The sequence below is a fragment of the Silene latifolia genome, chromosome 10, assembly GCF_048544455.1.
Source record: "Silene latifolia isolate original U9 population chromosome 10, ASM4854445v1, whole genome shotgun sequence".
NCBI classification, from domain to species: domain Eukaryota; kingdom Viridiplantae; phylum Streptophyta; class Magnoliopsida; order Caryophyllales; family Caryophyllaceae; genus Silene; species Silene latifolia.
In genome coordinates this window covers 122,215,748-122,287,836 of record NC_133535.1, presented here as the reverse complement: position 1 = coordinate 122,287,836, position 72,089 = coordinate 122,215,748, and the positions used below count along the sequence as shown (strand labels likewise).

General features: G+C 39.5%; 1 protein-coding gene, 2 long non-coding RNA genes and 1 other non-coding gene across 4 annotated transcripts; 1 reads left to right on the top strand and 3 right to left on the bottom strand.

Moving 5' to 3' along the window:
- Positions 1 to 25,273: 25,273 nt before the first annotated feature.
- Positions 25,274 to 27,303, bottom strand: LOC141609154 (uncharacterized). The gene is made up of 3 exons (XR_012527253.1): positions 27,165 to 27,303; positions 26,958 to 27,067; positions 25,274 to 25,456 (listed from the first exon to the last, which is right to left on the bottom strand). It is a non-coding gene; the product is annotated as an uncharacterized LOC141609154 (long non-coding RNA).
- Positions 27,304 to 38,839: 11,536 nt separating this feature from the next.
- LOC141609846 (small nucleolar RNA R71) lies at positions 38,840 to 38,946 on the bottom strand. Its single transcript, XR_012527752.1, has one exon. It is a non-coding gene; the product is annotated as a small nucleolar RNA R71 (small nucleolar RNA).
- Positions 38,947 to 53,850: 14,904 nt separating this feature from the next.
- LOC141605872 (putative clathrin assembly protein At5g57200) lies at positions 53,851 to 60,022 on the top strand. The gene is made up of 15 exons (XM_074424790.1): positions 53,851 to 54,203; positions 54,325 to 54,394; positions 54,649 to 54,746; positions 55,164 to 55,302; positions 55,397 to 55,524; positions 55,630 to 55,722; positions 55,822 to 55,872; positions 56,499 to 56,564; positions 56,682 to 56,747; positions 56,834 to 56,914; positions 57,365 to 57,442; positions 57,934 to 58,116; positions 58,527 to 58,602; positions 58,715 to 58,836; positions 59,356 to 60,022. Exons 1-15 carry the CDS (start codon positions 54,114 to 54,116, stop codon positions 59,764 to 59,766), a joined length of 1,752 nt encoding a protein of 583 aa, XP_074280891.1. The 5' UTR covers positions 53,851 to 54,113; the 3' UTR covers positions 59,767 to 60,022.
- A 493-nt stretch (positions 60,023 to 60,515) lies between these two features.
- On the bottom strand, positions 60,516 to 64,907 carry LOC141605873 (uncharacterized). The gene is made up of 3 exons (XR_012526516.1): positions 64,427 to 64,907; positions 61,418 to 61,530; positions 60,516 to 60,807 (listed from the first exon to the last, which is right to left on the bottom strand). It is a non-coding gene; the product is annotated as an uncharacterized LOC141605873 (long non-coding RNA).
- Between the last annotated feature and the right edge of the window lie 7,182 nt (positions 64,908 to 72,089).

Sequence of the window (72,089 nt, the reverse complement as noted above, 5' to 3'; positions counted from 1 at the left end):
ATTTAATCATTTTGTATGTTATTTTTATTCAATGTACCCACATGCATACATGTTATACAAGTAATGTTAAAGAAGGTTGGATCGTAATTTTTCGTTCCTCATGTTTTGGTTCATCTCGTAATGTCAAGGTTGGATGATGGTTTTCATTTCTTGTAATTTTTCTAACTCGTCTCGAAGGTGAACTTTGGGGATGAAGTTCCTTTTAAGAGGGGAAGAGTAATGTCGCGAGTAAAAAAAATGCCTAAAATATTGTCTTTTAAGTACTTCAATGGTAATTTAATTGTTGTTCAAGTAATTTAAATATTTATTAAAGTAAGATAATTGTTGTGTGGTGATTTACTTGGACATTGAGTAATGTAGTTGGTAATTTATGCATTGGATGTTAAATGAGTTAATTGTTGTAAATAGTAAGTCGATTGGGATAAATTTGTATGACGTTGTATGGTGTTAGATTCGTCTGGTAAATGGAAGCGATAGTTTTTGTTTATGTACCTTTTAACTGCTAGCATGCAGGTGAGGACTCAGAAGGAAGTTGTGTTTGATGGTGAAGGTAGGTGATGATGATTAGTCGGCATGGGAAGTTGGGTAGTATGTTGGGCATGACTATAGCAGTTCTCGTCAGGCGAAGTTATGTTAGTTGTCTTAGCTAAGCATACACCTTTAGGTGGGGGAGATGATGAGTTGAACTTCGGGGACAAAGTTCTTTTTAAGCGGGAAAGAGTGTAATACCTGCCCCATTAGGGACCCGTTGACTAGTAGTTGATTGACCTTAGACATATGGTAGACCCTTGAGAACCTTCATACATACGGACTTAGCACTTGGTGACTTTTAGATGTGGAGAACTTTATTTAGCGTAGGACACTCGATCGAGTAATCTAAATACTCGATCGAGTAGAGGCCATTCGATCGAGTAAGTCACATACTCGATCGAGTATGGCGGTTTCAGCAATTAATTATATATCGTGAAGTCATAAACTCCAAATCCATTTTTTATTTCTTTTCCTTCTAAACCTAATCGACGACACTTCTCTCCTTCACCCACCTTTAACCTTGAGATTTCCTTTTCACTTGGAGACACCATGGGGATGGATAATTGAGTCGGGTAGCGATCTTGTCGCTGGAATGCCAAGTATAGGTAAGTCATCATCATCATACCTAGATTTGTTTATGGTTAGGGTTGTTAGTAATAGGGTTTTCCCTACTGTTTTGATAGATGTCTATGGTGGTTGCTTGTCTTTGTATGGTTGTATGCTGATGAGACGGTTTTAGTATGTATTAAGAGGGTCGAATGAGTGAAGTTCAAGGGACAAAAGCGGTACTTAATGAATTATAATGGTACAATGCTTTAAGTTGTAACGTTGCCGAAACTTGGATCCAAATATTGAGAATTAAGCTTGGAAACGATGAAGAAGATCTTGTGGGTCGGTTTTGTATGTCAAAAAAGGAGTCTAAGTCCGAGGAAAGATGGGCCTGGATACCTATGAAGATACCTTAGACGTGTGCGCTTAAGGTGCACTAATCGTGCGCGCATAGGAAAAAGAATGAGATGCGGCAGTAGCTATTTCGCGACCTGCATTCAACCGAGGCGCGACCGAAGCGCGACCTACATTTGACACTTGTTTGTGCTTTGATCGCGTAATTAAGCATCGTTAGACTCGTGTTTGTTTATCTATTTTACTCGGTTTGTTCCGATTATTATTATTATTATTATTAGTACTTTATTTCCTAATCTAGTTATTTTACCTTATTACTATATAACTTAGTATTTTCATTTTTAGAAAGGACTTACACTACTTTGAGAGAGAAAAACCCTATTGTTATATTCATCAAGACTATGTATAACTAATCTTTCATCTTGGATTCAAGCGATTGAAGCACTCTAAATCCGATTGTGAGTTTGAATATTTTAATTTCTCTTCTTGATTATTGTGAATTGTTTAGCTCTTAATTATATGAATGTTGATTGACAATTGCTAGGTGCGCAACTAGTAATCGATTTCTTCATATTATTGTTAGTATTTTTAATTGAATAGGATTTATTGATTAACTTTACACTAGTAACATCTATGAATTACTATTGAACGGGATACGTTGATATTAGTACTTAGTAGCGATTCACATAAATATCTAAAGTGCAACTGGATGGTATGCGCTATTTATTCTTTATCGAATTCTCTAAATTATATTGCTGCTGTTGAATTAAACCTTGAACTGGATTGTTAGGGTTATTTAACAGTTAGGGTTGATTAAGAACGGTATTCGTTTTAATTGACAATTCGTAAGGAGAATTGGAATTTTACATTCACGATAGAGTAATCAAGATTAGTAATTGAAACCGTCTTACAATGATCAATTGTTATTGAGTGTGGATATATCCTTGGATCTGAGACCTTTTAAATCATCTGAATTCGTCTATTTTATTATTTGCTTAGTCTTAGTTCTTTACATTAATCAAACCAAATCAAATCCCCCCTCAACTGGTTACTTTACTTTCTACTCTTAGACACATTAATTAATTTAGTCCTTCCTTGTGGGTTCGACCCTTACTTTCGCTATATTACTGTTTTAGTAGTTTAGTAAGTAAATGATTATAAATTTACATTTGGCGCCGTTGTCGGGGAAGGCAATAGTTAATTTTTGTGTATTATTGTAGAGAGTTTTAGTTAGTTAGTTTCGTATTAGTTTCCTTCCTTGTGTATTATTGTAGTTAATTTTTGGCTACTAAATATTTCCCCCAATATGGGCATGAACTGTTTTACAAATATTTCAATAGGCTGCATGAATATGTTATAAGATGTCGCCATACTTATCAAATATGGGAGCTTTGTCACGTAATTTATAATGGTTTGAATAAGGAGACGCTTGGTCATGTGAATTCTTTGAGTGGGGATGCTTTAAATATTTGGATGCTTTGTCACGTAAATATTTCCCCCAACTCCTTTATTTGGATTCTTTAAATTGTCATGATAGCTCACATATGTACTGAAGATATGATTCGTGCTCTTACGACCGATAAAGTTATCATGAAAAATATGTTGTCCCCCTTCAATGTAATCCATCTAAATCTACCGAGGATATGATTCGTGCTTTTATGTCTGATGTGGATTTTTCTAATGCTAATGATGATTTGAATTGTCATGAAAACTCACCTATGTCTACCGAAAACATGATACGTGGTTTTATGGCTAATGTGAATTCTTCTTGTGTTAATGTTACTCCCTCTACGTATGTGACTAACCTAGTTAGTCAAGATTTAGAGGACCAAGTTGAACAAGTGACTGATGATTTTGATAAGCGTGTGACACAAGAAGAACTTGATTCTTATTATATTAAGTGGCAAGCTGAGAATGGTTATAAGTTTCATGACCCTCTTCCCCTTAAACCTAAAATGAATCACTCTTATAAAGAGTGTGTTGTTGAAGATGATGACGATGATGATGGTTTTTGGGATGATGAGGAGGATGATTATGGTGTGATACATTCTTCACCCCTTTCCTCTGTTTCTATGCTTGTTGACTCATCTTGTACTAATATTGAGGTGACACATGATGATAATTCATTGTTGCATACTGATTTGAGTGATGTTTTTATCTTTGATGAGTCTTTAAATGTGATTGCTTAGTCATACGTGCAATTTATATAGACCATTTAGCCTTTTATTGCACGTATTTCTATGCCTTTTTGTACCGTTATATATTGCAAAATGCCCCCGAATTGGCTACTTTGGTTTGTTTTGTCTAATTTTCAGAAATGAACCTGAAAGTGGTGAAACCACGCCTTATTCGTCCTGTTCAGCATGCATTATAAGGAGACGTGAATATTGGAGCGAGAGTCATACCTTGGAGTGCGTGAAGGAAGTTCAGGAAAGCTGCCAAAGACGAGTTAGAGGCTGATGCAATGGAAAAGCACTCGATCAAGAAGCATTGAGGGTCGATCGAGTGGTTTGGCTGACATGAGTGGTCGATCGAGTGATCCCAAGAGCTCGATAGATATGTGCCTTATTGGAGTTCCTCGAGCGAGAGCTTTAATTGATCGATCGAGAGGAATTGCTGGAGAAGACCTCGATCGAGTGGTCTGAATCCACTCGATCGAGAGGTTTGCTATCTTATGTGGGCTTTAGTAACACGTATTGGTTTAATTTGTTAAGTATTTTCGCTCCCCTATATAAGGGAGTCGAGATTAGGTTAATAAACATCCTCTTTACACTTAACACTTCTCTTAATTACTTTTGGCTGCTTAATCTCTCAAACCTTTTGCTTTGCTTTTCGGAATGTTCTTTATGCCGGAATCTTAAGATTGTAATCATTCTTCTACTTTTAATATTAATACTTTGTTTGCATTAATCTTTCGTTCTTTCATTATTACTCTTATCGTAGTCTTGTTTATGCTTAATTGTTATCGTTTCATTATGCCTTTAATTAACATGCTTGTTGTTATTATTGTTGACACCATTAACAATATGAGTAGCTAATTCTCTTTATGTTAGGATTAGGGAATCCATGGTAGGATTGTGACGATGTAGCGAATAGGCTAGATAATTTACATGTGAGAATCTGTCCCCATAGCAATATAACTATAACACCAATTTAGTTGAGTGCACGCTTCTAAATTACCTTAATCTGGTTAACTTTACTCCTGGATCGGAAGATTGGAATAAATAGACCTGCTATGAACAGTAGACTACCCTAATGAGGGCGGAAGTTAAGTTAGTGGAAATCTAGGATAGAAAGTGGACCGGAAGGACCTTTCCCTTATCCATCTCACAATAGATTGTCTAGGCTATTTGCAACTGAGTCAATTGACTACCATGATGAACCGAAATTCTGGCATACTTCCTCTTATTTGATCACTCTTATCGTATTTTCTCACTTTTATTGATCTTACTTTATTTCTCTTTCCTTAAATTCTTCTGTAGTTTAGAAATCAAATTAAAACCCCCCATATAGTGACTTAAATAGACGGACCTTTAGACAGATATCTTGCCTCCCTGTGGAGAATCGACCCTACTTATCGCTAGCTTTCGTTAGTATATTTAGGTTTATTTTTGGTACACAAACGATAGTATCAAATTTTGGCGCCGTTGCTGGGGAGGCAATAGCCCTATCTACCTTTTGTTTCGTTTATTTTTATCCGTCTCAGGGAATTTTCATTCCTTGAGATAGTTCTCACTTATTTCTTTCAGTGTTGTGTATGCTCAGGTCAAACAGGTCGGAATTAGTTCCTGTTGATCCTGAACCGGAGAGATCATTTCGGCATAGACTCCATCTGGAAAGAAATATTCGAAAGGAAGACATGAGTACTTTCGAACCCGAGTTACAACACTTCCTTTTTGCAGAAGATCCGTCTTGTGAAGAAGACAATTCTATTTCTGCTATCAAGCCAGTAAAGATGCCTAATATAGCAAGTCACTCAGAGCCCACATCTGCCTCGATTCCTAAGGGTTTCAAGCTCTCAACTAAGGATGGTAACACTTTCGATATCCGTTCGTCTTATATAAATTTGGTAGAAAGGAACTTGTATTGAGGTGTGGCGGGTGAAGATCCGCGAAAACATATGGAGGTCTTTACTGACTATTGCTCTACCATTCCCGCCACTAAGAGAGTGACCCAAATACAAGATAAAGGAAGTCTTGTTTCCTTTTTCATTGATTGACGGAGCCAGGGGCTGCTCACTCATCTTGATCGCACTGCAGCCGGTGTTACCAACTGGGAAACTCTTGCTCTTGCCTTTTATAAAAGGTACTTTCCTTCACAACGTACTAATTAGCTGAGAGGAAAGATTACGAGTTTCAAACAGGCACCTGATGAGAATTTTTATGAGGCTTGGTGTCGATTCAAGAAGCTAGTGAGGTCTCTTCCTCACCATGGATTTGATTAGTGGTTTTTGGGCAACCAATTCTATAATGGGTTGTATGATGACCACCGTGCTATACTCGATGCCTCATCTAATGGGAGATTCCAAAAGAATATTGATGATGATAAGGGATGGGGCATTATTGAGGAGATGGCGACCCATTGTGCTGAGTATGGGAACTCGAGGGACGGTATTCGGACGGTGCAGTCGGTCGACAATGTTGTTGTGGCTCAACTGGAAGCCAAGAATGCTCATTTTAATAGATTAGAGTTGCAAGCTACTGGTGATCAATAGACGGTTCATCTGTTGACTAGACAGGAAACTGTCACTTGTGAGAGATGTGGGAGCAATGACGGTCACACTGTTGTTGACTGTCTGACAGAAAAGGAACAAGTCCTTGCCTTTCAACAATATAGGCAAGGAGGAGGTTCTTATAACAATAAACAAGGGGCAGTCCATCCTAATTTGAGGTGGACCAGTCAGAATGTTCTCAATCCTACTCCTCCACCGCAGCAGCAACAACCCTATGTCCCTCCTCATAAAGCTCAACAAGGCTTTCAAAAGCCTCGTTCTTTCCCTCCACCACATCAATGAGCTTCATCTTCTAGTGGGGTAAGTGAGTTAACTGAGTTGAAGTCGATGATTCAATCATTAACTAAGCACATGCAAATGAGTGGCCAACAAAAAGAAGCATCCATTAAGTCACTTGAAACTTAAGTTGCTCAGTTGGCCGCGAGCCAATCCACAAGGAAACCGGGTCATTTACCGTCTCAGTCCGAGAAGAATCCACATGAGATGACAAACTTAATTAACTTGTGAAGTGGTCGTTCTTATGAAGGACCAAAACTGTCAGCTGTTGAGGATATATCAGACCCGAGGAGCATTATTATTGATGGTAAATAGTCGTCTAATGCTGAAAACATGCCTAGCACGAAGAAAATACTCGATCGACTGATTTTTGGTGGTCGATCGAGTAGAAATGCTGCTGATATTACTCGATTGAGAAGTTCTGAGGGTCGATCGAGTAAAGTGGATAGTCAAGGAATCCATCGAGAGGTTGAAACCACTCGATCGAGTGGAAATTCTGAAGAAATTGTTTGATCGAGTGGAATTATGCCTCGATCAAACACTGTTGATATTGAGGGACTCCATCGAGAAGCTGATACTCGATCGAGTGAAAAGTCTCCTGAAAGGCCTCGATCGAGAGGTAAAAAGGCTCGATCGAGCAAGGATGAGTTTGAACCCACTGAGACATTTGAAGAAAGAAATAAAGGGCTTGAAATTCCTATCACTGTGCCCTTTCCAAGGCGATTGCAGAACAACAAGGCTAATCAACAATTCGGGAAATTTGCCGAGCTCTTGAAAAGCCTACAAGTTAATGTTCCGTTCCCCGAGTTGCTTACCCAGGTACCCTCTTATATGAAATTCATGAAAGAAATTTTAACACGTAAGAGGCATATACATGATCATGAGACGGTAGCTTTAACTGAATTAGGTACTGCCTTAGTTCAGAATAAGTTACCACCCAAAAAAACTAACACGGGTAGCTTCTCAATTCCGTGTCATATAGGTACCCATTTGATTGATAACGCACTATGCGATCTAGGTGCTAGCGTGAGCGTCTTACCTTTATCTCTTGCTAGGAGGCTTGGTTAGACCAAATTTAATTGCACTAATATGACCGTTCAGATGGCCGACCGTAGTATATCACGACCATTAGGAGTTATAGAGGACATACCTGTCAAGATCGGGAGATTCATATTCCCGTAGACTTTGTAGTGCTTGACATCCCCGAGGACACTCACACCCCTATCATTTTAGGGAGACCATTTTTATTCACTGCTCATGCAGTGATCGACGTCGGGGGAAAGACACTCACATTTCAGGTAGAAGATGAAGAATTGAATTTTCATCAGTCTAAATCTCGTAGGGCTCCCATGCAAGTTCAACCTTGCAATGCCCTATCATCTATTGACTCAGATAAAGAGACTCCAGCTGAGAATGTTGAATTTTGTGCTGCTATTATAACACCCCCGCCTCAGACTGAGAGCAAAAAGGAGGAACATTTTTCTGTTTTCCTTGCTGCAGGTACAGATAAAGTGGATGCTGGAGTCGATGACGGTCAAAGTACAGTTAACGTTAATCAAAGTGCTGGGAAAGAAGTCAATGTCAATGGGAATATGAAGAAGAAGAAGAAAGTTCATGCATACGTGGACATCAACTACTCTCCTTCCACTGGTTCAAATTCAAACTCATGGCGATCGAAGAGGATGGTCCGAGATGCTGAAGGGACCTCCTCCAGTCAGAAGCTCTCTTGTGGGCTGTTGAAGTGTTTTGGGCAGGAAGCTGGGAATGCCCCGTGTAACAACTTGTAAAATTTGAATTTCCGTTGGATTTCTTTACTGCGGTTTTAGAATTGTTAGACATTAGTTTAATTAGCTTAGCGAATATCGACTATAGACTGCTTATTTTGTGATTTGGTATTGTCGGGATATGTTTTTACGTGTTTTTATGCAGGTTTGGGGAAATTATGTCGCATTGGGATGAGTTACACGAGAAAACAACTCGATCGTGTACTTTTTGTACTCGATCGAGAGGAATGCCCAAGAGAATTTTTCGATCGAGTGGTTTCAGACACTTGATCGAAATGCCAAAAATGAGGATTACTCGATCGAGTGGAATATTACTCGGTCGAGAAGAATGAATGCCAGAGTCCTAGATCGAAGGGCTTTAAATCACTCGATCAATTGAAAGTGCGTATTATACGCAGGAAGTATTCTTTTCTTCCTCTTATTTTCATTCTAACTTTTTATCTTCTTGTTTGTGCGATATTTTTGTGCAAAATTCCCCCAATTTCCTCCATTAATCCTCCCTCTCTACCAAATCTAACACCCCACTATTTTCGTTGCTATTAAATCGACTAAAGCCCTCAACCTTCACCTTAAAATTCCTCTTGGTTGCGTTTAATTTGGGCGATTAGGGTTTTGCGGGTTTTCTATTTGAAATCCGTCATTTGCATTAATTCTTGTCGATTTTCTTGCTTAATTGTTGTGCGCATTCATTAAGTAAGTGCCCTTTACTCTTTGGTTGATTACTTGCTTATTTCAAGTTTAATTGAGTATTTAGGGTTTAGGGTTTTCCGATTTAGTTCAAAAATCCGTCTGATTTTGGGGTTTTTGTGTTTCATTTGTTTAATTGATTATATTCCCCTATTGCTTACTTGATTAGGATGGAAAGTAGCTCCATTCCCTCGACTAGCTCGATTGCTTCCACATCCTCGACTGAGACGGTGGTCCCTGCTGTTACCACCGTCACTCCGACTATTTGTACAGCTGTTGTTACTGCTGGTACTACTACTCCTGCTGTTGCTATCTCCGTTTCTATTATGGCTAGCTCTGTGTCCGCCGTGTCTACCACTGTCAGTGCTGCTTCTGTTTCTGCGAGCACTGCTTCTGTTTCTGTTACCTTCACTAGTATAGCCTCTGTTTTCACTCCTGGTACCGTGTCTACTCCGGTGACAACCCCTACTTTAGTACCTCGCCCCGTTACTGGACGGGTTTCTTCCTCAGGTACTAGAGGACGGGGTCGCGGACGAGCCACACCCACTGCTGGCCAGTTCATGATCCATGTCGATGAGTCTCTTGACCCGCACCCCGACTACCCCGAGGTACGTTTTGTTAACGCTATACATCGTACTCGTTTTTACGCTTTAGAGAGCTGTGATTTTGCTTCAACAATGTTTTTATGTCGTAAGTCGCTTGAGAGGTTGGGTATTTACGAGGCTGTAGTTGAGATAATGAACGGGACGGGGATGTCTGGCCTGATTACCATGAGTGCCACGACCTAGAGGGAGCTGACCCTCGAGTTTTTCAGCTCCTTCACCTTTTCTGCCGGCGCATACGCCACTAACCAGGGTAGTTCTTTTATTTCCTTCTGGTTGTTTAACCGGACCACGACTTAAACCTGGAGGAGTTTGGCAGTAGTTTAGGTTTGTCTTCTACCAGTGACTCGGGCCCTCCTAGGAAGGTCATAGGCATCTTGTGGCGGACCTTGGCATAGACACTTTATGAGGAGCGCAAGCTCGCTCATCATCAAATCCTCATTTCATCCATCAAACAATATTAGTTCTCATCTCATGGCCAAGCCAACAATCATTGACAATACTTACCGAAATATTTCCATGTAACAATGTTAGTACTTCATATCAAATATCCTTCAAAATATACCTCTTTATAACTACCCCATACTCTCAAGTATTCTCTCAGGGTTCCCAGTTCAAAACTGAGAGGGCCATGGTACGAATTAAGGTGCGCTTCTTAACCGCACTAAGAGGGGCACCTAACAGTTTCTACCCAGGGTTCATTTATTAGACACATCCTACATTCATTATTTCTCATTGGTTTAGGCCTGAGGATCGTTTGCTCTGATACCACTTTGTAACACCCCCCATTTATTCATGAGCCTTTAGCTAAGCCTCCTAAGTAAATGAGAGCGTTACCATCTCGGTTTTCCGAGGTAGTGAATAAAAAAGTACAACAAATCTCAAAGTAATTTAGATTAAAATATAGCGATTACATGTTTATTACAAATTAACCAACTAAATAACTTAATATAAAATAAATTACAACTCGCGGCGGAGTTAAATAAAGTGAATATAGAACTATGTGGTCTAGACTTCTAGGTAGAGTGGCCGGAGTCCTCACGCATCCCATAAGCTCTCAAGTCAGCTAACTCAGGTACCTGTCAAATCCGCTCCCCAGTTACGGTTCATCACAGGTGTTCATGAATACACTGTCAACCACGAGGTTGAGTAGGAATAAACTAAACAATAATAATAATCCAACCAAAATAGACATCCTTTAAATTCTCACCACTGCATCCCTACAACTCACTTACATCCCTAGCAGTAACACAACCCCCTTAAACCGAGCTATGCTCAACTCAACTGGCAGTGGTACTCTCATACCATGCTCAACTGGCATTAGTACTCACTGTACTTTGCACATCTGGGAGTGACAACTCTGCTGTTATACACAACTGTCAGTAGAATCTATCCCGCTATGCACAACCACAATACTCGTATGACTTATCAATAATAATCGCAACAGTATAAATAACAGTGACATCCATCTCAACATTTAATATAATACTCTTAACCACGATTCTGTATAAAACATATCTCAGACAAACTCCATCATATAAGAACATAACACAAGGTTGAGTAGGATATTCCTACTTGATAAGCAAATCCAATTAGTTCAATCTACCAAAAGTATCCTTCAATAATCCCGTTCAACAAGTCCGTCACCGATAGATAAATAATATTTATAACTTAACTATTAATTATTCAATTTATTATATTAAATCAATTACAATTTAATTATATTAATTATTTCCCGTGTAAATTATTACGTAAAAACTCGTCTTAATAATTTAATAAAACAAACCCATCATCCAATACCCAAGAAACACGTGAAAAAAACACACCATACACACCCATTATACACGGTAAAAACCGTGTCCAACACCCATCATGTAACCGCCTTTTCCCGACACCACCAACCACCAGTGACACCACCACATACAACCTGCCTCCCCTTTCCTGCACTACGACGCACCCCGAAATCCTTCTACCACCATCTAAATCGGCGCTAGAATTAGGGACACTGTCGATGTTAGTTTTGACATAATATTCGGGTCATTGTTCAATTCGGGTTAGTTTGGAATTAACTGATTTATTATTAGAGGTCGACATCCTTCTGGTTACCCATCGCTTGGAGTAACATCCGCTTCAAACAATTTTTTTGTGAGTTGGGCTTATGGATGCATTTCATACATTCTTGGTTTTTGTTTTATCAAGGTTGTATGCTCTAGCGTTTCCTGCTAGAGCATGGGCAAACAATAGAACATACTCCCTTTGTCCCGATAAATAGTTTACAATCATACGATATTTTATTCACTTGGTACGTAATCACATTCATAATACTAATCCTTTTTTTATTGTTGCTAATCCCTCATTTGAAATGAATTTAACTGAATGTTATTGAACATATATAAATATATGTTTTAAGAAGTTTAATTAACCCCATTAGAAATCGATTTATGTTTAAACGATTCCTTTTAGGAGACTACAATTTAAAAAAAAATGGTTCTTGTTAAATGATTACTTTACGAGATCGAATTTGAATGAACTCTGTCAAAATAGTTTTTAAAACAACAGAGTACTACAAAAAAAATTATGTTAAAAAACACGATGATTTAAACAAAATAAATAAATACGTTCAACATCATTAAAATAAAAGGAAAGACTCTGATATTAATATATTTACTCGACCATTATAAGTACCAATGTAGCAAAGACCAGCTTTAATAGTTATTTTTAAGCAAATTGGATAATTATGTACTTTCAGATGTCAAAAATAATTTAATTATAATTACCCGAATTGGGTTCAAAAATATTATTCACCACGATATGATTATGACGCGGCTATAAACAAATAATTAGCCACGTGTATCTCATCCCTTGGCAAAAAAAAAAAATAATTAGCCATGAACATGGTTCTCATGGCTAAAAGCAATTGTTAGCCATGGTTGTGGCTTAATTCGTGGCTAAATACAACGCTTAGCCACGATTGTTGCATAATTAGTGGCTAAAAGCAATTACTTGTCACGGTAATGTTTTTCCCGTGATATAGTTTTTCATACCAAGTTAAGTAAACTTTTTTTCCAATGGCCAAGTAAATTTCTGCCACAGTTCTCAAATTCTCGTGGCATAATTCGTGGCGCAACTAAAATTTTCTTGTAGTGCCAGCAGGCATCAAATGTCATCAAATAACGCCTGTCGAACATTGCCGCATAAGCAACATATATAGACACAATTAACTAATTATCCATGTTAACACAATCTAATCTTTTCCTAAGCTACAAGAATTTCCTAATACTTCTTGATTCAAAGCACAACCTCACCAACCTAGTAATGTGGCATCAATAACAGTTAGTACAAGTCGAAAGAGAGGCCATTGTTCGACATTAATTATAAGAGGGTCGCCACCAATACGATACTAAACATGGTATCCGTGGAAGGGTTGTTTATCATTCCAAGGAAAAAGAAGGTGGCCAAGATGCACGAACTCATGAATAGTCCTATAATCTTCTGAAGTCCCATAAAAATCATCTCTTCTAACCATTTCATCAAGCTGGATCTCATAGAAGTTTTGTCCAAGGTCGTTGTTAAGGTCCGTGATGATTAGTTGAATTCTTGATGGGACCATATTAGGCTTCTTATTCTTCCTTGGAGGATTTTTTGCTTAAGGTGCCAAACTTGGTTTAAACAGAAGTTTGTAGGACCTAAAACAGAGGGTAGCCAAGGAACTCGATCTAAACCCTCTTCAACAACCTCTTTGTCCTTGTTCAAGGCCCCAAATGCTAGGGCTGAGCAAAAAAAATATCCGATTCGATTTTTTTCCGAATCCGATACGAAATCCGAAAAAACAAAACCCGATAATATATGGATACCATTTAAATTGGATATCCGATCCGGTGTTTTCCGAATAAACTGGATCAGACGTCGATTGTGATTTTCTTAAAACCAGATATCCGAATTCGATCCTAAAAATTTATATATAAAAAAGGAAAACTTTATGTTTAGTTTATGCGGTTTTTAGACTAGGTTTTAAATTTGTAATAAATACTTGTAATATATGCAACTAAGACGTGTAATTTATGCGATCGAAACTTGTAATTTATACAATCAAGACTTATAATTTATGCGATCAAAGACGTTACCATTTTTAGTGGGTTGCAAAATGGGAAACGGACCGAAATTGCCTTTAGTCTGCCAATAACTCAATACCACCGGACTCGGTGGAATTTTTATTGTACACTTAAATTCGGATCGAATTTGGTTTCAAAAAACTGGATCTCCGAATTTTCGGGTTCCAAATTTTCGGATATCCAAATTATTCGAATCGGTTGTAGATCATAAAAAATGATAAATTTAAATTCGAATATCCGATTTGGTTTTGAAATCCGAATCGGATGTCCAGTTTTGCTCAGCCCTACCAAATGTTATTTTCAAGGTTTTGGCGAAATAAACCGGACGAGCTAGAGTATAATCTGCCATACATAACTTCACAGTTAGCTACACCAACCAAATATCAATGCAAGTCTGTTTTCTTACTATACTAATATTGGAATATAAAAATTCAAAATGAAACAATCTAAACAGTGTAGCCATATAAGGAATGGAACTCACCCTTGCAAAGAAGGTTTGGAACCAAGATGAAATCAGCTTCATTCAAGTACACCATATTCCGAAATTCATCCAGCTTGAACATCAACAGTACGAACTTATCTGTGTCTCTAATCACGAATACTGAATAGTTATCTACTATGCCTGATGCACTCTCCAATGATCCTATAATCCAACATTATTGAACAATGAACATAATATGAATCCTTCTCTATGTAATATACATTCTTAATCCACAAAACACAACCAAATGTCTGTAAATTCATTTTTACTTTTGATAATTGTAACTACTGGTGTAGGACTGTAGGCTAAGTAGTAAATGAAACTGGTCAAGATTCGAACTTAATTTTTTTCTCAACCAATTAAGCTCAATAAGCTAAGCTCTAGGTGGAGCGCCTCATCCTCATTTTCCGAGACATGTTTTGACTCAACTGAATTAACACAACGATCTGGTCGTCTATACCTCTAAACTATGAAACAGGAAACATGTATGCTAAAGTCACTAAAATAATATTCAAGATAGGTGATAAGGTATTATTGTCAATTCTTGTTCCAAGCTATTTCCGGGAAAGCTACGATCAAGGACTCAGGGGCAGACGCAGGAATTTATCGGAAGGGGGGAACAAAAATTTTTCCAATACATTATTTTTTATTTTAAACCGCATTTTTGTATTACGTATTTTTTTTTCCTCCCAAAAAATAGAAAAATAACTAATTTTAATAATTTTTTAGTTTAAAAATTAGTATTTTATTTTGAACTTTCTTCTGAAATATTTAAATTTTAAATAAATGTACTTTGTAATTAATAATAAATAATATCTCCTATGATAAGATATATTATATTCTAATATATAAATGACCACTAAACACAAGTGGTTCAATGGTAGAGAAGATGGTTTGTAACCTCGAGAACAAGGGTTCAAACCCTGAGAGAAACATTTTTTACATATAAATTGTAGCTTACTAACGAGATGGGCCTTGAGATCATTACACAGTTTAACAAAAAAATTACTTAACAAAAATCTAGGGCACCAGGAATCGAACCTGAGACCTTTCAAGGGTCAACTAAAGAGCTTACCAACTGAACCACATAAACCTATTGCTAATTTCTGTTACTTATAAAAAATTTATCCCTAAAAATTCATGGTGGGCACGTGCCCACCCGGGCCCCCCTTAGATCCGCCCATGATCAAGGTGGTCCGGTCCGTTTACCGTCACTAATGTTAACAAGTTTGGTTCCGTTGAAGTCATGACAACCAATGAAGAGAAATTCAAAACTAATGGTCATCGTTTGAAGGTATATCATAAGAAAGTGATCGTTGGAGTTGTAGAGGAGGTCTCCGTGAGCCCTCTACCTATGGATGCCTAATTCATTCAAGCTTCTTACGTCAGACGTAAAATCAGCGCTTCTCGGGAGGGAACCCGTGCTTTTGTTTTTAATTTTTGAACAATTTACTATTTTCGTAGAATTAGAAATAATTTCTAGACTAGTTGGTATTTTGAATTGTGATTTGTAGGTGATTGAAGATGAGAAGAAGGCCGTTTAGAGGGTTGGCACGCTTCCCCATGCAAGGAATCCCGTTCGGGGTCGTAACTTTTAATTTCCGAGACGTGAATAAACCAAGGGAGAAAGTCAACGCGTGAAGGGCTAGTCAACCCCTATCGAGGTGGGGGTGTCCCCGATCGGGGACGTGAGTTTCCGAATTTTTGTATTTTATCTTAAACACAGGATATGCGCTAAGTTTCTCATTTTTTCTTTAACCCACGACGGTACTATCACTCCTTCTTCTCTCTATTTTTCTTCACTTCCAACACAAATCACAACCATTCCAACATCAAGAATCAAAGGTTTGTTCATCCATAATCATCAACAAGTAAGTTTCTACTCTATTTTTCTTTGATTTCATCCATTTAATCCTTTTAATTCCAATTTCTCAAACCCTAAATCAATTTGGAGGTTTTTGATTTGTCACTTATTTATGCTAGAAATTGGTTTTATAGTGTTCTATTATTGTTTGTAGAATGAATTAGTTCACTAATTTGTTCTATTATGCTTGATTTGGATGATTATATGCTTGCTTTGAGTTGAAATTCTTGTCTTAAATTTCAGAAATTCAATGGCACCTAAAAAGAGAAGCAAGCAAGGTCCTTCAAAGAGGATGAGGAGTGAACCAGAGGCATCCCATGCTGCGGAGGATCTCGAAATGCAAGAAACACCAGAATGGCATTGTAATACCTCAGATTTATGAGTTGTTGGGTACTCTATCAAGTAAGGTTTACTCTGTTGAGTAAGTTAGTTTTGCATTCTGGACAGTGTTCTGCCTGATGGATACTTGATCGAGTAAGGGCAAATCGATCGAGTAGGCGGTACTTGATCGAGTAAGTTGGTTTATACGGGTTTATGGCCGGGTTTGATAGCAACGCGTGAAAAGATATATAAAGTATTTTTCATCAGTTTCTTTTACTTTTTACTTATTCTAAAACCTTTACAAGAGAAAACAAACAACTTAAGATCCTTCTGTCGCATTGCTATCAAATCCAAGGGCTAGAGTCGTGATGTGACTCATATTTGCGCATATTTAGTCCTCTAATTGAGCCTATTTTGCATACTATTATAACATTCCATACCCATTTTATCCGTCAAATGCTTTCTATTTTGCTTTCCTAGTGCATTTCGTATGTTTTGTAGGAAAGAAGATAATAAGGCGGAAATTCCCGTCTTTCTTGCATATTTGGAAGCTTATTGATGATATTAGATGGACTAGTATGAAGAGGAGGCAAGAATGATGACCAAGGATGTAGGAATAAAGAGTATATAGAAGGATCATAGGGTTAAAAAGCAAGGATGACGAGAAGGAAGTCAATGCAAGAATAAATTGCTCGGAACCAAACGTAGGGTTACTCCTTTCGCTCTGAAAGTATGCTAGATGGAACGGCGTCGAAAAAACAAGTGATCTAGGCTTTTGAATCACTTTAATAGGAGTCCGGATGAGAAAATGACGTCCGTTTTACAATCCGAGCTCAAATGAAGAAGTTGTCCGCCAATCCGCTCGTCCCGAGACTGAAGACGCTCGTCCCCTGAGACAATCCGCTCGTCCCCCCCTCCAAATCCACTCGTCTTCCCTTCCTGTTATCCGAGCGTCCCATGCTCAAGACGCTCGTCTTGAAGCCTTGTAATCCGCTCGTCCCGAGACCAATCCGCTCGGATTCCTTTCCAGTGCAACCGGCTTCTTCTTTCTCCATGAAAGATGCGCATATTTTTCAAAGACTAGCTAAAAGGAGACCTGTGACACCCATAGAAATTAGCGATAAATAAACGCGTAAATTCTACAGAAAAACTGACAGGATATGTTTGTAATTGGTTCAACTAGACAAAACCTGTAATTTTTAAAACTTTCCTAAACCAATCACAAACATTTCCAACATTCCCAAGAGGAGGGTGCCAAAACCTGCAATGCTAACGAACTAATTTACATGCCATAGCTAATGATAAGAAAATATAATGATACAACCCAAAGAAAAAGAGGGAGACATATGTCCCTTCAAAATATATACAAAACCAAAAGTCTAAAGGTTTACTATAAAAATAGCCAAAACTAGGTCCAAGGTTCCTTTTTGCTCACTAGCTCGTCTGTGTACCCCAACTAAGCATCAAGTACCTGTCAATCGCATTTTATACAAACACGAAAGCCACAATTCAGTGGGGAGTAACTTCGAGTCCTCCCAGCCACGAAACGTCATATTTAATGTAACATGTAGTGTAACATGTAAACAACATGATAATTAATCTAATTTCCAAGTATTCTAACATATGAATACTAAACTGACCAATTTAAACTATCATGTGAAACATATAACAAGTAGTAATCCAAACTTTATCAATCAGAATCGCTTACATCTCACCTATTACAGTTCATAAAGTCACCATACAAGAAAGGGCAATATATCAAAGACAGGCATAAGTTCTTAGCACCGTCAATAGTCACTCAGAACTCGAGTCTATACCACGAGGTAGGGAAGGTAATCGAACCGGTATCTTGGCTCGGCGGTTAATATTAATAAAACATGGCCAAGACACAACACAACCCTAGCCTAAAATCTGCGCAGACCTAGACATGCGGATACACACCACCGCACCCAAGACCCACAATTTTTCTAAAACAAAGTGAGTACCCTAAGGAGTCCACCAAAGGGTTGGCTAGTACTTAAGCTGACCACTTACTATCAAAATAAGTAACGAGGTCATGCCCCAACTTGGATATAAATCCACTAGTCAGGAACACAAAGGCTATTAAGCAGTGAACATATACTCGTCAGAGACTATAAAGACCTATCTATGACAAACACAACAACCTGCAAGAAGTATTCAATACCAATTCTAGCAATATTAACAATATTAAAGGCTTCAGGGAATCTAGGGCCATTTCTACAATATAAGAAACTATTAAATTCAACCAACCATACATGTGAACTTTAAAACTTGATAAATGGCCTAAAACAAGAAAAAGGCCGATTATCCAATTCATATAAAATTTCATCCAACCGAATTTTTACCCGCAACCCCAGCCCTGCGACAGGTACGGGTTAAATTGCGGCTGACCAATCACACAATTGACTGACATCGAATCATTCAAAGGGACCAAGGCTCAGTTTTCGGCACAATCATCAAAACATTGCAATTAATGCTATAAAATTCATTTTGAGCCTATTCTTTACAATTTCATTTTCTAACCTATACTAACATGTGCAACTACCAATATAAACATAATTTTTACCTTTAACATAATTTTTACTACTAATATGATTTAATTCAAAAGTGTACTCATACTAACTATGACATTAATAAACCCGAAATGACAAATATTGCATGGAAAACCGCGAAACATGCAACGGACCAACCCGGGCCAGCCGTGGGCCTGCCGGGCCTGCTGCCGCCACCCCTACACCTCCATTTTTCCGTTTTTGTTCATTTAAACTCCGTTTTAAACATTACTTAATCGTTCCTAAACTAATATGCTAACTTAAACTAACAAAAGACAAGCATTAGACATGCATGCATCCAATTTTATCATGTGAAAATTACTACTCAAACAAAAATCACAAAACATACAAAAACAACAAAGAATGTGACGATTATTCGTCGAGTAACTCGAAATATGTTACCTTAAGCTAGAAAATGAGCAATTAGCACCTTAAAAACCAAACCCTAACAAGCAACTATCCGCTATCTTCGACAATATACGAGTCCCCAAACTCGTCTTCCAATTCTTCACCTAAATAAACAATAAAAACACAATAATAAGTATAAATACCGAAATTTGCCAAAATTCGTCTTAAAACAACTTCAAGAAAACTGAAATTAAAATATACCAGGTTGTAGATCTCGACGAGAGGATTCCGAAAATATAAATTATGTGAAAAACCGACTAGAAATGAGGAAGTTATGATGAATTTTGGCTTAAAAGCTTAAGTTTTATAAAAATGGTGTTTTTGGAACATGAAGGAAGGTGATAGAGGAAAAGAAAAATCAGAAAAAAGGGAAAGGGGAAGGGGGTGACGCGGGTTAGGGGAGAAAGAGAGGAAAGGTGCGGGTTTAGTCGGGATTTTACGAGTCGGTTTTGGCTCGTTTCGATAATAATTAAAACCGTTTGTCAAACGCAAATTCCGACAAGACCAAAGTTCTTAAACACGAGATTACAAGAAAATTGAATACTCATACGACCCATTTCCAAAATCGTTTACCCAATTTTCAAAAGAATTGTCATTTTCCCCCCGATATGCCCTTATTTCGAAATAAAAAGTTTTTACACGGTTTAAACTATTTTTAAACATTTCGAAACTATCAAAATAAATAATTTTCTTCAAAATATAATAAAATTATATTTCTTTGAATTATTTTTACTTTAAATACATTAATATCAAATTTTACTCGTTTAATTAATTATTTCCGAAATATATTAACGGCCCGAAATTACGGGGCGTTACAATCACCCCTCCTTTTAAAAAGTTTCGTCCTCGAAACTTAGAAGGAGAAATTATAGTATACAATATCTTAATAATATAATCATAAGAAAAATATAGGTATCTTTTCAATGAAACGGTGATACTCTCGTTGATCAGACAAGAACATCCACATTCATATCAAGATATAAAAATATTTCTACACCAATAAATGAGAAAACCCATTATTGGGACGTCACCAACAACGAGATTTAACATTCATTTAATGTTAAAAACCATTAAAAATCATAAAAGCATTTTCAAACTTTGAGTTTAAAATTCTATAATAAGAATGATATCTTACTAATTATGATTAAATACGGCTTAGTAACGCGGAAAAAGAGTAAGAAAAGGAATACCTTACGAGAATAGTTCAGGATATTTAGCTAACATAGAAGCTTCAGTCTCCCAAGTCTCTTCTTCGACATTTCCACAACGCCAAAGAACACGGACTAGAGGTACAACTTTGCTCCTAAGTTGCTTGTTGGCTTTTTCAAGAATCCGAATTGGCCTTTCTTCAACCACCAAGTTAGGCTCCAATTCAAGAATCTCTTCTTGGATGATATGGCTAGGGTCACTAATGTACTTCCTCAATTGAGAAACATGGAAGATATTGTGAACCTTGCTCAGATTTGGGGGCAATTCTAAACGATAAGCAACTGGACCAATCTTTTCAATCACCAGGAAAGGTCCAATATATTTAGGGCTCAGCTTCCCTTTAACGCCAAACCGTTTCACCCCTTTCATAGGTGACACTTTAAGGAATACTAGATCATCAACCTCAAAGGAAAGTGGTCGACGACGGACATCAGCATATGATTTTTGACGGTCCTGAGCGGCCTTCATCCGCTCCCGAATGATCTTAACTTGTTCAATGGACTCGGTCACCAAATCAGGTCCTAACATTGGAACATTTTGGGTTTGATCCCAACAGACTGGAGTACGGCATTTTCTACCGTACAGAGCTTCATATGGTGCCATTTTAATGGAGGCTTGATAGCTGTTGTTGTAAGAGAACTCAACCAGAGGTAAACATTTCTCCCAAGAAGTTTGGAAATCTAAGGCACAGGCACGAAGAAGATCCTCTAAAGTTTGAATTGTTCTCTCAGTTTGACCGTCAGTGGCGGCGTGAAAAGCAGTGCTCATTAATAGTTTACTACCCAAGGCCTCTTGTAATGCAGTCCAGAAACGAGAACAAAATCGAGGATCTCGATCTGAAACTATATCTTTAGGAACCCCATGATAGCGCACTATCTCATCCACATAGACACGAGCTAGAACTTCTAAACTCCAGGTCTCTTTGATAGGAATAAACCGAGCACACTTAGTCAATCGGTCCACAACCACCCAAATAGCATTCTTCCCAGTGGAAGTCCTGGGTAAAGCCATCACAAAATCCATGGAAATAGACTCCCATTTCCAAAGAGGAACATCCAAGGGTTGAAGCAAACCCCCGGGCTTTTGATGCTCTATCTTTACTTTCTGACAGGTGAGGCATTTACTGACATACTCCATAATTTCAATCTTCATCCTAGGCCACCAGAATTGCAATCTCAAATCTTTGTACATTTTGGTACCTCCCGGATGAATGGAGTAAGGAGAGAGGTGTGCTTCATCAAGAATTCTTTTTCTCAAATCGGCTGCACTCGGAACATAGATTCTACCATGATAACGAAGATACCCATCATCATCAATCTTACAATCCTTAGCTTGCCCAAGTTGAATTTTAGCTCGAGTGGATTTGAAAGTAGGATCATCAGGAAGGCAAGCACGGATCTCACGGTGGAAGTCAGGTTCAGCTGACATGGCATCAAGATGATGAGAGCCCCTTTTTACAAGGCTTATTCCTAATTTTTGAAGTTCTAAAGCAAGTTCAGGAGGTAAGTCCCGAAAAGAATTCAAAGAATGACACGATTTTCTGCTAAGAGCATCAGCCACCACATTAGCTTTTCCTTCATGATAAATTAGATTGGCATCATAGTCATTCACCAATTCCAACCATCTTCTTTGTCTCATGTTCAGCTCTTTTTGGGTAAAGAGATATTTCAGGCTTTTGTGGTCGGTGTAGATGTTGCAATGGACTCCAATGAGGTAGTGTCTCCAAATCTTTAAAGCATGCACCACCGCAGCTAATTCAAGATCATGAGTCGGGTAGTTAACTTCATGAACTCTAAGCTGTCGAAGGGCATACGCAATAACTTTCCCTTTTTGCATCAAGACACAACCTATACCATGCTTAGAAGCATCACAGTAAACATCAAAGTCCACTCCTTCTTCAGGTAAGGTCAACACCGGAGCGGTAGTCAACCTCTTTTTCAATTCCTGGAAGGCATTTTCACACTCCTCAGACCACACAAACTTAGACTCTTTCTTCAACAACTGAGTCATTGGCCTAGCAATCTTTGAAAAATCCTTTACAAACCGCCGATAGTAACCCGCCAAGCCAAAGAAACTACGGATTTCAGAAACATTGGTCGGACTTTTCCAATCAACAACGGCTTCAATTTTGGCAGGACCTACCATAACGCCCTCTTTTGAAATGACGTGGCCAAGGAAGGTCACTTTAGGTAACCAGAATTCACATTTAGAGAATTTAGCATACCATTTTTCACGGCGCAGAATCTCTAAAATAACACGAAGGTGTTTAGCATGTTCTTCTTCAGATTTAGAATAGATCAAGATGTCATCAATGAACACCACAACACATTTGTCAAGGTGTTCTCTGAAAGTACGGTTCATCTGATCCATGAATACTGTTGGAGCATTGGTCAAACCGAATGGCATCACCGTAAACTCGAAATGACCATATCTCGTACTGAAGGCGGTTTTAGGAATATCAGCTTCTCGGACTGGAATTTGATGATAGCCCGAACGAAGATCAATTTTAGAAAAACTAGAAGCACCACGGAGTTGGTCGAAAAGATCATCAATTCTAGGAAGAGGATATTTATTCTTGATAGTAACCCGGTTAAGTTCACGATAATCTATGCATAATCGCATAGATCCATCCTTCTTTCTTACAAAGAGAACAGGAGCACCCCAAGGTGAAGAGCTAGGTCGGATAAAACCTTTGACAATCAAATCATCCAGCTGAGTTTTCAGCTCTTTCATTTCAGACGGTGCCAGCCTATAAGGAGCTTTAGCAATAGGGCCGGTACCAGGAATAAGATCAATAGCAAATTCAACTTCCCTTTCAGGAGGAATTCCCGGTAGCTCATCAGGAAAAACTTCGGGAAATTCACATACTACAGGAATGTTCTCTTTAGGAGGTAGAGAGGAAGAATCAGAAGGAGTCACCATACACAAGAAGGCTTGATGACCCTTTTTCATCGCATTGACAAACTTCATAGCAGAAATTAATTTAGTACCGGTTTGTCTTTGAACCATTTGATAAGACACACGGTGACCTGAAGGGCTTGTAAGAATTATTTTCTGATCTCGACATTCAAATCGAGCATGATAAGTATGTAACCAATCCATGCCCAAAATGACATCAAATTCTTCAAGCGGAAATTGGAAAAGATTTGCTGGAAATATAGATCCCACAATAGAAATAGGGACCTCCGGATAGATTTTAAAACAGGAAAAGACATCACCAGAGGGTAAGGATATAGATGTGCTTTCTTCTTGTGATGATTCAAATGATAACTTAGCGGAGAGTTTTATTGAAATAAAAGATAAAGAGGCACCCGTATCAAATAGTGCCAAACAAGGAACATCAAAAATAGAAAATGTACCGGTAATGATATCAGGGTGTGCCTCAGCTTCTGCTCGGCTCATGACAAAGATCCGACCCTTCGGCCTCACTGGCCTCACTGGAGTAGTAGGAGCCGTCACCTTCCTCTCCGGGCAAACATTGGCCTTGTGGCCCGGTTTGTTACATGAAAAGCATATGATAGGATCAACAAAGCATTTACCAGGATGTGCTGGTTTCTTGCAGTTATAGCACACTCGGTCTTTAGTACCTTTATTGTCATTAAAAGCTGAAGATTGACCACCCCGGTTAACTTGAACATTAGAAACAAATCTCCTCTTGTTTGGGTCAGAGGGAGAAGAGATGAACCTAGGTGAAGGAGTAAAGGGCCTAGAAGATGGATATAAAGGCCTCTTGCCAAGATTAGAACTGGTTGCACGAGCTTCATTTTCAATGTCTTTTAGGGAATTTTCAACCCACAAAGCATCATTGTAAATTGAAACAAAGCTAGTGGAGTCTCGGCGGACCATACTTTTGATCTTAGGAGAGAGCTTTTTAAGATAAAAGAAGGCTTTTTCATTGTCATCCTTCACCAATCTAGTTGCATAATGAGCCAACTCATTGAATTTATCGGTGAAGGTCTGAACTGGAAGGCTTCCTTGCTTTAACTCCATGAATCCCTTCAACTTCTGCTGTTTCAGTTCTTGCGGATAGAATCAGGCCTCCACTAACTCCTTGAAACGTACCCAGTCAAATCCCGGTTCAGCTGAAACGGTAGGCCCAGTCATGGACCACCATCGATCTGCTTCTCGTACTAGGAAGTGAGAGGCTAGCTTCACTTTATGTTCCTCCTTAACATCATACAGTGTAAAGCTTTTCTCCAACTCCCGAAACCACCCTGTAAGAGCAACTGGATCAATCTCTCCACCATAAGTGGGAGTGTTGATTCGGGTTAACTGATTAGCCACCCAAGTATAGGTGCCTGGAGTACCCTAAGCAGGCGGAGGAGGAAGAGGAGCTTGTTGATTCTGTTGGTTTTGTTGGTTTTGGAGAATTTGAGTAAGAACTAGTAAGATAGCATCATCAATGTCTCTTCTTGGCGGAGCCATCTTACAAAAGAGAAAATCAATTAGTACCTATCAATTAGCAATCACAAACAGACTACCGCATAAAATCCTAAATCTACCCATCCTACCCATCTCTCAAGTTTATTATTTAAAGGTCAAGTAATTTTAAGTGGGGTGCACAAACGTGCGTTGGGAGCAACAAGCTCTGATACCAACTGTGACACCCATAGAAATTAGCGATAAATAAACGCGTAAATTCTACAGAAAAACTGACAGGATATGTTTGTAATTGGTTCAACTAGACAAAACCTGTAATTTTTAAAACTTTCCTAAACCAATCACAAACATTTCCAACATTCCCAAGAGGAGGGTGCCAAAACCTGCAATGCTAACGAACTAATTTACATGCCATAGCTAATGATAAGAAAATATAATGATACAACCCAAAGAAAAAGAGGGAGACATATGTCCCTTCAAAATATATACAAAACCAAAAGTCTAAAGGTTTACTATAAAAATAGCCAAAACTAGGTCCAAGGTTCCTTTTTGCTCACTAGCTCGTCTGTGTACCCCAACTAAGCATCAAGTACCTGTCAATCGCATTTTATACAAACACGAAAGCCACAATTCAGTGGGGAGTAACTTCGAGTCCTCCCGACCACGAAACGTCATATTTAATGTAACATGTAGTGTAACATGTAAACAACATGATAATTAATCTAATTTCCAAGTATTCTAACATATGAATACTAAATCGACCAATTTAAACTATCATGTGAAACATATAACAAGTAGTAATCCAAACTTTATCAATCAGAATCGGCTTACATCTCACCTATTACGAGTTCATAAAGTCACCATACAAGAAAGGGCAATATATCAAAGACAGGCATAAGTTCTTAGCACCGTCAATAGTCACTCTGTAACTCGAGTCTATACCACGAGGTAGGGAAGGTAATCGAACCGGTATCTTGGCTCAGCGGTTAATATTAATAAAACATGGCCAAGACACAACACAACCCTAGCCTAAAATCTGCGCAGACCTAGACATGCGGATACACACCACCGCACCCAAGACCCACAATTTTTCTAAAACAAAGTGAGTACCCTAAGGAGTCCACCAAAGGGTTGGCTAGTACTTAAGCTGACCACTTACTATCAAAATAAGTAACGAGGTCATGCCCCAACTTGGATATAAATCCACTAGTCAGGAACACAAAGGCTATTAAGCAGTGAACATATACTCGTCAGAGACTATAAAGACCTATCTATGACAAACACAACAACCTGCAAGAAGTATTCAATACCAATTCTAGCAATATTAACAATATTAAAGGCTTCAGGGAATCTAGGGCCATTTCTACAATATAAGAAACTATTAAATTCAACCAACCATACATGTGAACTTTAAAACTTGATAAATGGCCTAAAACAAGAAAAAGGCCGATTATCCAATTCATATAAAATTTCATCCAACCGAATTTTTACCCGCAACCCTGACCTGCGGCGACAGTACGGGTTAAATTGCGGTGACCAATCACACAATTGATCGACATCGAATCATCAAAGGGACCAAGGCTCGGCCAAGCACAATCATCAAAACATTGCAATTAATGCTATAAAATTCATTTTGAGCCTATTATTTACAATTTCATTTTCTCACCTATACTAACATGTGCAACTACCAATATAAACATAATTTTTACCTTTAACATAATTTTTACTACTAATATGATTTAATTCAAAAGTGTACTCATACTAACTATGACATTAATAAACCCGAAATGACAAATATTGCATGGAAAACCGCGAAACATGCAACGGACCAACCCGGGCCAGCCGTGGGCTGCGAACTCTCGCCGCCACCCCTACACCTCCATTTTTCCGTTTTTGTTCATTTAAACTCCGTTTTAAACATTACTTAATCGTTCCTAAACTAATATGCTAACTTAAACTAACAAAAGACAAGCATTAGACATGCATGCATCCAATTTTATCATGTGAAAATTACTACTCAAACAAAAATCACAAAACATACAAAAACAACAAAGAATGTGACGATTATTCGTCGAGTAACTCGAAATATGTTACCTTAAGCTAGAAAATGAGCAATTAGCACCTTAAAAACCAAACCCTAACAAGCAACTATCCGCTATCTTCGACAATATACGAGTCCCCAAACTCGTCTTCCAATTCTTCACCTAAATAAACAATAAAAACACAATAATAAGTATAAATACCGAAATTTGCCAAAATTCGTCTTAAAACAACTTCAAGAAAACTGAAATTAAAATATACCAGGTTGTAGATCTCGACGAGAGGATTCCGGAAATATAAATTATGTGAAAAACCGACTAGAAATGAGGAAGTTATGATGAATTTTGGCTTAAAAGCTTAAGTTTTATAAAAATGGTGTTTTTGGAACATGAAGGAAGGTGATAGAGGAAAAGAAAAATCAGAAAAAAGGGAAAGGGGAAGGGGTGCGCGGGTAGGGGGGAGAAAGAGAGGAAAGGTGCGGGTTTAGTCGGGATTTTACGAGTCGGTTTTGGCTCGTTTCGATAATAATTAAAACCGTTTGTCAAACGCAAATTCCGACAAGACCAAAGTTCTTAAACACGAGATTACAAGAAAATTGAATACTCATACGACCCATTTCCAAAATCGTTTACCCAATTTTCAAAAGAATTGTCATTTTCCCCCCGATATGCCCTTATTTCGAAATAAAAAGTTTTTACACGGTTTAAACTATTTTTAAACATTTCGAAACTATCAAAATAAATACTTTTCTTCAAAATATAATAAAATTATATTTCTTTGAATTATTTTTACTTTAAATACATTAATATCAAATTTTACTCGTTTAATTAATTATTTCCGAAATATATTAACGGTCCGAAATTACGGGGCGTTACAAGACCGGCATCTTTTCTGAGAGGAGTGATTCCCTACCCAACATTTAGCATTGTTATTTACTATTTTACCCTTGCTTAACCTAATGAATCCCTACTATAAATACCCCATTTGTAATAATCAAAGAAAACCAAGCTCTATTAGCTAGAAACAAATCCTCTTAGATTAGATTAGGAGTAGATTAGAATAGATTACTCTTTAACATTTCCACTAATTACACATTAATCTTTCCTTAATTATTGTTCAAGTTTATTATTCAAGTTTATTATTGGGTAATTGAAGATTATTGGGTTATTATTGGAGAATTGACAACTCTTCATCAATCAATCAAGTTCTCTTCTTTTATTCTTTGCTTTATTATTTGGAATCATCTCAAGTTTGGTATAATTCTTTTACCCTTTACTCTTTATTGTTTATTTCCTCATTCTCTTATCATGTTTACACTTGTTGTGATGATTGACACCATTAATGATATGTTTACCATGATAATAAGTGAGTAGTCTCTTAACTAGGATTAATGGGTAATTAGGGGAAACCAACATGGAATTAATCATGCTTAATTTAATATGTTTTCATAATTAGTTTGCTTGCTTGTTGTGATGTCAACCTATGCACATGTTATGTTTGATGAAATGCTAAGCCTATGAATCCTTGCATTTCTACCATCTCTTATCTACTCAACTTGACTTGTAAGATATAAACCAACTCGAGTCTTGTTAGACCATGCATAGAAGTTGAATAGGAGGAAATTAAGTCGACTTGTAGGTGTTGTACAATCTAATCGATTCGGCTCCTGGACCCAACTCTTCCTATGAACCGTAAGACATAAACCAACTCGGTTCCTCCACAACATTAATTGCTTGCAACTTTGTAAACATGTTTGTATGATCAACACCATGAATCCCCTATGACCCCATGATATCCTAGTACTTTTAGCCAATTGTTTACATCTCTTAGTTTATTGTTTCCTTTACTTCATTACTTTCATTAGTTTAGAACACAACTACAAACCCCATCAATTGTGACACTAGCATAAATTGAGATAGATAGACTTAGAACTCAAAGCACACCGTCCCATGGATCGACCTCGACTTAACCACTAACTAGTTATTTGTTGAGAATTATAAATGTGTTTGATTGGATGTGTGACGACCAACTCTCATCTACATCAAAATGGCGCCGTTGCCGGGGATGGTGCTATGTGATTAAGTTCTTACTTGTTTGTCTATTTTGATTTTTCTTTCACCTTGAGGGACTTGTTCCTCAAGGATTGTTCTTACCGTTTTTGTGTAGTTTCCATGCTTGTAGTTGTTTCCTTGTCTTAGCTATGATGGCTCAAGACTTGACATATAGATTATGTGGTGGATCTTTTGAGTATGAGGAGTTTGAGGAGCAAGTCAACACAAACCTACCTTACTATTCATACAATGAAAATCCTAGCTATTACCCCAAATTTTCCCACCAAAATCACCACATCCATTATCCACAACAACCACCCACCCAATACTCACTTTACAATCAATTCTAAATACCACAATATGAGCACTCTCACACATACCCACAATAAGAAGATGAACCCATTCAAAATGTGATTCTCCAAATGATGGGAGATCATCAAAACTTCTTCAAACAAATGCTAGAGGAAAGCCAAAAGAGGGAATGTTTTTCAAGGCATTGTTACCCAAGGTGAGGAATTGGAGATTCAAATTGCCCAAATGAAAGAATCCCAAACAAACACTCCCCACCAATCCTTGAGCATTGAACATGAGTGTGAATTTGAGGCAATGACCTTTGATGAAGAAGATGTGAAGTGGGAAGAGCCAATCTCCTTAAGCTCTTGTGAGTATGAAAGTGTGGCATTTGATGAGGAAGACATGAAGTTGAATAAGCCAAATACTCTTAGCCTTTGTGAGTATGAGGGTGTGACTTTTGATGTGAACATTGAGCTGGTGGAGGAAGAATTAATGAAGAAGAATGAAGCCCCCATTTATGATTCTTATGGAGATAGCGATGATGACAAGCCTATGGAAGAAGCTTATGCGGAATATGTGTCTTGCACTGAAGAAGAGGAATGGAGTTGTGACATTGCCCCACTTGAGGAGCCTATCCTTGAGAAGTTTGAGGTATGCTTCCATGAACAAGATGAATTCCTCTTTCCTATTGACCATGAAGACCTATTCGCACCCACCATGGAACCTATGATTGTTGGAGATGATATGGTGGACCTTCTCCAAAAAGTCAAATTATCAAATAAAGGGTACTTGGTAGAAAAGCTCAAGAACAAACTTGCAAATGAACGTGCTTGTGGAGATTTGGCACCCACAATCTCAACTCTTAAGGTATCCGATCATCAATGTTATGAGAATTCTCCTTCTACCTTGGAAAGATTGAATAATCAAAGTGCTATCATCATCACAAAAATTGAAGGAGAAGGTGGTGAGTGGAAGTCTCCGGACGAATATGAACCATACTTCATACCTTATGTTGACAAGAATCATGGGCTTGCCGGTTTGAAGCATTACAAAGACTCAAGTGACAAGGGCAAGGTGAAAGAGAGAATAAGTGATAAGCTTCCTTGGCCAAGCTTTATTTTGAATTGGAACAAACCTTATTCATGCTTATTTGAGGATTGTGCTCAAGCATTTGACCGGTTATTGAGAGCATTAAGCAACATGGACAACATTAATAACCATGGCAACAAGGAATGAGTTTGGTGGAGTCCTCCCTCAAACCACCATTTGTAAGATATCCTTTCCTTTGACTTTGCATTACATTTACACTTGCATTTAGTTATATACATATACTTTTAGCTTGCATTTGTATTATATTTCATATTGCATTTACATTAGTTAGTTCATATAGTATAGTTGCATTGTAATATATCTCAGATGATTCATGTAGATAGTTGCATATAGACTAGAATCCATGCATAGTCACTAATGACCAATCCTATTCTCTTCTACACTAGAAATAGTGTTTAAATCGGTTTGGGGAGGTTTGATCATAGGTGACTTAAGCATTTATCATGCATCATATAATATAGTTTAGATTGCATTCATTTGTTATATATGTCATATAGAATTGCATTTAGTTAGAGCATGCATGCATTCATATCATTGCATTTATTCAAAAATCCAAAAACATGTATTTCCTTTTTATTCCTACTCCTTCGTGTACATTGAGGACAATGTCCAAAATAAAGTGGGGGATGGGAATTTATATTCCAAAAATGCATAAAAATTGAAAAATTTCGAAAAATCACAAAAATATGTCTTTTAATTTCATAAAAACAAAACCCAAAAAAATTAAAAACATTGAAAAACTCAAAAACATGTTCATTTCCTTTGTAGTGTAGTCTTGTACATATTGTATATATTGTGTTTGTCCATCCTTTCTCACATTGATTGACTACACCACATCCGAGACATGAGGATATAGAAGACCGCATGGTAAGATCTTTCCAATCTCCTTTTTCCTCTCTATGTTAATGACTATGTGGCTTTATTTTGATTTATGCGATATAAACAATGTGAATTTAGGAATTGCATTTAGATTATATGGCATACTAGTTGGTAGAATCATATGCATTAGGATGTATATATGTTAGTTGCTTCATGGCATATAGTTGCATGTTAGAAAAATTTTGTGAAACCGTCTACTTGGGAAGCTTGACAAGTGCATATAGGCCCTAGTAGATGCCTTTTCTTCTTAAGACTTTGCTTGTTAGAATACTTGTAAAACACCCTAGGATGTGTCATGCTAGTATCCTTTGACCCATGGATTAAGGCCTAGTCAAGAGTACCTTGTGGTGTGATAACTCCTTGGCTACCGTTTATTCCAAGGTGACCCTTGAAACCATGCAACCATCATTCGTCCATGTTCTACCATACATTTTGTCATCAAAGGGAATGGGCACAAAAAATTGTTCAAATTTGAGTTCAAGAAAAGAAAAGAAAAGAAAAGGTTTGCAAATGCATCAAAAGAAAAGAGGAGTAACAAAAATGAAAACTTCTATGCTTCAAATATAAGGCACCATCGTTACTAATTGGGGTGACTTTGAAAATGTTCAAAAGAAATGCAAAAAAAGTTGAAAGTTGTCAAGTGTTGAAATGCCAAACATCAAAAGAAATGGCAAAAAGAAAGTGTTCTCAAATGTTATATGCCACAAGAAATTGGGGGGAAAAACAAACAACAAAAGCAAACTCCCAAATGAAACTCAAATACTATCGATCCCTTTATCCATCGTATATCCATTTTTGTGCATGGTAGAGAGGGGACGACCCTTCTTCTTGTCTAGGCAAGAAGGGAAGTTCCGTGATCCTCCAGTGTTTCTAACACCATAGGGAGCCTATTCTTGATAAAAGCATTTAACGATTGAGGACAAAGGTACCCTAGCTTGACACAACTTGGAGGTGATTTATTGGTATCCTTCTAGGCTTAGTAGTTTGAAGAAACCGTATCTATGATGGAATGTGTACCCTTGAATTGCTTCCCCTTTAGATAATTTCCTCCACTTAGATGAGGAAAGTGGCTATTCTTTTGTAGATGCATCCATTACTTGTTTTGTGTGCTTTAATGCTTGGATGTGTCGCCATTTTGTCAAGACCCACCTTGCCTTGCAAGAAGGCATCCTACCTCATGGTTGTATTGTTGTGAGTTAAAGGGGTGGAGTGAGACCCGCTAATTGTCTCACAGTTAAAGGGGCGGAGTGAGACCCGCTAATTATCTCACATCGGCTATATTAGTATGTTAGTTTGAATAAGGGTCCTAGTTTTTGTCACCTCTTTAATCGGGACGAGTAAAGGTTCGGTTTGGGGATATTTGATATGACTCATATTTGCGCACATTTAGTCCCCTAATTGAGCCTATTTTTCATACTATTATAACATTCCATAGCCATTTTATCCGTCAAATGCTTTCTATTTTGCTTTCCTAGTGCATTTCGTATGTTTTGTAGGAAAGAAGATAATAAGGCGGAAATTCCCGTCTTTCTTGCATATTTGGAAGCTTATTTATGATATTAGATGGACTAGTATAAAGAGGAGGCAAGAATGATGACTAAGGATGTAGGAATAAAGAGTATATAGAAGGATCATAGGGTTAAAAAGCAAGGATGACGAGAAGGAAGTCAATGCAAGAATAAATTGCTCGGAACCAAACCTAGGGTTGCTCCTTTGGCTCTGAAATTATACTAGATGGAACGGCGTCGAAAAAACAAGTGATGTAGGCTTTTGAATCACTCCAATAGGAGTCTGGATGAGAAAATGACGTCCGTTTTACAATCTGAGCTCAAACAAAGAAGCTGTCCGCCAATCCGCTCGTCCCGAGACTGAAGGCGCTCGTCCCCTGAGACAATCCGCTCGTCCCCCCTCCAAATCCACTCGTCTTCCATTCCTATTATCCGAGCGTCCCATGCTCAAGACGCTCGTCTTGAAGCCTTGTAATCCGCTCGTCCCGAGACCAATCCGCTCGGATTCCTTTCCAGTGCAACCGACTTCTTCTTTCTCCATGAAAGATGCGCATATTTTTCAAAGACTAGCTAAAAGGAGACCGGCATCTTTTCTGAGAGGAGCGATTCCCTACCCAACATTTAGCATTGTTATTTACTATTTTACCCTTGCTTAACCTAATGAATCCCTACTATAAATACCCCATTTGTAATAATCAAAGAAAACCAAGCTCTCTTAGCTAGAAACAAATCCTCTTAGATTAGATTAGGAGTAGATTAGAATAGATTACTCTTTAATCTTTCCACAAATTACACATTAATCTTTCCTTAATTATTGTTCAAGTTTATTATTCAAGTTTATTATTGGGTAATTGAAGATTATTGGGTTATTATTGGAGAATTGACAACTCTTCATCAATCAATCAAGTTCTCTTCTTTTATTCTTTGCTTTATTATTTGGAGTCATCTCAAGTTTGGTATAATTCTTTTACCCTTTACTCTTTATTGTTTATTTCCTCATTCTCTTATCATGTTTACACTTGTTGTGATGATTGACACCATTAATGACATGTTTACCATGATAATAAGTGAGTAGTCTCTTAACTAGGATTAATGGGTAATTAGGGGAAACCAACATGGGATTAATCATGCTTAATTTAATATGTTTTCATAATTAGTTTGCTTGCTTGTTGTGATGTCAACCTATACACATGTTATGTTTGATGAAATGCTAAGCCTATGAATCCTTGCATTTCTACCATCTCTTATCTACTCAACTTGACTTGTAAGATATAAACCAACTCGAGTCTTATTAGACCATGCATAGAAGTTGAATAGGAGGAAATTAAGTCGACTTGTAGGTGTTGTACAATCTAATCGATTCGGCTCCGGGACCCAACTCTTCCTATGAACCGTAAGACATAAACCAACTCGGTTCCTCCACAACATTAATTGCTTGCAACTTTGTAAACATGTTTGTATGATCAACACCATGAATCCCCTATGACCCCATGATATCCTAGTACTTTTAGCCAATTATTTACATCTCTTAGTTTATTGTTTGCTTTACTTCATTACTTTCATTAGCTTAGAACACAGTTACACAACTACAAACCCCATCAATTGTGACACTAGCATAAATTGAGATAGATAGACTTAGAACCCAAAGCACACCGTCCCATGGATCGACCTCGACTTAACCACTAACTAGTTGTTTGTTGAGAATTATAAATGTGTTTGATTGGATGTGTGACGACCAACTCTTGTCCATCAAGTCGTCGGATTTCAGAGTTCTTTATACCGTTGAGACCATCGTATTGTGGGTAAGATCTCTTAGTATAATTTTATGTTAATTCGTTAGTTTTAATTAAACATGGGGTATTTGGGAGTATTGTTGATGATGGTTTGTAATTGTATGATTATATGTTGATATGAGGTGATTTCGTAGAGGAACGCTTTTGATCCACTGCTTGTATTGATTTTGGTGATTGCATTCCAGGTAGGGTTTCCCTACTCAGTTATTGTATACATGATTTTAAGATGGTTGTTGATTGTTGGCATGTGACTATATCTTAAAAGATTTTGGTATTGTTGATATTGTAATTGGTTGTTGTGGATTGTATGTTGCTCGCGAGGTGCGCCTCAGCTGAGGGGAGTCACTTTCGGGAGTGGCTTCACGCCCTTGATTTGCCCCTAATGGTTCCCATCACAAGGGGGATGTGCACATTAAGGAACATGGGTTGTTCGCTCGATGGAGATGAGCGGGGCCTAGGTGGGAATGGCTGCAGTACCCCATTGGAGGGTGTGGATTACTTATTGCGACTGGTAATCCGGCAGGGCTAGACCTTCAGGCTAGTCGGATGATTGGTGATGTGACGGTGATGGAGGATTGTGACTGTGTACTTGTTGGTTTATTATTTTATATCTTTGTACAGTAACTGACCCTTTTTAATTGTTTAAAACTGTGGTGATCTATTCGGGTGGTGAGTAGCTATTGAGCAGGTATGACTTGGATGCGTGAGGGTTAGCTGGGGATGAGTCGCCATGAGTCAGCTAGTAGTCTTCCGCTAGTGTGTCGGGATATTTTTATTTACTTTAGTTGGATTTTTGGTTTGGAACACTTGTACTGTATTTCTTAGTTTGGTTTTGAATTTAATCACTTTAAACTTATTTACTTAAAGTACATTCTTTGATGGTCTATTTGATATACTTTACCTCGGACAACCGAGATGGTAGCATTCTCATGCGTTAGGCGGTCTTGGGTAAGGCATCTTAGTGTATGGGGGTGTTACAAAGTGGTATCAGAGCGACGATTTTGGAACCTGTAACTAATGAATCTAATAAACTTAGAGAGTCAAACTAAAATGAACCCGGATAGGAGTTGTTAGGAGCTAATGCAAAGACTTGGGAGACGTCCTAAAGTCGTGAACTCGCCCTACAACTTTGAACCGGTCACTATGGGGTGTCATGGGGATTGCTATGTGTTTACCAATGTTCATATGATTATGTTGGATTAATGGATATCTGGTTTAATGGAGGATGTGGTGAAAAAGATGAAAGTAATAGTATATGATGATATAATTTGTGGTTAAGCATGTTGTATAGTGAAAGTGATTTATAATGTGGCAATATTAATAACATGTGAATAAGAGATGTTGTATACGTATTGTTTTATTTTTACGAAAAGTTATAAATTTAAAGGCATGTGGGTAATGTAGTATCGTCAGCATGACTCGATCCAGTGGGGGTAACTTGATCGAGTAAGGTGGACTCGATCGAGTGCGTATATGCATACGTTGGGCAGTAGCTACTATTTTGTGCAACTCGATCGAGTAAGGGGAGTACTTGATCGAGTATCGGCTACTCGATCGAGTACGTATGTGGTTCGATCGAGTGTGTTATAGGACAGTTCTCGTCAGGTTCTGGAGTTGGGGTACTCGATCGAGTAGGTGGGTAACTCGATCGAGTGACATATACTCGATCGAGTATGTGTGGTTACTAGATCGAGTATGTTCTGTGCGGGTCATATTTGCTTTGAGCCGTAGGCTATGTGCTTACGTTTATATCCCTCTTATAGGTCAAAGATATGACGCCAAAGAGGTCAGCTATGTATGCTAAGGCTCAGGAGATGAGTGTTTGATGTGACCATTATTTGAGCATATTTAGTCCCCGAATTAGCCTCGTTCCTATGCTTTTTAGTGCATATTTGGGTCATTTACTATCTTTAGTCCTTTGTTTTGCATATTCTTTGAGGTTTTGTTTCCTTTGTAGGAGAGGAGTGCAAACCTTGCCTTTTCATGGCAAAATAGAGCTAAATTGATCGAATCTAATGACCAAGCATCAAAGAGAAGACAAGACTAGAAGGCCTTTGTACATATTATAGTAGATGGGCAATGATAAAGAAATCCTTGCATCCCCGATTAAATCCCGGAGGATCATTGGGAGAAGAAAAGAATGCTGGAACACAATCCGCCCGTCCAACTAGGCAAGACGCTCGTCCAAGACGTGAGGAATCCGAGCGTCTTTGGCAACAAGACGCCCGTCCAACCATGCCACAATCCGCTCGTCCAGCCATGAAGACGCCCGTCCAGAGACACATAAATCCGCCCGTCCCGACACCTTGGACTCCCGGATTCTCTTACAGGCCCACACGACCTTTTTTTCCCTCCATGAAAGATGCGCAGATTTATGAAAGACTGGCAAAAAGGAGACTCGCATCTTTTCTGAGAGGAGCGATTCCTCAAGGACTTAATCGCCATTTAAGCCCTTAGTAAACCCTAATTTGTGTACCTATCCCCACTATAAATACCCCATTAGTCTAATCAAATCAATCATGTTCTTCTTATCAATCCTTAGTGTAGTTTATATCATTCTAATCTCTTCTTAATCTTGTAATCAACTTCTAATCAAGTCTTAATACAAATCTCATTTCCTTAATCTCTCTTTTGTTCATCTTTTATTTTGGGTAATTGAAGATTATTTGGGTTATTATTGGGAGATTGACAACCTTCCAATCAATCATCAAGTACTTCTATTATTCTTTGCTTTATTTTGGAATCATTAATAGGTATTATCCTCTTAATCCCTTTTTAATTATTGTTAATCATCTTCATTTATTCATCATGTTTTGCTTTGTTAATATGATTGACAACCTTGTTAACATGTTAAACTTGATAATAAGTGAGTAGTTTCCTTAACTAGGGTTAATGGGTAATTAGGGGAAACCAACATGGGGGATGATTCATGCTTAATTTAATATGTTTTCATAGTTTATTTGCTTGCTTGTTGTGATCTCAACTTATGTACATGTTATGTTTGATGAAATGCGAGCTTATGAATCCTTGCATTTTTTTACCCATCACTTACCTTTTCAATGAGACATGTAAGACATAAACCAACTCGAGTCTCATTAGACCATGCATATAGTTGAGTAGGGAGGATTAATTCGACTTCTAGGTGTTGTACAATCTAATCGATTCGGCTCCGGGACCCAAACCTTCCTAGGATTGTAAGATATAAACCAACTCGATCCATCACAACAATAATTGCTTGCTTATAATTTGAGAATATATTTGTATGATCAATTCCCATGAATCCCCTATGACCCCATGACACCCTAGTGCTTTTTATCAATTGTTTACATCTCTTTTTAACCATCTTGCTTGTTTACTTTTATTGCTATTTAGTTTAGTGATCTTCTCATCTCAACCCAAATCGTGACACCCCTAGACATCGCTACTTGCAATCGAAAATCCTACATCAATACCCGTCCCTTGGGATCCGACCTTTACTTGCCTCTTTACTAATAGTAGAGTTATTTGTGAAGTTATAAATATTGTTTTGGTGTAGGTTCTCTTAACGACAAGTAACCGAAAACTAAATCTCCAAGTGAGTCCGACCAAAAATGGCGCCGTTGTCGGGGACGGTGTTAACTTGATTTGATTTTCTTAGATTGTTATTAGTTGTGTCTTTCTTTGTCTTGGGGAAGTAAAACTCCTCAAGGTTTGTTCTAATTATTTTCTAGTTTGATATTTTGCATGTCTAGAAGATCACAAGGTAACTTGTTACCCATTGATCACGAAATTGAAAGGACTTTGACAAACAATAGAAGACTTGCTAGAGGTACTTTGAGAGGTATTGGTGAGGTTGTAGATATTCAACCAAATACTATTGAGTTCATCAACCCTTTTGCAAGAGAAGGTGAGGAGAACCCAACACAAAATCCAACACAAAATCAACCCACAATGCCTAAGTTTTCATCACATTCCGTACCAACCGAGGAGAACCTACCCAATGGTACTCCCACACCACAACACTTAACCGGAAATTTCATTGAAAATCCGCATCTATCCAATTAGTTGAAAGAAGCCAATTTGGGGGGATGCCTAGTGAAGACCCTCACTCACACATGGAAACTTTTTGTGACTATTGTGATGCGATCTCACAAACCGGTGTAACTCAAGACAAAATTCGATGGGTCTTATTTCCTTTTTCTCTAATCGGCACCACAAAACAATGGTCGAAAAGCCTTGATAAGGCTACTCTTGGAATTGACTCTTGGAAGAAATTGGCTCTAGCTTTCTATAAAAAATTCTACCCTCCGAAAAAGACTAACATACTAAGAGCTCAAATTACGGGTTTTAAGCAAAGGGATGAAGAATCTTTGTATGAAGCTTGGGAGCGGTTCAAAGGAATTTGTCGCTCGTGTCCTCATCATGGACTTAGCGAGTGGTTCTTGGTACAACAATTTTGGAATGGTATTTATGAAGACTCAAGAAACATTCTCAACATGAGATCAAATGGTATGTTCACCGAAGTTGACGATAATCAAACTTGGAACAAGATTGAGGAAATGGCGGTCCATAATTCACAATATAGTAGACCTCGCAAGGCTACTAGAGGAGGAAAGCATGAAGTGGACTCTATTACTCAATTGGGTGCTCAACTTAGTGCTCATATTGATACCATAAACTTGAAGTTTGAGAAGGCTATGGCTAAACTTGAAGAAGCCTCAAAATCACCAAAGCATCATGTTAATGCCATGGTAGCATCTTCATCAATCCCAAGTGGGATATGTGAGAATTGTGGAACTTTGGGACATGACCAAAGTGAATGTAGGGGAACAAATAAACAAGTGAATGCTTTTCAAGCATACAAGAGTGGTACCCCTTATTCCAATTATTACAATGAAAACACCAAATTCCACCCAAATCTCACATACAAAAGCCAAAATGTTCAAAACCCTCAACCAACATACACCCCACCTCCCATGAGAAACCAAAATCAAAGACCCTTTTTCAACCAAAACCAAGGTTACCAAAATCAAACTCCATACAATCAACAAAATGACCAAGGTTTCGATGTTCAAAAAGCGGTCCTCCAAATGCAAAAGAATCAACAAGAATTTTTCACTCAAATGCAAAAGGATAGCCAAGCAAAGGACAACACCATCAACAACATCCTAGTCCACACAAAAATGTTGGAAACCCAATTGACCCAACTAGAATCTTCAAGCTCACAAAGACAAAAGGGGCAATTACCACCTCAAAGTAATCCCCCAAGACATGAAATGGTTAGTGCCATTCACTTGAGGAGTGGTACAAGGTATGAAACACCGAAGAAGCAAGTTGAGGATGAAGTTGTGGAAGCTAGTGACAAAGAAGAAATTGTGCAAAACTCCAAGGATGGAGAACCATCAAAAGAAGAAATTTCAAAGAAAAATGAAGACAAGGTCAAGGAGAAGGAGCCCATTGTGATTAGACTTCCTTTTGCAAGCCGTCAAGCCAAGCCCAAATTTGATGACCAACTTAGAAAATTTATGGAATTTGTGAAGAATTTGGAAGTCTCGATTCCTTTCACGGAATTAATCAATCACGTGCCGGCCTATGCAAAGTACATGAAGGACATCCTTACGAAAAAGAAGTCGATCCGAAAGCTTGAAACTATCGCCTTCACTAAGGTGAGTAGTGCAATCCTTCAAGGGAGTTCACCTCCGAAACTTAAAGACCCGGGAAGCTTCTCAATACCGTGTACCATTGGCGACACCACGATCAACAAGGCTTTGTGTGATCTAGGAGCAAGCGTGAGTGTTATGCCGTATTCGGTTAGTAAAAGGCTAGGGATGGGAGAACTTAAATGTACCAACATCACACTCCAAATGGCCGATAGATCGATGAAGACACCGTTAGGGATATGGCAAGATGTTCTCGTGAGAGTTGGGAAATTCTTCATCCCAGTGGACTTTGTCATCGTTGACATGGAAGAAGACTCCAATATTCCGATCATTATAGGTAAACCTTTCTTGCACACAACGGGTGCGGTGATAGATGTGAAGCACGGAGAGCTTACTCTAGAAGTGGGAGACGAGAGCATACCTTTCAATCTTGACAAGTCCATGAGAGCTCCCCGTTTGCATGAACCATGCTTTATGGTTGATCACTATAGCCGGAAGGATGATAGGAAGAAGTCGGAATTCCAATGGAAAAAGAAAGTTGATGATGCTCCATTCAAAGAGCAATAGAATAGCAACAAAGAGAGTTTGAAAAGCTCACCCATGACAAGTGAAGAAGATGGCCTCATTGGCCAAAACGAGAAAGAAGGAGAGTTGTCTCTATCAACTCAAGAGATTTTTAATGATCAAGTAGATGAAGTTTGCGGTCTTTGGGATGATGAGTTCGAAGGAATATTCAATCCCTACATTGGTAATGCTATGAACCAAGACCATCACGGAGAACAACAAGTGCAAAGATCTATTGAGGACCTCTATCATGACAATGAACAAGCTTTTGACTACTTCTTCAAGGTGTTGCGTAACATCAACAACACCTTGAACATGCCCCCTTGACATCTCACATTGGATGAGAGTTTGGTGGAGTCCTCCCTAAACCACCATTTGTAAATATTCTAACTCCCTAACTTGCATTTCAACTTTTATATTGCATTTTTGTCATTTTTGGATTTATATTTTTGTGCCTTGATCAAGATATTCATCATTTTTTAGAGAAGTGAGGGAAGGACTTATGATTTTATTGATGTGTAGTGCTTTGACTTAGTGTGGGGATAGCAATTGCCTAGGCTATTCACACCTTTGTAGTGCCCCTACAATGAAGAACACGAGCATTGAAGAATGAAAATAATACGGGTTATGCAGTACCCACGGATGGACCTGAATCCATGTGGACAAGGAAGAATCCGAGCGTCTCATGAGAGATTCCGCTCGTCCTAAAGAATTCGAGCGTCCTATGTCACCAGACGCCCGTCTGGCTGAGCTGTGGAATTCGAAAAAATGGTTTGTCACAGAATCCGAGCGTCCCAATTGAGAATCCGCTCGTCTGATACAAGGCGCTCGTCTTACCGCAAAGACGCTCGTCTTTCTGCTGTTGAATTTTAAGGAATCACCCTATAACAGAATATGAGCGTCTTCCAAAGAATCCGCTCATCTCACATTGAAGAAACCGCTCGCCTTTGCTGAAAGACGCTCGTCCTGTAGCGTCATTTCCTGAAGCAAAACGTGCAGAATCCGAGCATCCCAGTCCTGAATCCGCTCGTCCCTGCCGCTATTTCAAATTTAACGGGTCTTTTAAAACCTCTTCCCCTCATTCATTTTCATTTCTTCTACATTCAAACACTACCCAAAACCCAAAAACCCAAAAAAACCCTTATCCTCTACATCAACAAAACCAAAATTTCTCAACCAAATTCAACAAAATCAAATCCAAACTTCCTCACAACAAAAATTAATCACTCCTTTTACAACAACAATTCATTCAAACACCAAAATCTTCAACCTTTGAGTCGATTTTTAAAAAACAAAGCAACATTCTTTCATCTTAAATCGATTTGGGCATAACTAAAAATTGAAGATTTCAATCTCTCTTTGGTGTAATCAATAATGGCAAGAACTAAAGGAGGCAACAAGGCACGCCCAAAGAAGACACTTTCAAAAAGGCAACAAACTCTTTAAGCAAAACCATTGTTAAAGGCATTGGTAGTTCATGAGGCAAGATTGGAGGTTCAACAAGGTCCCCCTATGGAAGCTACAACATCAACAACTCCGGTCATTGAGCAATTATCTAATTATCCGGAGGTAATTTTCACTTCCGGCTCTCATAGGGATAAATTTGTTCTCTTTGCTAAGAAGACCATTTTGCCTACAAAATTTATTTGTGAAGATGCTTTGACAAAGTTGGGTGTTCTTGAACAAACCAAAACCTTCTTTGAGGCTATGGGATTGGGTAAATTATTCACCATGAAAGAATTGACATACCCCTCCCTCACATTGGAATTTTTGAGTTCCTTGAAAGTTACAAGGGTGGAAACTAGAACCCACATCGAGTTTCGTCTTCCAAATGTTAATAGACGCATCACTTTTGGTGAATTGAGTAAGATTTTAGGCCTTAGTGATACCCCGTACTATGAAAAGATCTCTGACAAGTATGACCCCGCTCCTCTTTGGGAGGCAATTTTCGGAAAGAAATTTGTGCGCTTTCATGATTGTCGTACTCTATTAGTCCACCATCCGGGCATTAGAGTGTGGCATAAGGTCATTGGGAATACTTTGATAGCAAGAAATGGCACTAATCATCTTACCAAGCTCGATTTTGTTCTTCTTGAGTCAGCCTTGAACATAGGAAGGGAATATACTAAGCCATACAATGCTCTAAGACTTTTGGTTGAACGATGGCTTAATGTCGATTGTGGTAAAGAGGGCACTGCTTTTATTGTGAATGGAGGACTAGTTACCTATTTGGCCAAGCACTTCAACCCAAATTTCAACAAAGACAAAACTTATGTGGCGGTCAAAGGAGCTCATCTCATTGATATGGACACCATGATTCACAAGTTTAAGTGGGTCAAGCATGCACCTCTTGACACCAAATATGGGTGGTTAACCAATGAAGCTAGATCCTTCACTTTGCCTTCAAAGATTTGTCGATTGAGTGTTCACCGACCAAACTACCTTCTTCCACTCTCCTAGGAGACCGAGTACATTATTCAACAACAAAGAGACGAGATTGATGAGCCCTCCTCCTCCATTGTCACACCACCCTACCCATTTGAGTATCACGAGTTCAAACCCAAGGATGTCGAGGTAGGAAATGATTAATTGACTCTACTCATGAGGGAAATGCACAAGTAAGCTTACAATGATAGAGTGGATGCTTACAAGGCCCAATATCCGCCCCTCTTACATCTAGCTAGGCAAGGAATTCTTGATCCATCATGTCCTTTGCCTAGTTGGGCGGATAGGAAAGTTTTCTTTCCTAACACCTCTAGTGGTGGAAGACCGGGTGGAGAGGAGATTGTTGATGAGGGTGTTGATGAAGAAGGTGAAGAATAAGAACAGGTTCAAGAGAATGTTCAAGAAGAAGAAGCTCAAGAAGAGGAAGAAGAAGAAAGTGAGGAAGAGCAAGGAAGTGAAAGCGGAAGTGGAGATGATTCCACATCTATGGAGGAAGATGATGATAATGATGATATGATGGAGGATTAGCAAACCTTGGGGGCTCCTACATTCTTTCACCCCTCTTATGGTTTGTCTACTTCTTTTATTTTCTTTATTGTATTTTGATCATTTGATTAAGGAGTCCTAGCATCATAGAGGACTAACACCTTGGCTTCATTAAGGTGTTCATTTTATTGTTCCCAATTTGTAAAATCCAAAATGACAATTTGTAGTTTCATGCATTGCATTCCATGTGCATGAACTACCCCGAAATTCAAAACGTTAGAAATAATGTCTATTTTGGTTTGGGGAAGTCCATGCATACGCATTGGGAGGTAATCTAAATTACGCTCTCCGCCATAACAAAAAAAAACCCATGCATCATGTAGTGTAGCTTAGCATAGTTTGCATTTAGTTTAGAAATCATGCATCATGCTTGCATAATTTCCTATCGTATTGGTCATTGAGGACAATGCCCATACTAGTGTGGGGATGGGAAATTCTAACTTGACTTTTATTCAAAAATCCAAAAAAAAACGAAAATTTCGAAAAAACCATAAAAATTGAAAAATTGAAAAAACCAAAAACATGTTCATTTCCTTCATAGTGTAGTCTTGTATATATTGTTTGTATATATTGTGTTTGTTCATCCTTGTTCACATTGATCGACTACGCCACATCCGAGACATGAGGATATTGAAGACCGCATGGTATGATCTTTCCAATCTCCTTTTTCCATTTTATGTTAATGACTATGTGGCTTTATTTTGATTGATACGGTATAAAAAATGTGAATTTAGGATTGCATTTATATTATTTGGCATACTAGTTGGTAGAAGCATATGCATTAGGATGTATAAATGTTAGTTGCATCATGGCATGTAGTTTGCATGTTAGAAAAATTTTGTGAAACCGTCCACTTGGGAAGCTTGACAAGTGTATATAGGCCCCAGTAGATGCTTTTTCTTCTTAAGACTTTGCTTGTTAGAATACTTGTAAAACACCCTAGGATGTGTCATGCTAGTATCCTTTGACTCATGGATTAAGGCCTAGTCAAGAGTACCTTGTCTCATTGGCTACCGTTTATTCAAAGGTGACCCTTGAAACCATGCAACCATCATTCATCCATATTCTACCATATATTTTTGTCATCAAAGAGAATGGGCACCAAAAGAAATTATTCAAAAATTTGAGTTCAAGAAAATAAAAAGTTTGCAATTGCATCAAAAGAAAAGAGGAGTAACAAAAATGAAAACTTCTATGCTTCAAATATAAGGCACCCTCGTTACTAATTGGGGTGACTTTGAAAATGTTCAAAAGAAAATGTAAAGAAAAGTTGAAAAGTTGTCAAGTATTGAAATGCCAAAAATCAAAAGAAATGGCAAAAGAAAGTGTTCTCAAATGTTATATGCCACAAGAAATCGGGGGAAAAAACAACAAAAGCAAACTCCTAAATGAAACTCAAATACTATCGATCCCTTTATCCATCGTATCCATTTTTGTGAATGGTAGAGAGGGGACGGCCCTTCTTCTTGTCTAGGCAAGAAGGGGAATTTCGCGATCCTCCAGTGTTTCTAACACCATAGGCAGTCTACTCTTGACAAAAGCATTTAACGATTGAGGACAAAGGTACCCTAGCTTGACACAACTTGGAGGTGATTTATTGGTATCCTTCTAGGCTTAGTAGTTTGAAGAAATTGCATCTATGAAGGAGTGTGTACCCTTAAATTGCTTCCCTTGTAGATAATTTCCGCCACTTAGATGAGGAAAGTGGCTATTCTTTTGTAGATGCATCCATTACTTGATTTTGTGTGCCTTAATGTTTGGATGTGTCGCCATTTTGGCAAGACCGACCTTGCCTTGCAAGAAGGCATCCTACTTCATGGTTGTCCTAGTTTTGTCACCTCTTTACTCGGGACGAGCAAAGGTTCGGTTTGGGGAAATTTGATGTGACCTTTATTTGAGCATATTTAGTCTCCGAATTAGCCTCGTTCCTATGCTTTTTAGTGCATATTTGGGTCATTTACTATCTTTAGTCCTTTGTTTTGCATATTATTTAAGGTTTTGTTTCCTTAGTAGGAGAGGAGTGCAAAACTTGCATTTTTATGGCAAAATAGAGCTAAATTGATCGAATCTAATGACCAAGCATCAAAGAGAAGACAAGACTAGAAGGCCTTTGTACATATTATAGTAGATGGGCAATGATGAAGAAATCCTTGCATCCCCGACTAAATCCCGGAGGATTATTGGGAGAAGAAAAGAATGCTGGAACATAATGCGCCCGTCCAACTAAGCAAGACGCTCGTCCAAGACGTGAGGAATCCGAGCGTCTTAGCCAACAAGACGCCCGTCCAACCATGCCACAATCTGCTCGTCCAGCCATGAAGACGCCCATCTAGAGACACAGAAATCCGCCCGTCCCGACACCTTGGACGCCCGGATTCTCTTACAGGCCCACACGACCTTTTCTTCCCTCCATGAAAGATGCGCATATTTATGAAAGACCGGCAAAAAGGAGACTTGCATCTTTTCTGAGAGGAGCGATTCCTCAAGGACTTAATCGTCATTTAAGCCCTTAGTAAACCCTAATTTGTGTACCTAATCCCAACTATAAATACCCCATTAGTCTAATTAGATCAATCATGTTCTTGTTATCAATCCTTAGTGTAGTTTATATCATTATAATCTCTTCTTAATCTTATAATCAACTTCTAATCAAGTCTTAATACAAATCTCATTTCCTTAATCTCTCTTTTGTTCATCTTTTATTTTGGGTAATTGAAGATTATTTGGGTTATTATTGGGAGATTGACAACCTTCCAATCAATCATCAAGTACTTCTATTATTCTTTGCTTTATTTTAGAATCATTAATAGGTATTATCCTCTTAATCCCTTTTTAATTATTGTTAATCATCTTCATTTATTCATCATGTTTTGCTTTGTTAATATGATTGACAACCTTGTTAACATGTTAAACTTGATAATGAGTGAGTAGTTTCCTTAACTAGGGATAATGGGTAATTAGGGGAAACCAACATGGGGGATGATTCATGCTTAATTTAATATGTTTTCATAGTTTATTTGCTTGCTTGTTGTGATCTCAACTTATGCACATGTTATGTTTGATGAAATGCGAGCCTATGAATCCTTACATTTTTTACCCATCACATACCTTTTCAATGAGACTTGTAAGACATAAACCAACTCGAGTCTCATTAGACCATGCATATAGTTGAGTAGGGAGGATTAAGTCGACTTGTAGGTGTTGTACAATCTAATCGATTCGGCTCCGGGACCCAAACCTTTCTAGGATTGTAAGATATAAACCAACTCGATCCATCACAACAATAATTGCTTGCTTATAATTTGAGAATATATGTGTATGATCAATTCTCATGAATCCCCTATGACCCCATGACACCCTAGTGCTTTTTATCAATTGTTTACATCTCTTTTTAACCATCTTGCTTGTTTACTTTTATTGCTATTTAGTTTAGTGATCTTCTCATCTCAACCCAAATCATAACACCCCTAGACACCGCTACTTGCAATCGAAAATCCTACATCAATACCCATCCCTTGGGATCCGACCTTTACTTGCCTCTTTACTAATAGTAGAGTTGTTTGTGAAGTTATAAATATTGTTTTGGTCGAGGCGCTCTTAACAACAAGTAACCGAAAACTAAATCTCCAAGTGAGTCCGACCAGTGTTGACGAGATTTGCAAGATGCTTAAGCATCAGGATGCGCTTACCGAAGCTCTCAAGAGGTTTCTGAAAGATAAGGATGCCAGGATAGACTTTGCCAAGATGAGCACTACGATATCCCGCTTCAACCCAACGAACTATATGGGTACAGGAGCGCCGATTTTGCTCGACAACTGGCACCGTGAGATGGAGAATATCCTTGGGGAGGTTCATTATCTCGAAGAATTTAAGGTAGAACATGATGCCTTCTACCTGAGGGATGCAGCGGGGGAGTGGTGGGACAAAGTGAGAGAGAATGCCCTAGACCTTTATCTGAAGCAGGTTAAGTCTGCTATTCCATGGACCGAGTTCAAAAGAGCTATGAGAAAGGAGTTCCTTCCGGAGCATGTTCGCAGTAAGATGCGGGAGGAGTTCGATTCTTTCAAGATGACCTCAGATATGACAGTGGCGGAGTATTATCATAAGTTCGACGAGAAATCGAGATTTGCTGAGGATATGGGGCTAAGTTAGGAGAACTTAGAAATTCGGTTTGAGAAGGGGTTGACTTATCAGATCATAGAGAAGCTACCAGTTAGGGTCCTTACCGATGTTAAGGATGTTTATGAGAGATTGGGACGAGCTGAGAGGTTGGTCGAAATGGCCAGGGAAAACAAAGAGAGGGGTCCGAAAAAGGGAAAGGCTGAGAGTGAGGGTGATGCTCAGTCTAGTTGGGGTTTCAGTGGTGGATCTTCTTATGGGCGTGGTCGAGGTAGTAACAATAGTTGGGGTATCTCGTGTTTCAACTGTGGTGGTATGGGCCACAAGAGGCATGAGTGTACTAGTGCCGGGGGGAGAGGTTTTCAGCGGCCATCACAGGGGAGCTTTTCGCAGGGCCCGACACAGAGCTATGCTAGCAACTGACCAGCTGGGTCATGGAATAATCAAGGAGGGCAAAGTAACAACAACGGTGGGTTCAACCGCAATGGCGGTAATCTTATCAAAAACCGGCGGCTAACAACAATCAGGGGTCAGCTGCTAAGCCTTCTACATCAGCTAGTACAGTATTAGGGGGTGGACAAAAGACCAGTGGCAAACTGTTTATAATGGACAAGCAAGCTGTTGAGGATGATTCACACTTGATCACCGGTACCTTTCTTGTTATCGATGTTTCTACCTTTGTTTTATTTGATTCGGGGGCGTCACACTCTTTTGTATTGTCGGGTCATGCTAAGTCTATAGGTTTGAGAGAGTTTGAGTCTGTAAAAGATGAAGTTTTTATACCGTCGGGTGAGTCAGTGTCTTGTGGGAGGTTATATAAGGGGGGTATCTATGATAGTTGGGCAGATTGATCTTCCAGTGGATTTGTTAGAATTTTCTAAGGACGGTTTTGAGATGATAGTTGGGATGGATTGGTTGGGTAAGTACAAGGCTAGAATCGGCTGTCACCAAAAGAAAGTTTCTTTTAGAGGTCCTAAGAGAGTTAGCGTGTCTTATCGTGGATTTGTTGTCAAACCCAAAGCCAAAGTGATTGCAGCGGTGACAGTGAAGTCTTACTTGAGGAATGGGTGTCCTTTGATTCTATGTCATGTGAAAGATCATAGTATGGTAAAGCCGATGGCAGATGAGATACCAGTGGTGGGAGAGTTTCCAAATATTTTTCCAGAGGAGATACCGGGTTTTCCACCTAAGAGAGAGATAGATTTCAGCGTGGAGTTGAAACCAGAGACGGGACCGATCTTTAAGGCCTCGTACCACATGGGTCCTAAGGAGTTGGAGGAGCGGAAGAAACAGTTGAATGATTTGGTGGACAAGGGGTACATTATACCTAATGCATCGTCGTGGGGAGCACCAGTTTTGTTTGTGAAGAAGAAAGATGGGAGCTTAAGGTTGTGTATCGGCTATAGGGAGCTGAACAGTGTGAAAGTGAAGAACAAGTATCACGAGGGTAAGGCTAATGTTGTTGCATATGCTTTGAGTAGGAAGAGCGTTCATTCGCTATGTACGGCCATGTCCTTGCTGAAGTTGAGGGATGAGATGTCTCAGATGGGGATATTTATGATAAGGAAAGGGGATACCATCGGGGATTTGACGATCGAGCCGGACTTGTATGAGAACATTAAGAATAAGCAAGAGCTTGATCCTAAGATTCAAGAATGGAAGTCAAGAGTGGAGAGTGGCCCAGCTTCCAGATTTTCTGTCCACACAGATGGAAGTGTTCGTTTTGATGGGAGATGGTGTGTTCCTGAGGATGCAGAGTTGAGGAGATTGATCTTGTCGGAGGCTCATTGCACTCTTTATTCGGTTCACCCAGGTGGTGATAAGCTTTACAAAGACCTTAAGAAGACTTTCTGGTGGCCAAACATGAAGAGGGATGTAGCTGAGTTCGTGGCTAGATGTTTGACCTGTCAGAGGGTCAAGGGTGAGCAGAAGAGACCACAGGGTAAGATTCAGTCTTTGGAAGTACCTGAGTGGAAGTGGGAGTCGCTCTCTATGGACTTCATTGTGGGATTACCTAGGTCACAGCAAGGTAATAACATGATCTGGGTGATTGTTGATCGGTTAACCAAGTCAGCTCACTTTATTCCTATGAAAGATACCTGGTCTAAGATGCAGCTGGCATTGGGTTACAGGAGACATGTGGTACGGTTAAATGGTATACCCAAGGATATCGTTTCTAATCGTGATGCGAGGTTCATATCCAAGTTTTGGCAAGAACTGCAAGAGTTGATGGGTTCTACCTTGAAGATGAGTACAGCTTTTCATCCGGCAACCGATGGTCAGACGGAGAGAACCATCAAGACCTTAGAGGACATGTTGAGAGCATGTGTCATGGAGTTTGGGGGCAGCTGGGAGGACAAACTTGATCTGATTGAGTTCTCATACAACAACAGTTATCATACGAGTATTGGGATGACACCTTTTGAGGCTTTGTATGGTCGGAAGTGCCGAAGTCCAGTTTGTTGGGATGATAGTTCTGAGGCTGTGGTTTTACGACCACAGCTGGTACAGGATATGGTTTAACAAGTTCATATGATTCGGCAAAAGATGAGGGCAACTCAAGATCGCCAGAAGAGTTATGCCGATTTGCATCGCAGAGACATAGAGTTCGCAGTAGGTGACAAGGTTCTTCTGAAAGTGTCACCTATGCAAGGGGTAATGAGGTTTGGGAAGAAAGGTAAGCTCAATCAGAAGTTTATAGGTTCTTATGAGATTTTGGACCGTATATATAGGCGAGGTAGCCTACAGATTAGCCTTGCCACCGGCTTTGGACAGAGTCCACAATGTTTTTCATGTTTCACAGCTTCGCAAGTATGTGAGTGACCCGTCACATATACTTGAAGTGGAGAATATCGAGCTTGATGAGTCCTTGTCCTATGTCGAGGTTCCTAAAGAGATTCTAGATCGCAAAGTCCGTAAGACAAGGAATGGTGAGACCGTCTTACTCAAGGTACTTTGGTCTAATCACAATGTGGAAGAGGCCACATGGGAACCCGAGGAAGCTATGCGAGAACGTTTTCCTAACCTTTTTGATTAGGTATGTTTGGTTACGGGGACGTAACCATTGTCTTTTAGGGGGATAGGAGATGGTCGTGTGTGTTTTGTCTTATTTTGAGTCGGGATAGTGGGTTTTGTGTTGCTTTGTGTGTAGTTCTTTGGTGTTGATAAGTGTTCGTTGGGAAGTCTTTTGTGTATTGTTGTGTCTCGTTTTGGGGTAGAGTGTGAACTTCGGGACGAAGTTCTTTTTAAGGGGGGAAGACTGTAATACTACGGATTTTTATAAGCTAAGTACTCGACCGAGTAGAGCCTACTCGGCCGAGTAATGTTAAAACTGTATTCTGTTTAGCTTCTGCCGAGGAATACTCGGCCGAGTATGATGAATACTCGGCCGAGTATGATGAATACTCGACCGAGTATCCGGTCTGGCGAGTATTATTTCAGCGGTTAGGTTCGGGAGTAATTAGGGATTTATATATTCGATAATCAGTTTCTAAAAACGTCATTTGCAAACCTAATCATTTTACGATAACCTAATCACTCTCAAATCTACCACTGTGTGTGTATCCATTGTAGCTCTTGCATTCAATATCTCATTCCATCGTCGGTAAGTATTTATCCCCATGTCATTGATGATTTATTCTAAGGGTTGCTTTATGTATGAATTGGGGGGAAAGGGAATAGTGAATTGTGCAATGTGTAATTGTGTTATATGATTATTGTATAGGAGAAGACTTCGTAGAGGAGCCATTCTAATTGTTCGATTCTCCATATTGTTGTTATTGTTAAGGTAGGGTTTTCCCTACTCAGTTACTGTTGATTGATTAAGATTGTGTTTGTTTTCTAATTGTTGTTATCTGCTGATCATCGGAGTATGGGTGTTGTGGTGACGGTGGTGATGTGGTTGTGTTGTGACGCTTGTGGGGTTGTGACAGCTGTGATGCTGTGGTGTGTGTGATTGTGGTGGAGTCACTTGTGGGAGTGGCTTCACACCCTAGTTCGCCCTTCGTGGAACCCATCACGGGAGGGGATGTGCACATTAAGGGACAGGGATTGTTAGTCGCTCGTTGATGAGCTGGACTTGGTGGGGATGGGCTGCCGTCCCCCACCGGCGGAGTGGATTACCTGTTGCGATGGGTAATCCGGCAGGGCTACACACTTCGGTGTGTAATCAGTTACTGTGGAGGATGATCAGCCAGTTACATTGTTTGTTTGTCTTATATTGATTGAATGGTACTGACCCCGTTGTTGTTGTTTGTGGAATCTGCTGTGATCCATTCGGGGATGGTGAACAGGCTTGACATGTATTGCTTTTGGTGAGCTTGGGCGGTCATGGGGGAGTCGTCTTCACCAGTTATAGCATCACAGTCTCGAGTCTTAGTTATGACTTTGTAGTTGTCAGCTGTTGGATTTATTTCATTGGTTTTGGATTTGGATTTAGTTGATGTAAAACATTTACACTTTTCAGTATTTCTAATAAATGTGTTAGGACAGACGCTTGTGATATGTACTAATCTCGGGCAACCGAGATGGTAACACTCTTTCATGGCTGGGTGGTCCTGGTAAGGCACCTTGGTATGAGGGGGTGTTACAGTATTGCCTTTATCCTTTCATCACCATAGAATTCTTTTTGGAGTCTATCTCATGCTTCTTTTGCGGTAAAAGCCCACATTATTCTTGGAAAAATGATCTCCGAAACGGCATCAAAGATGACACACAAGGCTTTGGCGTCATTTATTTCATTCTCATTTATTTTCTTTAAGGTTGTTTCGGTGGTTGGAACACCTCCTTGTTGTTTTTGGGGACCATTTTCTACTATCTCCCATAGTGCATTTGCTCTTAAGAAAAGCTTCATTTTAATGCACCAATGGTCGTAATTTTCTCAAAAGAAATCTAGAGGGGTGAGCAATAGAGTGTTTGATGCGGAAGCCATAATTTTATTTTGTTGCCCTTAAGATCTTTAGAGCTCTTGATACCACTTGTTGGTGTATGGGCGAGTATAGAAAGTAGAGTGGAGATTAGTTGTTAGTTTAGTTGATTAGTTGAAGTTTGATTACCTGAAGGTTGATTAGTTGAAGTTTAGTTTGAAGGAATTAGTTATGTATTATTTGTATGTGAAATTTTCGGGATACACTTGGGTACATAGAAATGGGAGGGGAGGTCCTCTATTTATAGAGCTCCTCCTCCTTCTCATACATCCTAAGAACACTCTAGAATAGGACATTCTAGAGTGGCCTAGGCACGGAACTCTCTAGAGTTCCTTACCACTTATACACATGTCTAGAAGGTTCTAGGTTGTTCTACATAAACCTAGAACATACATGACTCTTCTAGATCCTTCTAGACTCTTCTAGTTGTTTCTAAATTATTCTAGCACATTCCGGATAAATATAGAACATTTCGGAAACTTCTAAAATACACTAAAAGTCTCATACTTCAACAAATATGTACAGCAACGAGTAATAAATGTGTATTGGGCCATGGAACAATAATTACGGAGTATTAAGTTTAAACAATTTAGTTTAACATAAAAATTTCCTTTTACTGGTGGTTAAGTTCTACAGAGTAAGTGGTAGTTTTGTGGAAGGTCTTGTGTTCGATTCTGTATAATTACATTCTTTTTTCCCTGCAAAGACCCAAGTCGCTGACCCCCTAAGCGACTTTGTCCCAAGTCGCTCTCCTGGTAAGCGACCTTAATCCTGAACCTATCATCGCCAAAAACCGAGCCTACGTGGACCCATTTTGGGTAATTAGTTTAAAAATCACCCCATTTCGTTAAAATGTTTGTTATTAAGCCCCATTTTGAAAAAAAAAAATTCCTCGAAGCGACCATACAAACAATTATTTCTTTATTCACCCCCCAAAAAAAAATTATTTCTCATCAAACCAATTATTTAATTTATTTTTAAAATTTTATATTGTAAAAATACAGCCGTAATACACAAACAATTATTTGTCTTTCCTAAAAAAAAGAAATCCACAATAATTGGTGAGATGTTCCTATAGAGGGAAGAAAAAAGAGAGAAATTACAAACGAACATGTTCCTTGTTTCTCTTTGGTTTGACATTGCTACACCACCCGCCATTGTTACACATTAACAACATAAATTAACCAACCAACAAAAATTAACAACAATTTCTCCCTCCATTTTTGTCTATATCTCTCTCTCTCTCTCTCTCTCTTTCACATTTTCTTCTGGGTTCTGCATAAAAATCCCATATAATTTAATTTGTTGCTGCATTAAATTTAAATTTTAAATTTTATATGGGAACATTTCAGAGCTTCAGGAAAGCCTATGGTGCCCTTAAGGATTCCACCACTGTTAGCCTTGCAAAAGTCAACAGCGATTTCAAGGTTCCTTTTTTTATTTTTAATTTTTCATAATTTTCCCTCCAAATTTCATTTTCTAATTTTTATATTGTTGTTGTAATTGTTATCATTTGATCGTGAATTTTTGAATGTTGGGTTTGGTTAGGATTTGGATGTAGCAGTGGTCAAGGCAACTAATCATGTTGAATCCCCTCCTAAGGAACGCCATGTTAGAAGTAAGTTTATATATAATTTTGCAAAATGATCAGGGAATTATTCTTGCATTATGATATTTGTTGAAGATGTAAGCCAAAAAAATATATTACAAATTTAGCAATTTTGTGCATGAATTTTGACTAATGAATGTATTGAGTTTGAATTTTTTCTTTGTTGAAGGGTTGATTATAGGGGAAATGGTCAAATGTTGCAAAATTTTGCTTTTTATAATTTGGGTTGTTGATTAGATTGTGAATTTTTGGATGTCGATCAGAAATATTTGCTGCAACATCGGTGGTACGGTCACGAGCAGATGTTGCCTATTGCATTCATGCATTGGCAAGGAGGTTGGCCAAGACGCGAAATTGGATTGTAATGCTCCTTTCTTTCATCTTAGGACTTTGTATTATTTTTCTCATGTGTATTCACCCACCATTAACTATAATTGATGGTTCTTCTGATATGTTGGAAAAATGGATACCTTCAAATTCAATCAATCGAGGTCTCCATTTGACCTTGTAATTTGTTTGTATGTTACTTTTGACTCTTAATTATACGTTGCCTCGTGTGTTTGACACTTGAACACTTCATTTTGAACCAAAAACGTGAGTATTTTTCTTAAAATAACCGAGTCCAAATCTTGAACACAGACCCGCCTCCAAGTAACATAGCTGGTAACTCCAGTCCTAGACAGGATGCCTACTGTTGTATGCGCATGTAAAATATTGATCCCTAGATTAAACTTGATTAGATTGTACAAATCTCTTATTAAAGCATTTGAATAAACAGGTTGCAGTGAAAGTATTGATAGTTATTCATAGGACATTAAGAGAGGGAGATCCTACATTTAGGGAGGAGATACTAGCCTATTCACACAGGGGACATATTCTTCAAATATCAAATTTCAAGGATGACTCTAGTCCTCTAGGTACGCTCCTGCTTTTACTCTTGTTAAGATCGTGATATTGTCAATTGGCTAACTTGAGAGGTTAATTTCGGTTAGTGTGACGATTTTGATGTAGCTTGGGATTGTTCTGCCTGGGTCCGTACCTATGCACTTTTCCTCGAAGAAAGACTCGAGTGCTATAGGGTCTTGAAGTATGACATTGAGGCAGAGCGGTTAACTAGATCCTCACCTGGTGCAAGCAAGGTAATTAAATGTTTATTTAATGCATTTCACATGTAAGACCGTTGAGTTTTTCTTATTCACATAAGTATGATCAAAGTGGCTTAAAGTAGGTCAGCGGTTTTACAGGTACATAGTAGAACGCGACTTCTGACTTCTGATGAATTATTAGAGCAGTTACCTGCTCTTCAGCAGCTTTTGTACCGGCTAATGGGTTGTCAGGTACCTTTGACTGTGTCGACTTTGTCTTTTTTGTCAATGCAACTCCTAGGCCAGTTAATGAGATTTGATAAATGTTCTAACTTGCAAAGTCTTTGGCAGCCTGAAGGAGCAGCTTGCAGCAATTATCTCATACAGTATGCTCTCGCTTTGGTATGGACATTACGCTTTCATTTCTTGAATTCCTCCTTGTGTTTAGTGTAAAACTTCATATCCTTACTGGAAATGATGTCTTTCTTTGTTTAGTTCTTGTACAATATTGTACACTTGTACTTCTCGTGCTGTTTCTTGTCTCAATCCCTTGGCGTAGAAAAAAAAATATTTTTTGGAAAAAAAAAAAAAAAAGTACCTATAATTGGATGATTGCTTAAGTAGTGAGTTGCAGACTTAATTTATTTGTTTCGTGTCTTTAGATTAAATGGTGATTGTCTAATTCCCACAAAAGCTAAGAGAATTGTCTTTTGCATATAAGGTTAGCATATAATACAAGTGTAATTTCCTCTATTGCAATCTCAATTCCAAACTCAAATGTCGAGAAGTTTTCTTTAAGCCAATGTTACTCCAGCTTGCATGAATGTGTCTAAGTTTCATACATGACTTTTTTTGAAAGGTTCCGTGTTTTCAGCTTAATTAAGTGTCGGACACGAGCAGCCAAACTGAAGTGTCAAAATAACACAGCTTTAAATAAATGACACCTTAGTACGATGTTATAACCATGGTAGTGGTGATATCTCCAATCTCAGCTTGATTTCTTAACTTCTTTTCTGTTTATATTGTAGGTCTTGAAAGAGAGCTTTAAAATCTACTGTGCCATTAATGATGGGATAATTAACCTCGTGGACATGGTACGAAATTTCTGTTTAACAGCTTGTAAGCTACATTATTTGATGTAATATCAGTGACATTCCAAACAGTTTTTGCTTTAATTTCTAATCTTCATGTTCATCACCATGTTTGTGTAGTTCTTCGACATGACTAAGCACGATGCTGTTAAAGCACTTGACGTCTACAAACGAGCTGGCCAACAGGTACACTATAGTAATTCATAAAGGAAGAAATTTGCACTTAGACTCTAGTTTTTTCTTGATATTTTACTTTGTCTATTTATTTACAGGCTGAACATCTAGCTGACTTCTATGAATTTTGCAAAAGATTGGATCTAGCCAGGAACTTTCAGTTTCCTACATTACGACAGGTTGTTCTCTTCAACTGAACAGAAAATACAAGCTTTATTTTTTTTTCTTGAACACTTAAACGAGCTGGATCTCAAATTTTTTTCAACACCACTCGAATTATCAGCAATTACTACAGTAGAATTCAAACGGCTTAAATTAATAGGTAAATGAGTTTGTCTCTCTCGCCTTTTTATCGAACGAGACTGTCCCTTTAGAAACCACCTGCTATTTTGTTTAGGTGTCTTGTTTTAAGTTTCTTATTGTAGATTTGTAAACGATTTGTCGATGGTGTTCTAGAATCTAAATGCAATTTTTTCGGGTCATCCGTTAACCATCTCTTGGTTATGTGGGCATACATTGCACGGCCTTACCAGGCCACGGGAGCCTTTGAGGCACTAGGCTATTGTTGTTGGTCTTGATGTGTTTTGAGTTATAAAAACTGATGCTCTGAAGTTTCCTTCCTTGAACAGCCACCCCCTTCTTTTCTTGCGACCATGGAGGAATATGTGAGAGAGGCACCACAAAGCGGTACTGTTGCAAATAGACTGGTGAGGATTTTGACTCTGCTCATTCTGCCTCCAGCTACATCTATTGTTTGTTTTACACTCTTCGTATCATTCAGTTTTCGGTCTTGGTGCTTAGGTGCTTCCTAGTCATTGCAGTGGTTAGTTATAGACCGTTTACCCGTGCAGTTAGTGGTTGATCTAGCTTAAGCATAAGTCTCGAGTTCGGCTCTTTGGGAATGCAGCAGTATCATGACTAGACTGGATGGTTTAAACTTAAAAGAAATGTTGCTAGTATTTTTATCTTTGATGAACTATTGCGTTCATGTCCGACACAACTTTTTTGATGTGGTTTTGAAATGACACAGACAAAAACTAACTTAATTACATAGCCAATTCTGGCTAGTAATTTATCAGTCAAAGCTGAATTTTTGGAGTAATATTTGAAGTTTGGGTTTCATTTCGAGTCAGTTTGCAAATGCTGCCGAAAGAGAACTTGAAGATGGTTGACAGTCAGTAGCGTATTTTATGTACAGGAGTATCAACAAAGAGATGAATCCCCTCACGAATCAGATGAACCTGAAGATGCAGAAAATGAACAAAAGCAAGACCAAGAAGTTGAGGATCAACCCGAGGAGCCACAGGAAGAGCCTCAGCCTGAGCCCGAGCCTCAACCTGAACCGCCTCCTTTGATATCTACAGACGACGATGATCTTCTTGTATGTTATATTGCCTGTTCCAGTTCTCCTTAAATTGAAACCTGTTAGGCAACCAAGTGGTGTTAGTCCAGTGGTAGCCGGGTTAAACCTTGAAGCTTGCAGAAATGCAGGAGTTGAGAGGTACCGGGTTCGACTACCAGCTGGGGCGATGATCACTTGGCCACTGCAACCCCCGAAGGGGGTGGCTTACATGGTCCATGTGGTGGTGCGGGAATGCATGGGCCCAGGGGGGATTCAACTCCCTCGTCATCAAAAAAAAAAAAAAAAAAAAAGAGAAACCTGTTAGGCTGTTATCATCAAAACTCCCCTTGTGTCACCCTTTACACCGAAAAAATTAATTCTGAATTTTCAATATGTTCAAACTTCAAACTAAGCTAATTCTGTACGTTTCTCTTAATCTGATTTTGCAGGGATTGCGCGAGTTAAATCCAAGGGCTGCAGAACTGGAACAAAGCAATGCCCTAGCTCTTGCCATTATTCCACCAGGTTTATATCTATAGACCCTTTATCTATATTATATTATGTATGTTTTCAATTAATTATGGTTAGCTTCAACTTCAAAAAATTACACACTTTTCCGATTTCTGTATGAATGCAGGAGGTGAAAATCAATTTACAACCAGCAATGCCTTGACTGAACTCAGTACATCAGGATGGGAGCTAGCCCTAGTTACTACACCCAGCAACATCAACAACGCTCCTCCACCCTCCACCAAATTGGTTGGTCTTTTTAAACTTCTACTCATGAAGCTCTTTTCTGTTTTTAATTGCTCCCTTCGACTCAAACGGACTATTTACCTATTCTATTTTAGACTGTCGCATCCAATTAGTTAACGATCCATTTTGGGAAGTTAGAGTAAAAATGACTAGTTTATCCTTACCAAGGCATGAGACGATGAGAGAGGGGTAACTTAGACCCTATGTCAAAACCAAACTTGCGCTTGGTTGTACAAAAAGTCAGTGCAAAGACAAACGTAATTACGTAAACAATTTGTTTCAACAACGAGTAAGCCGCCCCTTTTACCGGCCAAATTGCACCCACAAGGGTTTGAACCCTGGACACCATGAGTCCTTCATTCATGTTTTCAATCACTTCAGCAAACCCATTTTGATCTTTCAACATTAATTTTGTTAATCTTCTGCACATTGAATGACTACAATACTATCTAGAATAGCTGCCTAGTATTGCTACATTCCTTTTACATTTGGTGATAATTTGGTTTTATTGTGGGAGCTCAGGCGGGTGGCTTCGATGCGCTATTACTCGATAGCTTATACGAAGACGACAGCGCAAGGAGACAACTGCAAATGCAGAACGCAGGTTACGGTCCATATGGAATGGGGGCAGACCCGGCTCAAGTACACAACCCATTTGAACAGCAACAGCACGACCCTTTTTTCAACTCGCACAACTTCGCTCCACCCACAAATGTTCAATTGGCTATGTTGTCTCAGCAGCAACATCAACAACAAATGATGATGGTACCTTACCAGAACGCACCTCCCTCCCAATACCCACAACCACAACCACAACCACAACCACAACCAATGCAACACATGGGCATGGATCCACATAACCCATTTGGAGACCCGTTTTCAGTCTTTCCTCAAAATTCGACATTGCAACAAGGGAATCATGGTTTGCTCTAGAAGAGTAATGGCTCTCATCTCATCTCATCACTATTTTTTTTTCCCCTTTTTGTAGATGGTCTGTTGTATTCCTTCATTCTTTTTGTGATTAGCAAATTTTATTTTTGATGTTATTCACATAATGTTTCAATATTAACCCTGTATCCATATGTTGAAGTCATTCATTGCAAATTTCGGTCCTGGTGACAAGTACAGTCATGTTTTTATTGAGCCAATGTATGAATTTTGATCTTCAAATATAAGCAGAAGATACCGACAATATAATTCTGTAATTTCTGTTTATATTTACCAACAAAACTATCAATTCGAGAAATAGAGCAAAACGTTATCTTGAAAGTACGTTTGATCAGCTAGGCCTCCTTGTAGACTGTTCAGAATGAAGATGTAATTTCCTGCTCAAAGGGAAGGCGATAGATTAGGTTGATTCAGGGAATATAGAAGCGCAAATTCTCATTGTAGACGGGCAATGTCGCCATTTTAACAAAAAATTGTTACTGCTTAGAAAATTGTTCTGGCAATTTTTTATCAAAAAATGGTGGCATTTTATTGTAAATGGGGCACATTTACGACATCTTAAGCTTAACGAAAAAAGTGATAGTCTTAAGGGAGACTTATTCAGATAGAAGAGCATGTGTCGAGCTAATCCAGGGAGATAGTTGAGATTAGAGTCTCTCCCATTATTTAGCGAATAAAACAGCAATCAATGCAAAAAGTTTACAAGAGAAATTTCGATAACCAATAAAAAGAGATTAAAATCAAAAGCGATATGCAAGCGGTAAAATTATACGGAGCATTCAAGTGTAACAACAGGCTAATAGTAAAAAGATCAACATGTTCTAAAGCGGCATTGCAAGCAACAGAAAAATAGAGCTTCCACAGCTACCTGTTGAAACCTTATAAATACAAAAGGGAACCTAACTTTGCTGTTTGCTGTGGGAACTACAGGTTACATTATGTACAAACGCCATTTCAGTTGAACATTCTTTTTTCTTCACAGATAGACATAGATATTCCGCGTTCATGCCCCATCAAAGCACAAGCCTGCAGTTTCAAGCAATCCAATATTTGAAAAGATACGTTTAGCATCCAAGTGTTCATAGATATAACTTGCCACGGGCAGATACAATCATATAACCATACAAAAATAAAGAGCACTACAGAGTGGGAAGATAGCAGATGCCACCTAGTCGTAGCTGGCATTGCTGGCAGCATCATTGAGTGGCGATACTAATGATCCAGCTTTGAAGCCCGTTAATATTAAAAGTGCCCAAATGTCCATTTTTTTTAAAGAGTGGAAATCCACTAGAGAATTTCCTTACAAGTGTTCCCAAATATAATGCCAGCCACCACTGTGGTAATTACTCCCTCCATCCCGGTCAATTGTTGTCCTTTGGTTTTGGCACAAAGACCAAGGAAAGAGGAAGAGGCCAATTACTAAGTGACAAGTGGAACAAATAGAGTGTAAATGATCAAATTGTTCATCAAGTTCATTCTAAAAATATAAAGGACAACAACTCACTGAGACACCCCAATATGGAAAAGGACACAGAGGGAGTAATTGTTAAGAATGGACCAATCAAACCACCAATATTGCAAGGGATGATGGCAACTTACAAAAAAATGCTCAAATAGATTGGCACTATATACTTACTAGGGGTATATGTGAAATGGCCACAGCTAAACTTCACTAATCTTCATTTTCGGACATAGTTTCATCCTCCGTGTTTTGTGATAATGCATGCACCTCGACCATAGACGGTGAACCTGCAACAACCAACAAGAAAGCAATGGTTTAACCAAGAAGCAACTAACAACTGAAGTAAACTGCTTGAATAGAACACCCTGTCCCAACTAGTAGAATGAAGTAGTCCTACTACATTATATAATTAAAGATCTATAACAAATATTTTGCATCAAGCCTAGAGCGAGTGACATAGAACAGATCACTATGTGCCAAAAATTCAGCTGAAAAACATAAGAACTTAATAATCTAAAGGTGTAGAACAGTTTAGGACTCTTCAATTCCATTTAGAATTAGTAAAATAGCCAAATGACACATAAAAAGGGAAAAAAAAAATTATAATACTCTTTAAAGAGAAAATATAATATAGTTGTATATGTTGCCAAGAGCACGCTTAAAAAAAATCACACATGAATACATTGTGTTTCTAATGAGAACTTGGCCAATTGAATTTCCAGGGGATAGACTCACTTTCTAAACAGATAACAAATTGACAACAAAAGGCCAACTCATCCACTAAAAGTGTAGCTATCTAAATCCTCTAGAGTATTTACTAAATTAATAGGTGAAACTGGGAATTTCCCGCTCAAATCACCCTCAACTACAAATTGGGCCTTAATAGTAAATAGGTTTGATTATTCAATCAAATATTGGGCCTAAATTTTGTTTATTCTATACAAATGTTGGCCTACTTTATAATTCTTATTTCTCAATATTTGTAGAGAAATATATTACACTTAAATACTTTAGACTACCATATATTTTACATATGTTATATTCCATGATATATGTCAGTTTGTAAGATTATTCATATTATTATTATAAGATTTTAACCATAAATATATTTTAATTATTATATTTAAGAATTTTCTCTATCACAAATATCTTCGATCTCTTATTTGAAAAATACATCGCCGAGATACTAATTAGTGTGATTTTATAAAATATGAAAATCTCCCTAAAATACAACAGCGAATACACAATATTTATTAAAATTAGTAAATGTAATGATATTTTGATTTTTCGTATGTAAAATTGTCCTCACGTTTTCCCTATTCTATCTTAATAATTAATAGAACACATCAATATTATAGACTTTAACGGTAAATTTAAAGTGTAATTATTAATAATGCTCATTTCTCTATATACTACACTCTAAAATACCGTGCATTTGCACGGGATCTAAACTAGTTGTATACTACTTTACCCCGAGGATTAGTGTCACCCTGTCAAAAAGTGATCAGACAGTGCGATATAAGCAGAAAAAAAATTTCCACTGCACCAACAAATGTGAGGGAGAACACGAGTACTACTAAAGAAATTGACAAAGTTTCTTAAGGGATAAACAGTAATTTTCCATCAAATGACATTAGTCACAGATAAATTAGTCACGTTAGTTCAACGTTAAAAATCAAAGGGAAACATGAACGAAATTTTTTTACACGCATCAATAAATATGTAAGTGTGAAGTTATACACTTAACGATAAAGGGATATAGTAAACATAACATGTGGTACAAAAAGTATGTCAGAGGCAAATGAGACATGTCTACAACATATGCCTTCCTAAATGTTGCTAGGACCTGGCAACAGGTATCTGATACAATTATACAAATCATATTGATTTGGCCTTAATTGGTTATGTTTCGGAAAACCTAAAAAGAAGCATCTGTCTCCAATTGTCCATCCATATGTTCGTGTGTCATCTGTCCGACATAGACACATTCTTAGAACTAGAAAAGTGAGTCTCATCTCAATATTTGCTCAAACGTCTGATTCGAAGTATATCACATTATCACTATAATTCACATCATTTTGAGAGCATCACCTTCATAGTTAGAATGCCTTAAGCCCTCCATCCATTTACAAGTACTCCTAATAAATATCTTTACATATGAAAAGCACAACAATATCTTTCGGTAAGTCAGACAATAACGGATCCACTGGTGATAAAGAACATGTAGACCAGAAAAGAAAGGGCGATAAATCTCTCAGCTATTTGCACATCAAATGTCTTTCACCAACCACGGTAACGAAAATGTTACATGAGGGGAAAAACGCTTATTCTATCTTTATACAGCAAGATGGAACAGGACTACATTTCTTAATCATTGTCAAATCCCTACTCAAATGGAACCTTTTTCAATTCCCTAGTTTTCCATGGGAACATCGTTTTGAGTACAGCAGCGTGTTCAAATCCCACCTGAGATCAATCTTTCCAATTTTCCTACATCCTGTCACAATGCCCCCTCAATTTCATAGCTTTATTCAGACACTACGGAACACGTGTAACAACATACGGAGTATAACAATCTCGAGAACTAATTGCCATTTTGTTTGTGTGAAATGTGAAGAACTCACAGTAAGACTAGTTTTGTACATGAACATTTACCTTCCAACCGCATTCTAGAATGCTCCTCACGATCAATCCTACTGTACATATCAAAATCCAACCTCTCACCAGTAATTAAACCTTTGACTTTTACCATACAGCAAAAATCTCCATTTTGACCAACCAGGCTTAACAAACAAATGACCACGCAACCACCTTAAATATAGGATCAACTCCATTAAATAAATCCAATATTCAACCTCGCACCAATCATCGCCCTTCGATTACTACTACACCCCCCACAAAATTCTAGTGATGTCGAAAACATTCCAATTTGGAGTGATCCTAACAAATAACCATTAACCAGTCTGAGTTATCGAAAAACTAGCCAAAAGACATTACCCTACTGTCACAAGAGCTCCCACAAATTGCAACCTAAAGGTGTCGAGGTACACAACCTTACCTCGGGTGTTCTCAACACATAGATGTCATTTCTAAATGACGTAAAATAAAAATTGCATCGAAAAATGCTACTTTACAATGACAAGAAGGGCAACCAATTTAGCGAGTCATTAATAGAACAAGTACCTCGATCAAGGAAAAAAGAAGAGGAAGGCCAGCCATTAGACGACACAAGAGACAGCGACTCCTCATCAGTCAACGGGTTAGTCAACTTGCCGACAATCTGTACGAGACTGTCGGCGACAGTGGTACGAGGTGGGGCCCAGTAAGACGAACCGGGTCGAAAGGGTAACCATTCGGGTTCAAGGCGACGAACGATCATGCTATGAATCGCGTCCTCGAGCATCTGCATTCCGGCGACAAATTCGACATCGCCGCCGTGAGACGGTGGCGATGAAGAATCGAGATCGATTTCAATGAGCTGGGCTTTGTGAGAGAAAAGATTAATGGAGGAGAGGGGGGAAATTCGGGGTCTGAGGAGCGAGAGTTTGGTTAGGGTTTGGGTTAATTGGCGCGCCATTGGAGAAGATCAGGGAGAGCTTGGTTTGGTTGATTGATTGGGGAAATTGGGGAAATATATCGAGGGAAATGGGGAAAGTAGCAAATTATTCTAAAGGTGTACTTGTATTTGCAACTAGATTTTGTACCCCTTTTATTGAGTCCATTTTTGAAATAATGGTCAAAAATAAAATATTTGTCGTTTTGGTTCGGTTTTGAAAATATTTGTCAAAATGGTGTCCACGTAGTCTCGGGATTTCTAGACCTGAAACACGCCACTACTAATGGCGTGTTTTGTGAAGGAAACACGCCATTAGTAGTGGCGTGTCTTTACAATAATTTTTTTCCTCAACTGAAAAAAAAAAAAAAAAATTACTTAGGACACGCCATAGGGGATGGCGTGTTTCCCCTCCGAAACCCGTCATTCCCAATGGCGTGTTTGTTTTAGTCCATTTTTTAATGAAGTTTTTTTCCCTACTCATTATAAACACGCCATTGGTAGTGGCGTGTTTTAGGTCCAGAAATCCCGAGCCTACGTGGACACCATTTTGACAAATATTTTCAAAACTGACCCAAAACGACAAATATTTTATTTTTGACCATTATTTCAAAAATGGATTCCCTTTTATTTGTAGGGAGTACATTGTAAAAAAATACAATAATATAATAAGTAATTAAAGCAAAGCTAAAACAACCCGATAAAATATCGTTATTATAGGTCAATTAATCTTTGCTAAATCCAGATAATCATATTCCAAATATTATACTCCCTCTAATCCAATCAAAATACTATACTCCCTCTAATGCAATTCAATTTGTCTCATAACATACTATCGGTGAAATATTTGAGTAGTACTTTGTATTTGGAAATTGTGATCATTCATACTTAGTGTGAGTTAAACATCAATTTTCAACCGTAATTATCACACTATATTTTACGTGTTCTAAACATGGAGAGGAGTCTAAATTAGCAATTAGTAGATTATACAACTGGTTGTATGTAGTTTATGTACAACCTTTTCAATGTTGTCGAGTTTTGTTATAAAGTTGTCGAGCTTTACTAACAAAATTGTCGAGTTATAATACAAAGTTATTGAGCGGAGGAATAATTATTAAACTCAATTACTTTTTAAATTAGCTCAATAACTTATAAAATAGCTCGACAACTTTGTGTAAAGAACTCAACAACTTTAAGGCGGTTGTACAATGCTAATATACAACTGGTTGTAAGATAGTATTTGTACTAAATTAGCAAGGAGTGTTATATTTTTGTTACATAAATCTTTTGATATGGATAGAATTCGACGGTTTAGTTTTATTAAAAATATAATCTCAGTTATTATAAACTAAAATTTCATATTATAATATAAAGAAATTGATGTAAAGTAAAATTTCAAAAGAAACTCCCGTAAAAGATAAGAATTGGAACTTGGCAATATTATACATTATACTTCTAAATCCTAACTGTAACCAGATTTGTATATAATTCATCAACCAAATTAGTATTACTGTAAATTTAAGGGTGTGTTTATTTTGTTTTGTGTTATTAGTCACTCACTATTATAATATAACACCAAATATGAGATTGTACCAAACTCGATAGTACGCATTGCTTGTGATTGCTACAGAGAACGTAACATCATCGGAGTAGTTATTGTCATGAACGACTAATTTAACATTAAGGGTTTGCTTGGATTGAGGGTAAAAGAGGGAGAATGAGTAGGAGAATGATATGTAAGGTGCATTTTTCATGTTTGGTATGAGAGTAACTATTCACCTCCCGAATCTATTACCTCCATGAAGGGGTAATATATTAGTAATATTACCTACCTTCCCCCCCGACTAATGATTAAGGGAGTAAAACATTTCCTTAGTAATCATTACTCTTATGTCAAACCTATTATCAAAGAATTCATTACCCCTTTTGATGGGGCATATTCTGCACCGCTGACCAAGTCAACATATTGAGCAAGGTCAAGGATATCCACAGCAAGTCAACGACTTAGATAGCCTAGCCGATGCAGCCCATCGGCCTGTCAACCTGGGTCTCGGCATGGCAACTTGCCAGTCGGGGCACATACCCGCGTACTCACATCCAAGACCCCTCGGCGGTGAGTCAACAGGGCCCGCCGGCCTGCCATAGGTCCCTCGGCCGAGGGGTAGATCAGTCTTTCCACCTGCTAGCCACTTGGCCACTTGGCCACTACGTGACAAAAGGTGAAAGCCTATAAATACTCCTCAACCTTCATTGAGGAAAGGATCCAACTAATCCACAACTAAACCTAGATATACTATTCATCTGGTAATATCTTCCTCATCTCTCTACAATATACATTCAGTCAAATAACAACTTATCCCTTAAGTTTACTGACTTGGGCGTCGGAGTGAGTACGCTTGGCACAAAGCCAAGCCCTCAGTTCGTTCATTGTTGCAGGAGAGGCCGAGAGGAACGATTAAGACCAAAGGAGAATCCAACTCAAGACATCGTTCAACAAGCCACGGGTGGTAACTATACTTGCTCTGGAATTACACCCGGAACAATTGGCGCCGTCTGTGGGGAAAGACACTAGAAGCTAGTCACATTCATTCCCAAACAACAAAAAAAAAACAACAAAAACCCACCCAAAAAGCTAAGATGTCAAAACAACAAAGACGCGATCGTGACCGACGAAACCGCATTCTACCACGATGATACTTTCAACATTTGCGAGTCGTGCGGCCCTCCACCGGCGGAGTAATCCAACCGGAGTTCGGGATGCCAATAATGCCGGACACGCCGCTGCCAGCCAACCAGGTCACCATCATGGGACACGTGGTTGACATAGCAAAACTGAAAATGGTCCTGGACCTAATTAGTAACACGCTTTGCTCACACCGTCACGCCGACAAGAGCGGCGGAAAACGCCAGAGACCGGGGCCCAAAACGTGACTCGAGAAATTTGAACGGAGCACGGGAGAAGCCGACCCAGCCAAGTCGCGGGGAGCCCAAAGTGGGCGTGGTAGACCTAAGTCCTTCCCGCACTCATGGGAGGACAGCGTCCCCGCAACACGAACGAGGCTTACCCCAAAGGAACAGAGGAGGAGTCCGACTCGGCAGAGTTGGAGAAGAAGTCCGAGTCGGAGAAGAAGTCCTTCCCGCTACGAGGAGAGGAGCCGGATTAGGAATGCGAGGAGCCGATCGCCGCGTGTCGTTCGACACAAGGTCAGACAGCCCCTCAACGCCTACGTCCTAGAAGTCCAGGTGCCAACTAAGCTCAAGTTGCCACCCCTATCATACAAAGGAGATAGTGATCCGACCACGCCGAGGCTTTCGAGTCTTACATGTCGGTATGGGAGCAGCCCGATGAGGTCTGGTGCCGAGTTTTCCCAACAACTTTGCATGGGATGGCTCAAAGTTGGTACAAGGGGCTTCCCGACGGCTCGGTATACTATTACGCCGACCTAAGAGACGCCTTTCTAGCCCAGTACTCTTGCAACAAGAGAAGGGCCGTGGAGACATCGGACCTCCTAACTATCAAACAGGAGGGGGGCGAGTCTCTACGAAGCTATGTGAAGAGGTTCGATGGAAAGGTCCAGCAGATTCGGGAAATTAATCCCGAACTGGCGGCCTTCGCGCTGATGAAGGGCCTCCCAAGGGGAGACTTAAAAAATGAGCTCATCAAGTGCGGAGGACTGAACTTGGACGCCGCTAGAAAGATGGCCGACCAGGCCATCAAGGTAGAAGACTATCACAAGACCTGGGTAGGCCCCAGCGAGGCCGAGCACTCAGAAAAGAAGAGCCGCCGGGAGGACAACCCGGATGAAAGACGCCGTGACCACAACGGGTCACGTTCCGATGACAGACGCCGTGAGAATAATAGGTCACGGTCAGAAAAGTCTGCCAGGAAACAGGACTCGACGAGCGCCGGGTGGAGTTCGGGAACGTACCACCAGAGGCGGTATAACGATAAAACCCCTCTCGTCGTATCAGCCGCCGAGGTCTTCGCCCTGAGCAAAAACGAGGGCCAGAAGTGGGAGAGACCCCCCAAGCCAAAAAGTGACGGTGACACGAGCCGATCGTGAGTACCACGGCCACACCGGCCATTTAACCAACGACTGCCGGCATCTGAAGAATGCCATTGAAGAGCTGATCCGGAAGGGAAGCCTCGGCAAGTACGTTGCCAAAGGCCAAAAGACTGACGCCGGCAGTTCAGAGAAGAAGTCCGTCTTCGAACGGATAGGAGTGATCCATGTTGTCATCGGGGGCAACGAAAACGGAGGGTCTGCTCATGGGCACAAACGACACCTGAACGAGCTGTATCAAGCCATCAACTTTGTGCCCAACTCAGCGCTTCCCTCTTCCAACATCCCAAACATGACTATTGGAAGGAAGGACTACGAAGGAATCATCGCTCCTCACAGCGACCCACTTGTAGTCAATTTGGACATATCCAACCACCTGGTCAAGAGGTGCCTGATTGACACAGGCGCATACACGAACATCATGTTCAGGGAGTGCTTCCTCAGTCTCGGCCTGAAGGTCAAGGACTTAAGCCCCTGCACCCACCCACTATACAGCTTCTCTGGGGCCGGCCTGGTACCACTGGGGTCAATCAGACTCCCGGTGACGTTCGGCGAAAAGAATGCGCCTAAAAATGTACTAGCTGAGTTCGTGGTCATCGACGGCTCGTCCGCCTACAACGTTCTCATAGGCCGAGTCACCCTGAGTGAGGCTGACGCAGTGATGTCCATCCGGGCCCTAACACTGATGTATGTCTCGGACAGGGGGGAAGCGCATAAGCTCGTCTCCAAAGACGAGAATGACGAGGTGGTCAACGTCCAGATAGCCGCCAGAGGATGCAACATGCAATCCCTCAAAGTGGCAAAGAAATCAGAGAAAGGGAAAAGTCTATCCTTACAACAGGAGGGCGACCTCATGGATATAACTAGGACGGTGTGCCTTTGATAGGCCATTAGGACGCTGGTAATCTCGGGAATACTCTATGTAGCGGCGGAGGTGTCCAAAACAGCTGTGGGCACCCCGACGCATGTTTTTACCTAATGAAAAATCGTCCAAGTCTTCCATCAAAATGTTCATTTTCCCCCTAGTCACTAGGAAGCAGCAGACGCCAGCTCACACTGTCATACCGACAAGAGCGGTAGTCTTTATCAGTAAGCAGACGCCGGCTCACACTGTCATACCGACAAGAGCGGTAGTCTTTATCGAGCGAGATGTCGGCTCACACTTTGTCATACCGACAAGAGCGGCGATCTCCTTGAAGAAATAGGCGCGTCGCAGTCACCCCAAGTAGTAGACGCCACGGCAGATCACCCCAAGAGGTTTGACGCCGTCGCAGATCACTCCAAGTGGTAGACGCCACGGCAGATCTCCATGAAGAAATAGGCGCCGTCGCAGTCACCCCAAGTAGTAGACGCCACGGCGGTCACCCCAAGAGGTTTGACGCCGTCGCAGTCACTCCAAGTGGTAGACGCCACTAGCGATCTCCATGAAGAAATAGGCGCCGTTGCAGTCACCCCAAGTAGTAGACGCCACGGCAATCACCCCAAGAGGTTTGACGCCGTCGCAGTCACTCCAAGTGGTAGACGCCACGGCGATCAATAACAAGAAGCGATCTTGCTCACACTGTCACACACCGACAAGAGCGGCAATCACCACCGGGGAAGCGAGACACCTCGATGGTAACGACCGGCGCAGTGGTACTGCAAGGCGTTCAAAATGCCTCGAAGCGTTAACACGATTGAGATACGCACTCTAGACCGCCTCGGCCAAGCCGAGGCGGAAACAAAAGAGACACTCAATTAATAACGTAAGGAGACAACCCAGACGAAGACATAGACGCTAAAGTACAATTGAGACGCTCAAATACTAGCGCAAGAAAAAGAAGTGAGGTAAAGACCTCGGCCAGGCCGGAGGCAGAAGAAACAAACTCTTATTAAAAATGTTCAACGAATTACAAGAAATTACAGGGATAAGCTAAAAGACAAAAGGCTACAGATACCATCTCCCTATGTTCGTTGTTGCTCGCCATCAGCAGCGGCAGCGGCGCCTTCTTCGATGGGCAACCCAGCAGTTCCCTTAGCAGCCTCAGCTTCAGCAGCCTCAGCCTTAGCCTCGGCAGCCTCAGCTGCCCTTGCCCGATCGGCTTCCTCCCTGGCCGCTTTAGCCTTCTCAGCAAGAGCTGCCTTCTCCGCGGCCGCCTCCTTCTCTATCTTCGCCCTCACCGCCTCCTTGGCCTTCTCCGCCACGGCTTTCTCCTTGGCTTCAAGCTTGTCATCAAGCAGCTCGTCATATCTGCCCCACGGAAAGGAACCATCAAGAGGGAAGAGCTCCCCAATCACTTCCCTAGCGGCTCCTTCGGCCAAATCCGGAATTCAAAGACACATGTTAGGGAGCATGACGGTTTGGAGCATCTCAATGTCCTTCTCCTTTTGCTCGATGACGGCCTCTTTGCTCCGAATCACCTCCGCCCGGGCCTTAAATAGGTCCCCGGATTCGTTCCTCTCTTTGGAGGTAGAGGTCGGCGTGCATCCGAACAAGTTTACACTTCTCCAGCAGTTTCGCGACTTGGCTGCGCGCAGCCTCGGCCTTGGCCCTCTCAAAGAAGGACCTCCTTTTCAGCGTCCGCTCGAGTTTTCTTTCACCGAGAGCGCCTTCTCAAAGCATCTCCCCTAAGCCTCTCGCTCATTGAGAAGATCCGCTTCGCCTTCGCGGCCACCTTCTTAGTGGCATTAAGCTCAAAAGCGGATTGAGCCACGGTTTTCTCCTGCTCTACGATACGGCACCGGTGAAGATCGTTCCACCTTGCCGCCTCCTTGATCGCCTCCGTGCCTTCCTCTATAAGTCGGGAGACGGAAACCTTCTGGGATGAGGAAACAGTGGTGACATTTTGATCACCGGGCCAGTAGCGGGAGAGGGAAACCTTCGGGATGAAGAGACAAGTGGTGACATTTTGATCACCGGCTTTGTAGCGGGAGAGGGAAGCCTTCGGGACGAAGAGTTCGCGTTGACGTCTTGATCACCGGCCGCATGCAATTCCCCTCCACTTGCGCCCAACAAGAGCGGCGGACGATCGCGGGCCGATCTACAAAATTTAAAGTAAGCATCAGTATCAACATACACAGACATGCCGGAGAGCCTGTCACCGGCAGCGCCTAAGGAACCGGCTAAGTCTGAGCCACAAGGTAGATCAATACCGTGCTTGGCCTTCTTGGCCGAAGGGCGCATTTCCTCGTCAGCAGCAGAAGCAACGGCAGCGGTAAAGGCTGTTTGCTTTCTTTTACGGACAAGGGG

Bases quoted from the DNA above. Each gene is read 5' to 3' on its own strand.
- LOC141605872 (XM_074424790.1), top strand. From the start codon at position 54,114: ATGGGAACATTTCAGAGCTTCAGGAAAGCCTATGGTGCCCTTAAGGAT. The intron at 54,204-54,324 runs GTTCCTTTTTTT...GGGTTTGGTTAG, and splicing joins AAGTCAACAGCGATTTCAAG to GATTTGGATGTAGCAGTGGT. The intron at 55,873-56,498 runs GTATGGACATTA...TTTATATTGTAG, and splicing joins TACAGTATGCTCTCGCTTTG to GTCTTGAAAGAGAGCTTTAA.